This window comes from Papio anubis, chromosome 16 (assembly GCF_008728515.1).
Source record: "Papio anubis isolate 15944 chromosome 16, Panubis1.0, whole genome shotgun sequence".
NCBI classification, from domain to species: domain Eukaryota; kingdom Metazoa; phylum Chordata; class Mammalia; order Primates; family Cercopithecidae; genus Papio; species Papio anubis.
This window is the reverse complement of record NC_044991.1, coordinates 88006881-88078969: the sequence shown is the minus strand read 5'-3', so window position 1 is coordinate 88078969 and position 72089 is coordinate 88006881. Positions and strand designations below refer to the sequence as shown.

At 43.6% G+C, this 72089-nt stretch overlaps 1 long non-coding RNA gene across 2 annotated transcripts; it reads left to right on the top strand.

Moving 5' to 3' along the window:
- The first annotated feature begins 27795 nt into the window (after positions 1-27795).
- Positions 27796-51086, top strand: LOC110740477. Of its 2 annotated transcripts, XR_002515039.1 has the most exons (4): positions 27796-27858; positions 44073-44182; positions 46091-46119; positions 50608-51086. It is a non-coding gene; the product is annotated as an uncharacterized LOC110740477 (long non-coding RNA). The 2 variants fall into 2 exon arrangements; XR_002515040.2 differs by lacking the exons at positions 44073-44182; positions 46091-46119; positions 50608-51086 and adding an exon at positions 29332-29580.
- Positions 51087-72089: the final 21003 nt, after the last annotated feature.

The following is a 72089-nucleotide window of genomic DNA, read 5'->3' as shown; positions in this document are numbered from 1 at the left end:
CTGCACATGGGCTCCATTTCCAAAAAAAATGTTGAAAGATTCAACATAAATGAATGGTTGGCAAAAAAAAAAAAAAAAAAAAAAAAAAAGAATGATAGAAACTTTCGAATAAAACTAAAATTTCCCTGTGTATTTTTCTAAACTTTAAAAACTTTTACATATCAATATATTCCTGTAGAAAACACACAGTCTAGTCAATTGGAATCAATCTGAAAATCCACCCTCTTTTACTCTACGATTTAGAGATCTATCCATGTTAATAGACAGATGTTGTTCTTTCTTTTGGAATTGCATATATGCTCCCGTTGGAAAACATATACTAGTTTTAATTTAGTTGTCGCTTTCTGCCATTGTTCCCCTCTCTAAGCAGTGATGTGTATGTTCCAAGCACTATTTCACCACCAATGCAATTAAATAGTTATAATATATATTATACTCATCTTGCTGTAATGCTTGGGTGAGAGGTTTTCTTTTTGGTCTTGTAGTAATTTTGTGCAATTTGTTCGATTTTCTTTTTCATAAAAGAGTTGCATTTATTTCTTAATTCAAAAGTGTGCTTGGTTAGAACCAAGGGGAGCCGAAATTGTTTAAAGCCCTGTACATGTTATTTAACGCTTGGATTTCCAGGGCAATCAATTTTCCAGGGTCCTATGTGGCAGGGAAGCCTGAAATGTCCCAGCTCACTTGAAAGGAAGTTGCGCTGTGAGGTGACTACTCTGGCACAGACAAACAAATAACCTTCAATAAATCCACTCCAAGAAAAGCACGCAGGAGTCAAACCAATCAATCAAGCCCCACAGCTCTAGAGTGAAGCACTGGGCACATCCCCTCATCCTCCAAAGTTCTGGCAGCAGCTTCTTTTCAACAGCGGTTGTAGCAAGGACACCAGTGACGGCTGAAACAGAAGATCTGCTTTCCTCATGTCCATTCAGCAAACCAAGGGTGCTGGGGCCTGCAGTCACGCATCGTCAAGAATGGGAAGCTCCATGTATTCCACCCAAACACTGGCCTGTTACTAATCTATGTTTGCAGACACGATTCTCTCTGTATTGAGTGATTACTTTCTTCCATTTGTTTGCCTGGTATGCTGTATGCTTCCTTCCAGGCCAGGCCCACCTGTTGCCTACTTTTTGATGCAAGTGATAGAATCACTCACTTTTCTATGGTCACACAACATATTTGACTTAATATACAGAAAATCATCATTATTACCATAACCATCATCATCTTCACCCTCATCATAGGCATTATCATCATCATCACCACCACCACCAGTAACATCACCATCCTCATCATTGTCAGCTTCCTCTTAATATCATCATCATCAATGTCATAATCACCATCACCATCATCACCATCACTATCATCACCATCATCAACATCATCACTACCAGTAGCACTGTTACCATCCTCAACACCATCCTCAACACCATCATCATCTTCATCATCATCATCCTCATCACCCCATCACTAGTTTTATCATCACCATCATCATCATCACTAGTTTTATCATCACTATCATCATCATCACTAGTATTATCATCACTATCATCATCATCACTAGTTTTTTTGTTTTTGTTTTTGTTTTGTTTTGTTTTGTTTTTGAGATGGAGTCTCGTTCTGTTGCCCAGGTTGGAGTGCAGTGGCGTGATCTCGGCTCACTGCAAGCTCCGCCTCCTGGGTTCACGCCATTCTCCTGCCTCAGCCTCCTGAGTAGCTTAGACTACAGGCATGAGCCACTACGCCCGGCTAATTTTTTTGTATTTTTAGTAGAGATGGGGTTTCACCTTGTTAGCCAGGATGGTCTCAATCTCCCTACCTCATGAACTGCCTGCCTCGGCCTCCCAAAGTGCTGAGATTACAGGCGTGAGCCACCGCACCCAGCCCATCATCACTAGTTTTGTCAGCACCATCATCATCAGCATTATCTTCATCATCAGTTTTATCATCACCATCATCCTCATTACCGTTGTTATCATCCCCATCATCACCACCATTTTTATCATCACAATTGACATCGTCACCACTACCAGCAACATCATCATTTCTCTCGTCAGCAATTATCCTGTCATCTAGAACTTACAGTGTGCTCATTTTCTGCTCAGAGATTACATGTATTTTTTCAGTTAAGCCTCACAATTATGATACAAGGCAGATGCTATCAATGTTACCCCTCCTATAAATGAGGACACTGAGGTACAGAGAGGTGAAGTAACTAGTCTAAGGTTATATGAAAATCTGGGTTTCTTGATTTCTATTTCCATATGTCCATTGGATAGGTAATGAATTTGTTCAGTTCATGACTTAATTTGAATACTGTCATCTCACTTTGACTAAGTTTTGATAGAAAGCTCAGCTATAATAATATCATCTAGGCCTTTGAACCAACATCATTGGCTTTATCTGAGAGTTTAGTGGAAAGGCTGAACCTTAGGCTGCCACCCCAGAACTATGGAATCTGCATCTGTATTTCAACAGAATGCCACCCGATGATTTGAGAGCACACAGTAGTGCAGGAAGCAGTGCCCCAGCACACATCGCTTTGTTTTTTTGCTGACATAGACCTGAAACAGGCATATGGCGTGGTCCTACAGGGGGCTGGAACACTTATAACACTGACTTTCTACTGTCTCAGTCTCTTAGGCAGTGTGCAGAAATGTTTTGGGGGTATCACCAATTATTTGCACTTGGAAAGCACAAGGTCACATAGCCAGCCAGTATCTCCAGAATATCATGGAAGGCTGGTGGGGGAAATGCTCCCTGGAATTGGGGTTAGGCATGAGCAACTTGCAGGACCTCACCATCCTTTCCTCCTATGGGAGGGGCCATCGTTAGCTGGCAGCTCCCATGGATGCCAGCTTGCCAGCTGGACTTCTGCTCTGTGCAATTGTTTCTGCACAGATACACAGAATATTCTACCCGCATCAAAGGAAATTGACTACTGGCTGTATTTGTTGGGCTCCTTGAGTCCTTTTGGGTCCGTTTTTCTTCATGGACAAATTAAGATAATGAACAGAGTCTGTCTCCATTATCAGGTTATGACAAAGACTAAAACACAAATCAGAATTTACATAATAACTGCTGACAATTGAATAGAATTAAAGCTATAACAGAGTTAATAGTATTGTGCTTATGCCAATTACTTGGTTTTGATGTTGTGCTACAATTGTATAACATGTCACCATTTGGATAAGCTGAATGAGGGATTCAAAGGACTCTGTACTATTTTTGCAACTTCCTATGAGCCTCTAATCACACACACAGGCAATGGTATCATGCAGGGAACTTTTCCAGTAAACAGCATACCTGGTTCTAGCCAAATCAAGCAAGGAAGACCAGAAACTAATGAGCAGTCCTGTCTGGGAGCCCCTGTTGGAGGCATGATCTCCACTCTTTGCTGCTCTTCCATTGCTCTGTCTGTGACTCAGATTCCAGGCAGGGAGCAGGCTACCGGCCCAGTACTAAGCACCTGCTGGACCTGAGGTTGGAGAGGGCAGGGTGTCTGGGTAATATTCCCACTGGACAGAATTCAGGGGGGTCTTCAAAAGGATTTGGATGTCTTGTTACCAAAGCTTGATACGCAGTCAGATAAGCACCTGAGCATTACATGCCTGTGCCTCCGTGCTCACTGATGGAGCGAGTGAGCTTCTGTGTAGGGCAGAGACCCTTGTGCTCCCAGCCACTCCTGAGAACAAGGGCACCCTGGAGCAGGAATAGATAGGATTTCAACCCCTCTATGTGCTCTGTAAGCTTCCGTGTTTGTACATACATGTTACACCCCTATGAGGAATTATTTCAAAAGTATAGTGTTGAATTTTATATGCACAGTTTGTTTTTTTTCAAAGAGGAGAAGACAGTGACCAGCTATAATTCTCCATGGCTAATATTAATATAGTTGTATTCATGTTCTCTTAGCTCTTTTTCAGGCACAAATTTGTGTTTTCTCAAGCATTTAAAGCAGATCACAGAACTTTACAAGTGACTTCTCTATCACTTTATCACAATTTTTCAGAATTTCTGACGGAAGCATCCTTGTCCTCATTTTCCAGCCCGGTATCTCCAGGGTGGATGAAGATAGACGCCTCTGTCAGTTTACACACTGCTCAATGACAGGTTGCAGAAAACTCAGATGCTTCCCTCATAAATAAAATCTAATAACTGTGTGACACACGGTCTTCCTGTTGTTGAGAGTGACGGGGGCATCTCATTTGTGAAGAGTCTCAGGAAAACAGTCTTCGGAAAACACACGAAGGTCTCACCTTTGCCCTATTACTTGTGACAGCCAGGGCTGTTTGCAGATGAGCAATGCTGATGCGGGTGACCCAGTGGCATCACACAGTTCATGAGAGCTGAGCAAATTGCCTGTGCTGAGGTCACCTGCGCCTTGCTTGGCTGTGGTCTCCCCACCCCCACCCCATATTCAGTTCCACAGCCAAGCCCTGGAGCTCTGGGGAAGAATAATGTGCTTGGTCAGGATGTTCCACTCTTGGGCTGCTCATTCTCCAGTCCTCAAAACAGTCCCCTTCAGAAGTGACTTCCTGGAAACGTCAGTCCATGGCCATGACCATGGTGCCTGTTGGTGGAGAGTGGCCACTCCTACTCATGGACATGTTCCTGGGGCTCAGCTCTGGGTGTGGGCAAGGCTGACTCCACACCACTCAAGACAAAGTGACTGCACACTCACCACCTCCAAACCCTATGAGGGTGGTCAGGATGTGGACTCAGGAGCCAGGCTGCTGATGTCCAAGCCTCGGTCACTCTCAGGTAACCCTCCTGTGTCCTGAATTCCTGTCTACAAAATGCAGATAATATTAACAAACTCACAGGGCTTTTGTGCAGACTCAAGGGGCCAGGGCTTGCACAGCCCTGGGTGCCCCATCCAGGCCAGCTGCATGGTGGTTGAGCTGCTTGTGCTGTGTGAGATGATGAGAATGACTCTTGCCCTGGGGCATCAGGCAGCTGGGGCTGGAATGTGAGCACTGGTGCATCTGACAGTCCATTGGCTGTGAGAATCTGGGTGTGGCTGGTGAATCTGGCTGTGCCCAGGTGAACATGAATATACACAGGTGAATCTGGATATTCCCAGGTGAATCTGGCTATGCCCAGCTGAATATGAGTGCTCCCAGGTGAATCTGACTGTGCCCAGGTGAATATGGGTGCTCCCTGTTGAATCTGGCTGTCCCCAGATGACACCAGGCTCTACAGGACCTGGCCTCACTCACTTGTCCCACCTCTCTCACCTCCTGCCTCCCTCCTGACTGCTCCGCCTCGTTTGCCCTAGACTTCTGTTTTCTCAGATCCTTCCCACTTGCTCCACCCTCTTTGTGGATTGCTTTTCCTAGAGCTCTTGAATGGCTCATTCTCAGCCCTCAGATCTTAGTTCAAATGATGCTCAGCAATCCTCCATTGCTTTAGTGTGTTTTATTAACTTCATAGCACTTGTTATCATCTAAAATTATTTTAGTCATTTGTGCCTTGTTTATAGCTTTCTCCTCCAACTAAACGACATGCTTCAGAAAGGGAGTGGTTTTCATAGCTTTGTTTGTTCACCTGATCTGCAGTGTCTGGAACAGAATCAGTGGTACCAAGGATTATATTAGGCAGGGCATGCAAGACTGTTAGCACAGAGACTCACGTTATGGACTTGACCTACTAATTTCATTGTTATTAATATGGGTAAGGGAAGTAGACAAATAACCATAATATATGGTAAAATGAGAAAAATGACAAAGAGGGACAATGTACAATTGGAGCTTAAAGAGAGAAGAGACAAGTGGGGAGAGAGAGGGAGAAAGAGAGAGAGAGTATGCAAAGCTGGAATGAGTAGTCAGCAAGGTCGTAGAGGGTGAAGATGCTTGCAAGCCACCTCGTGGCAGATGGAGGGCTGACTACAGTAAAGACATTGGTGGGAACAGACAGAGGGCAACTGCATTTTTAAAGGCACCTTTCGGTAATGCATATGCAAAGGGGTGCAGAATTCCAGCAGAAACAGGGGATGTCCAGTGTCAGAACCAGACAGACTGATAAACCAGGGCTGCTTCTCTCTTTGGAGTCAGATGTTCAAAACAAGCCCACAAAACAAAAGTTCCTCCCCTTGCTTACACTGTGCACGGGAAAAGCCCACGAGCCATGTACCTGATCTGAAAAAGGACTTGTAATTTCTCAGCACTGAAAGGCCTCCCCTGGACGAAAAAAGCACCATGAAGAGTGAGAAGAAAAGTAATGACTGAGTTACTCAAGCAGTCTCACCTCTCAGCAGCCTCCCTGCTCCAACAGGAACCACCAGAGTCTTTGAAAGGGTATGATTTAAAGGGTCGTCTTTGGACTCAAGGTTTGCACCTGCAGATTTTGCATATGGGGCAAGCTGCAGGTGCACAGACATAATTGCATGTCAGATGCCGGGGTCTGGTTGGCAATCCATCTTTCTTTTGGATGAAAATGCTTCATCAAACACACACACAGGGGAGGCGGCTCCCCTCCTCACTGCACACCTCTTCCCTACCTTCCTTTCATATAATGCAGGTGCGTATTTGAAGACCACCTCCTTGTGAACAACTGGGGCTCAGAGGCATATTTCCAGCATAAACTCTGGGAGGAGAGCCTCTGTAAGGTGAGCAAAAATTACTGAGTGCCTCGGGAAAGCCAGGGGTTGAAAAGGGTGAGGCTGCGGATAGGCAGAAAGGAGGGATAGATGCTTGGGAGCCATCAGCCGCCGCACCACCTCTGCCTTCCTGGTTTCCAGCTGAGCAGAGATGATAGTTGCCTGATGTGCAGACGTTATCTCAGAACATAGCTCTAGAATGCAGCCGCCTTGGCCTCGGCCTACTCTGGGTCCTGCTGTGAAACCACAGTCCCTGCTATCATCCATCTTTCAGGGAGCTATGGAACTGGGGGGAGCAACAGCTTGTGGAAAGCCTGACCATGTGGTTCCTCAGTACTCGCTCTGCTCAAACCATCACAACAATAACTCTTTGTGAGAGCCCCAGTAAAATTACTGCAGACTTGCTATAAATCAGGGGCATTTTAATGACCTCAAGGCAAGAACACTTACAGAGAAGGAAGGATGTGCAGCCGAATCCGGGGGGGAGGAGGCGCATCCCAAAGAGGGGACCCCTGTGCTTCTGTTCTGTATTCGACCTCCTTCTCTTCCCATCCTCCTCTCTCTCCTTGGCTTTGTGTGACTTTCTCTCCCCCTCTTTTAGAAACACAAGCAACTGGGGAATCCTGAGTTCCCTGGACCTCCAGCTGAATGGGCTTTTCCCCCAAGAGTGACATTCTCCATCAGGAAAAAGAAAATGGAATTTACAATACAAACTTGCAAATAATTTGTGATAGAATGGGGAGCAGAAACTAAGGCTCACATATTTTAAGGTGTAATTTGAAACTCAATGTGTGTGTTTGTGTGTGTGTGCCTCTTTTTTTTTTTTTTTTTAAGAATAGAATTGTTTTAAATCCACTAAGGCACTTACATTCTCATAGCTAAGTTTATATAGATTACTTTTGGTTAACTTTTTATTATGAAAGGCCTCAAATACACATAAAAGTAGAGAGAATAGTATAACAATTCCCTCTGTACCCATGACTGGACTTCAGCGATTGTATTTAGATTGCTGGTAAGTAATTTTAAAGCTCTCAGCCTGCCTCTTAAAATCGGGTCTTCTGAAATCATTGTGGACTCACTCTGTATTGAGGCTTCTATGTTTTCCTCAAATACAAGCTGATGCCCTGGTGTAAAGTCAAATTACCAACCATTATTCATCCAAGAGTCTCTAAGGCTGAACAATCAAAGAAAAATTGCCACTCTCGAGAGATCCCCTGGCAACTCCTTGGAGAGGGAACGGAGCCCCGGCCTGGTGATAAGGAGGGGAAAGTCTGGATGCCCCACGGTGGACATACCTTTCCCTCCTTCGTGGAGAGTTTGTGACTCGGACTTCAGCAGGTGTCTGAGAACCAAGGGGCAAGGCTGCGTGCCCTGGAATCCAGTTTACCTGTTAAAGGAGTGACTTTAAGGAAGGCGAATTAATCCTTTGCCTACAGGAAGACAGGCCCTGTTTGCCCCACAGTGGCAGAGAGAAACTTTGTGCTATCAGGTGTGAGGCATTTCTCCTGTTTTCTACAGTCCAGATTAAGTGGAAGGGGATTTGGGGGGCAGCACAAAGGGTGCTACAGGAGGTAAGCTGAGGAAGCGCTGGAATGCCTCCTTGGTGTGCCCTGAATCAGAGGGGTGTAGGCAGAAGGCGTGGACAAGTGGAAAGGTCTGTGGACAGTTCTATTTGGGCTTTTCTTCCCATTGTGTGGAGGCAGCTGCCAGCACTGTGGCTTGGGGCTGGAAGGGGGACCGTGAAGGTATGGCGTTAGTCTCACCCTGACACCTTTTGTGATAAGAAAAGGTTGGACCAAGGTTGCCATGGGTGCACATCTGGTGGCTCATTAGTGAAACAAACCAACCCTAGGAACATCTTACATGTCCGAAATAGGCCATTATTTAAATTGTGATTCGTTCACTCAGTAGGATATCATGCTATCATTAAAAAGTGATAACAAATGTCTGCACGTAGTAATTGGAAAACGTTTCCATGAGATACTGTTCAGATGGCTTGGGTTGCTGAGAAGCACAAGATCCAATTCTGTGATCAATTTATGTTTCTATCTAGATACTTATTGATACATGGCAAACAGCCAAAAAGAGCATAAAACATGAAACATTCACATGGTTATATGTGTGTTTTGGGAATTTGGGATATTTTTACTTTTTTATATATAAATTTCTCTGCTTTCGGTTGGGTGTGGTGGCTCATGCCCGTAATCCAGCACTTTGGGAGGCCAAGGTGTGGGGATGGTTTTGAGTTCAGTTCAAGACCAGCATATGCAACATGACAAAACCCAGTCTTTACAAAAACTACAAAAATTAGCCAGGTGTTGGTGGTTTGTGCCTGTAGTCCCAGCTACTTGGGAGGTTGAGGATGGACAATCACTTGAGCCTGGGAAAGTGGAGGTTGCAGTGAGCCGAGATCATGCCACTGAGCTCCAGCCTGGGTAACAGTGAGACCCTATCTTAAAAAAAAAAAAAAATCTGTGTTTTCTGAACACACACACACACACACACAGAGACACACAGAGAGAGACACACACACACATACCACAATCAACATACATTAGTTTTATGTATGGAAATAGCAGGTCTTTTGAATGAAAATGTCTTCAAATATTATTGGAAAGCGTGGGGTCAACGAGACACTCAGATGGCACTGTATCAGGAAACTGAGCAAGTGAACATTCTGGGACTCCTATTTCTTATAGGCATTATATCTTCCTTCAACTCAAATCCTGAAGTTGTTTTCCATAAAGCTCTTTTTCAAGCTGAGGTGTGTTTCCCCTAAGCCCATCTGCCATTTTTCAGCATCTGTCCACTCCGACATAAGTTTCCACATCAACCTGCTCTGATTTACCTGTGTCTCATTATCTCTGCTTTTACAGTTGACTAATCCAAGAAAGATAGCTCCCCTTTGCCTGTGGATTTAGTGGTAAGGGAGGCCAGAAAGAGTGGAATTGTTATAGCCTTTTTGGCCAACATTCCTTTGCCACAGAATGGCGGGATTTCTGCCTCTGTCCTCCCTCTCTCATTTAAAATGTCAATCCGAAGCCACAGCAGGTGGCTGGAGTTAGCTTCATGCATCTGTCTCACTTCATGAAAAGTCAGCTCAGACTTCAGGAACATTATGTGGAAATCAGTAATATCTGTTTCAGAGACAGACTCCGTCTTTCTGTGGCATGAGAAACAGCAGCTTAAAGCAGAGGGAAGCAGACTCTGAATTGAGGAATCTATTACCTAAATTAAGCCCTTTTAGACCATTTTTAATGGTGATAAACTGCAGAAGTTGCTAAATGAGATGGAGACCATAACTCATGTTTGGTAGCATGAAGAATAATTTAATTTAGCTGTATCTTCTCATAAAAATTTCGGAAAAAATATTGCAAACTGAAAACAGTGGTTTCTTGAGACAACGTGTCTGAGAATTGGAGAATGAACTGCCTGGAGACAATGGTGAGCAGTTAAGCTCCCCTGGAAATCACAGCAGTAAATCATTTAAAGGCAAAGTGCAATTTTCTCCAGTGGATCTACTTAGAGACTGACAAACTTAAAATTCTATATCCTGGTCTGTGCAAGAAGCTTGAGGGTGTTTATTTGTTAAGGAGGATTGAGCTGGCTTAATTCTACTTGAATTTATGTAATGTTGAATTTTTAAACTTTTCATCAGTTCGATTTTCCAATACCTCTAGATCAAATGTAAGCCTCATTTGATAGACTAGAGGATCAGAGGCACTTAATACTGTCTCAAAACCCACATGGCTGGACCCCATAAGGTGTTTATCAAAGAACTGTCCACAGACAACTGCCGAGGAGTCTAATCATACAAGCCCCCTGTGAGGAAATATCAAACTGTCTGTCTCTATATATTCTCACACTTCGCTTCTGGTCACCAAAATGTGTGGGTTTTGTCCCCATCAACAACCAATTCTCTGACATCAGCTGGGTGTCATACAATTCAATTCAATCCTCACACTGACCGGAGTTAGTGTAGGTCTCATAGGATAAGGGCTCGGTCCCACAAGACCGCCCCCACTCCAGACGCCAATTGCAAGTCTCAGGTAGTCACTTGTGCTTCTGACTGACCAGCTGTACATTAGTGTCCCCATGCTCCCCTCCTCAGGTTCAATAATTTGCTAGTGCACTCATAGAACTAAGGAAAATGCTTATGCTTATCAGTTTACTGTATAATAAAGGCTACGATAAAAGACACAGTTGAACAGCCAGATGAGCAGGTATGGGCAGCAAGATCTGGAAGTGTCCTGAGTGCAGCAGCTTTGGTCCCCATCAAACTGGGCTGCACCACTCTCCTTGCCCTGGAATGTGTTCACCAACCTGAAAGTTCTCTAAACCCTGTAGTTAAGGGATATTTATGCAGGCCTTGTCACACAGGCATGATCAACTATTGACTCAATCTCTAGCTCCTCCTTTCTTCCCAGAGGCTGGAGGGTTGGAAATGGGGCTGGAACTTCCAGGCTTCTAATCATGTCTTGTTGCTTCTAACTACCAGCCCCCATCCAGGAGCCCACCAAGATTCACCTCCTTAGAACAAAACATGCTCTAATCACCCAGGAAATTCCAAGAGACTAGGAACTCTGTCTCAGGAACCGGGGTCAAAGACCAAATGTCAGGACAAAATAAGCACCTAGCACACATATCACACAAGCAAGTAAAAGTGATTTAGTAGCTCAGTGCCAGGAACCAGGGATGAAAACCAGTATTTACATGTCTTAGTATAAATCACAATAGTGTACCCTCTAAGTAATTTTTATGTGCACTGATGCTTGAGTAAAACTAGACTGGTGAATACCTTCCTTTCTCTACAGCAGAAGTTTTCATACTTTACCTGCAAAGGATCAAATAGGAAAAATGTTAGGCTTTGTGGCCCCTACAGTCTCTTGCAACTATTCCACTCTGCTGTTGTAGTGTGATGGTAGTGAAAAACAATATGCAAATAAATGGGTGTGGTTGTGTGATCAAATTTTATTTACATAAACAGAAAGCGGGCCAAATTTAACCCATGGGCCATCGTTTGCCAATACCTCCTCTACAGGTAGCCTTCAATAAACTTCAGGTTTCTATCATCATCATCATCACACCATCATATTTCACTATCACCACCACCATCATCATCATCAAGCTATCGCCATCACCATTATTATCATCCCTAGCATCACCATCACTACAATTACTTATTCTATTTCATTGTATTTTGCTGTTATTACATTATAATTTCATTAGTAATGTAATTTGGCTACCATTACTACTTACATTATTATTACACACATTAATATGACATTGCTGTAGTATAATTATGACCATTACTACTACTTACATTACTACATTATTATTGCTCTTAATGCATTATTTTTGGCTTATGACGACACATTTTATTACATTACAGCACATTAGGTATAGCATGCATTACGCATTTAATGAGATATTACTTAATACGACATTATATTACGACACATATTATCTTATTATTATGGCTGGATTATTACTTATATTTTATTATTATTGTAGGCATTTCCACTTGACATTTACTATATTATTACTTTATTATTATGACATTATCATAATGATAACTATGACCATCACCACCACCATCATCATCATCATCACCATCACCATTATCATCATCCCTACCATCATCATTTCTACCATGACCATCACCATCTTCATCATCACATCATTATGTCATCATCAGTAGCATAGCTACCACCACATCATCACCATTATCATCACCACCACCATCATCATTATCAGTGTCATCATTGTCATCACCACCATCACCATTATCATTATCACCACCACAATTATGGTTACTGTGTTCAGTGTCAGCCACAGTGGCAACTAGAATCAACATGCTGTTAGAGCTCAGTGCTACACTTCTTGCTTAGGATGCTCATCCAGCTCTTTTGGAATACTGTCACCTTCTTCTGTACAATATGCAAATTGTTTGGCCTTTATTACTACTCCTACCTAGTCACTCTGAGTAGATGAGACTATCCTCTTCAAGACCATGAGATTTACTCTAGAAAATCTGGATTGCTCTAACACAAAAATCTTAAGAAAATTTTATTCATGTCATGTAATGAATTCTCCAAGCCTAGATGTCAAAGTCCTTCAAATTGGGTTGTTTGGATGGACTTCCCAGGCACAGGCCTCCTGATCTTATTTATAAACTCCAGTCCAAGTCCCTATCCCAAGCCAGGAATGAATGAACAAATAAAAATTTAATTCAACAGTTTACTATTATTTGAAGTAGCACATTTACTACTTCTACGACTACCCTAGCTCCCATCTCAGACATCATATGTGGTTATTTTTTATGTAACTTGCCAGCAGGTGGCCAGAGTAAAACATCCCTCGGACCACATGACACACAATCTGGGTTGGAAATTTTCAAAAGGTTTCTTGCCAGGCACAATTTTTGAGGGCTAAAAGTTGTTGGTATCTTCACTTGAAAAACTGAAATCTCTAAACATCTTGAAAGAAGTCAATGAGCATCACATGGACTCTTCATCATGACGTAACAATACCTGACATTGTCTAACACAGTGCTGAGCATTGAATCATCCTTCAATATCATCTCTGTTGTAACAGAATTACTGCCTTCTCTGACCTCGCTCTTTTATATACTCAACAGGCAAAGTGTTCCACGTTGTAGTACATTTCCATGATTTTTCTATAGGGCCTGCTTAACTGTTGTCTTGCAAATATCGCTTGCTCATGACAATTTGAGAATCACCACAGAGGTATAGCTTGACCCCTTGGCTCAATATTGCTCCCACTGGTATTGCTCTAACAAAATGCACCTGCTTAATTTTTAGTCTGCACCAAAGTTTGCTGGAACATCTGTGGAGGGCGCCATGATACTCTAGATTGCCATGGCAACTGGATGAGAGTCGATGATCAAGGCATGATTGAATCTTTGTTCCCATGAGATTTCCCCATTACCGACACATGATTTTGAGAATCAGAGCTAGTCAGACACTTTTTAATGAATCAAGTCCCTTAAAATTAAATAAGAAATGTAAATAAAATTAGATTATTTGAAAGCCCAGGAGAGAGAAGCAGCTGCTTCCTGACCTAACCATGGTGCCCAAAATTTAGTGGAGTATTTTAATGAAATGCACACTATAGTTCTGTGCAGATGACATTATTATTTTGGCGTTATGATGTGTTATTTTGAAATTATTATTACTTGATGGAAGTTGACAAGGGTTAAGCAGATCACACAGCCAAGTACTGGTAGGGGAGCTGGGAATCCTCCTCAATTTCTTCCCCCCACTGTTCAGGCTTCCCCTTTCTTCACCATGTCATAAGGGGATTCCAGACCACAGGAAACGACTGCACCAGTGAGCTCTAGAGCCTCTTTGAATTTCACCCTTACAGAATTGTGGGATAGCTATGGTACTGTTGAAACAATTGGTGGGTATTTTTCTCTCATACGATTTTGACCAGGTAAGAAAGGTGACATAATAAAAACAGGAGGGTGGAAAACTTTATAGGTGTAGAACATTCCCTACCATCCTCCTCTACCATGTCTTAATAAGATATATAAGGCATTCATGTCTCATTCAGCTCCATATTAGTTCTTTGAGCCAAGTAAGGTGCACTCTGGAGATGAAAAGACAGGCCCACGGGACACCTCTGGCTGCAGCCACCCCAGGCCTGGTGCATGCAGCGTCTCCTAATCCCAGGCTGGGGACCCACCAGAACCTGGAACAGATGTGGAATTCCAGGGAAGTGGATGAAAGGAAGGTGTTGGAGAAAGATCAGCTTAGATTTGAATCCAGGATTCTGCCACTTGCCATGTGACCTTGAGCAAGTTATCCCCACGTTCTGAGCTTCAGCTGCCCTGACTACGAGGGGGTGGTAGCAGTGACTGTATGGAGAGTGTTAAATGCCACCATGTGGAAGTGCTCAGGGCAGTGCCTATACAGTGTTAGGGCCCATTAAAATTAGGGGTATCGATATGTTTATTGAATGAATGAATGATGATTTTTAAAATCATTTTTGGGAGGTTGAATGGTATGCATTTCCTGCAGCTGCTGTAACAAATGACCACAAACTGGGTGGCTTCAAACAACCAAAACTGAAGATCCCAAAGTTCTGGGGGGCAGGCATCTGAAACTGAGGTGTGGACAGGGTTGTAATTCCTCCAAAGGATTGTGGGGAAGGATGCTTTCTGCCTCTTCCATCTTCTGGGGGCTCCAGGCATTTCTGGACTTGGGGTCTCATTACTCCAATCCCTTCCCTCACCCTTACATCATCTTCTCTTCTGTGTGTCTGTCTTATAAGGATGCATGTGATTATCTTTAGGGCCCACCCACACATTCAAGATAATATTCTCCTCTCAATATCCTTAACCTACTTACACATTTTTGCCTTATATGGTAATATTTACCGGTTCCGGGAATTTGGATGTGGACATATTTTTTGGGGGACCATCATTCAACCCACTACAGGTGGTAGTGGAAACCAGAAGAGACTGTGAAGCTACAGAAATATGCAGATGATTGAAAATAATCTAAAACAAAGAGCGGCAGGTCTTTGACCACATAAATGCTGAGTAAGGTTGACTCTGGGCCCCACACTGGTTCTGCAGAGGAGGTTGGGAAGGGCTGGAAAATAAGTAAGCCCTGAAGTCCTAGGCTCAGGGGCCACATTTAGACCAAGGCCATGAAGAACACACGAATAATTTTCTGCTAGAGTCTCCATAGTGCATTACTTACCCAGCTTCTCATTTTCCTCCTAGGTCCCTCTGTGCCCCAACATTTGTGTGGGCGTAAATTGCATAGTTCTCTTCTGGGGGTTGAATTGGAAAATGAGGAAAAGGATAGGTCTTCTAAAGTTTGGTTGATTTTTGCTTATGGAAGTACATTTCCTACCTGAGGCATACTGGGAGTCCCTAGAGGACTATCAGTTACTTCTTAAGCTAGGAGACATATTTATGGTTGGCAAGAATGGTCCCACATCATCAGAGGATCCTCCCTGCTGGCTCCCTGGGTGCTCATTAGTTTGGTGTATCAGAAACTCCCCACCCTTTGCAGAAATGAACAGTTCAGCAGAAACCAAGCTCATCGAATTCAAATTTAATTAAATTTGGAGCAATGTATTTTAGTCTTTGGTTCTAACTACAGTAATGTTGCTGTGTATGATAGCACAGAAAACGTGGTTAGTTTTAGCGGAAGGAATTTACAGAATGGCACTGGCTGATACAGATGGAATGCAGAGATGCAGATCTAAGTTTCAAAACGTTCTAGTGATCAAGGGTTTTCTCATAAGGCAGCCATCTAAAATGGAAACCACTCTTCAGGCAAACAATCACATCCCCAAAAATGAAGTTAATAAAAATATGTGTGTAAAGGAAAATAAAACACTACAAAACAGTACAAAGAAGATAAAAGAGTAACAATCCTAGTCAGGGTAGACTGCATTTCATAGTCAACAACACTAACTCTTGGTATCTTTCTTAATCCAATTAAAGTGATTTCTTACAATTCAGATGTCTGGAAGGAGGCCTCCCAAGTGATGACTCAGGAGTCCAAGATCCTTCCATCTTAGGGTGACACCTCTTATAGGTCAGAATTTGGCACACTGTAACCTGCCAGCCAAATCTGGCCCCCAGCTTGCCTTTTGTAAAGAAAGTTTTATTGGAACACAGCCATGCTGTCTGTGGCTGTCTTCGTGCTACAATAGCAGAGTTAAGTAGTTGCTATAGAGGCCAAATGGCCTACAAAGCCTAAAGAGTTTACCACTCATCCCTTTATAGAAAGCAAAACAAATAACACACACACACACACACACACACACACACCCACCCACCCCAAAAAACCCTCTGACCTCTGCCCTAGGGCCTCGGATTTCTCAGTGGGAAAGAAGAAGAGAGAGAGCAAGCATCACACTGGAGGCTATTTTGGGTCAAACTTGGAGGAGTTTGAAGTCAATTCTGCCTATACTCGAATGGCCAGACTCAGCAGGAGGTAAGGGAAAAAGCGAAGGAGGGGGAGATGACAGGGAGAAAGGAGAAGAGAGGAAAGAAGGGAGACAAAAAGTTGACTTCAAGTCAGTAATTATTTGCTTAAGACCTCACAGACCAGAGCCTTCGAAGCATGGAGAGTAATCAATCTTTATGCTCCGTAACAGACTTGTCTGGCACCAAGGTGAAAGGCATCAGGCTTTTCCCTGAAGGAGGTGTCTGTCCCCAGTTCACCTGAAGGGCCCGGGGCTCAGTGTTTCTTAGTGTTAACCTCAAGCAGGACAGGAACTCTATGGAACATAGATGAGTTCAAACCTGCAAAACACAGGTGCTGAGGAGTAAGTTCTCTGTCCTCTCTTCTCTGTCACCCCATTGACCCCGGGTGCTTGCAGGACTCCCCCGACCCAGATTCCCTGACCCCTGATCTTTTCCTTGTACTCAGGTCCCAGATGCTTTTGAGAGCAGGGTCTGGGAGGTAAGCCTCCCTTAAGAGTAAGGCTTAAGAGTCAGAAATATTTGGATTCACATCTGTGCAGGGTCCAGCCCTTACTAGCTGCATGACCTTGGGCCAATCACTTAACTGGCTTTCACTCCTCATTTGCAGGGTGGAGATAGTGAGGATTAATTTAGAAAGTGTATGTTAAGGGCATATTGTCTGGTAGATAGTGTCTACCCCATAAGCATTAGCCCTTTTTATTATTCTCAGCAATGTTGGAAGGGGTCAGAGGAGGTTGGAGATCATTTTATTATTGAGAGGTCCAGGGCTTGTGGCAAGAAGAGGGACCCAGTTATATCAGCTGCCCTTGTAGTTGGCATCTTCTAACATGGTGGTGATCACACTGATGGATACCGTGTAATGCGTTCATTCATTCATTCATTCATTCATTCATTCATTCATTTGACATGAAAGTACAGAATGTCTACTATGTACTAAATTCTGTGTTAGGAATTAGAGTTACAATTCTAAAAAGACATCAAAATGTTTGGAAAAACGTAACAATTGTGACAAAGACATGCATGCCATGTGAGTGGTGCATAGGGCCATGAGCCTGGGGCTTGCAGGGAGTGGGGGGATCTCCTGAAGCAATGGAGCCTGAGCAGAGTCAACCCCTGTGCTTGGCACCCCTCAGCCCCTTGGGACTTCTTGTAAGTTGAACATGCCACATTAGTTCCCATCTCAGGGCCTTTGCACTTCTGTTTGTTCTGCCTGAGTCCACTTTCCCCATGTCTGTGCATGGCCGGCTTCTTATCATCCTTTAGGTCCCAGTTCAAATATCTCTTGCAAAGGCCACCCAGGACAAATGTCTTCACTTCATCCCTCCTTCTTCTCTGCCCAGCTCTCACTCCAGGGCACGGAGCCTTTTTTATTCTCTTCATAGCGTTTATTACTAAGGATGACCATTGTGTCACTAAATTGTTTCTGCTTTGTCTCTCTCCCCGCTGTAGAAGGCAAACCCCATGAGGGTAGAGCCCTGAGTGGCTTTTTTTGCTCAGAGGTGGATCCTCAGAGCTGAGGGTTGGCTCCACATGGAGCAGGAACTCAGCAGACCTTTGTTGCCTTGCCCAGGCAGAGGGTGTGAGGCCAGCAGAAGGACGGACACCTGAGTTACAGGGCAGAGCCTGAACCAACAAAGGGTGTCATGGAGCCATTTGGCATGTGGGGAAAGAATGAAGGACACAATAGTCAAGTCTCTGTTCTTGGTCCGAGGGGAGGGGAGTTGTGGCTGCGCAGCGCTGCCCAGGACCTCTGCATGTTCTTCTCCAAAACGATGCAATATGTGTTTTCCTGAGTTCCCTCCTCCGGTGCCTCGAGCTGTTTAAAGTAGAAATGTTCTCATTCCCTGTCAGAGCTGCATAAAGAGTGAATTATCGGGCAATTTCAGAGAGGACATTTAGGAAGAAGACATCAAATTTAAGAGGTTGCAATGAATGTTCAGAGGTCAAAATAATTGGGGAAATGACTCCATGATTTTTCTTTTATAAAGGCAACACAAATAATGAAATAACAAATGTGTGAAGCCCAGGCCTTTCTTCTCCTCTGTGTATTTTATGCAGCATAAAAATGTGTCTTTGGAGCTTACTTTGAGTGATTTAAAAACCAGATGGAAGCCAGCGAACAGGCTGCATCTGTCCATGTAAAGCTGTCATTTATCTCCGGGGTAAGTGAGTAGAAATGGCGTCCATGTGCTTCTTCCCGAATGCAGAATGCAGAGCATTTAGCCTCTAGCTAACACACAAATAATTCCTATGCATGATGAATCCCTCCAATAACAAGGCCCTGCAAAGGCAGGATCAAATCATAGTCATCAGTTCCTGGTATTCTTTTCAAATGGATGCCTCAGAGTCTTCGCAGCGAGCACCCAGACATGAGTTGAAGGAACTACTTGCTATTTAGTCTGCCATTTATTCTTTTTTTGTGGTTGTTCTTTTGGAAGCATAATAGATTAAGCCCAAACTCCAAATGTGATCTTTGAGAAAGGCAGAAAACTGTCAACTGAGCAGAATTCATCACCCAGAAGTGTGCAGCAGGGGGGACTACCCCCACCTGCAAAGCACTCGGACTTCAGTAGCTAAAGGCAAGGAAAGATGCATCCAATTCATATCAGACGTGTACCCCTGACCCGTTCATCCTTATGCATGCAAAACTGGATTGGTTATAATCCTCAGTTTGCAGCACAATACTGCCATCATGCACATAGTTTTTATTTATTTTAATTTATTTATCTCCCACCCTCAGTTTCAGCCTTCTTCCAAAGAGGCTCCCTGTCTTATATACCAAAAAAGCATATTTCGTCATGTATTTCATTCTGCTTCTCCTGTTTTCACTTAAGGTATCCTTCAGGTACATTGTGTTGATTTATACTTCCTAGTCTTTAACAGATAGACGGTCTTTGAATAATTCTTTGAGTATTTCACACACTTTATCTTCCTTCCTTCCTTCCCTCCTTCCTTCCTTCCTTCCTTCCTCTTTCCTTCTTTCCTTTCTTTCCTCTCCTTCCTTCCTTCCTTCCTTCCTTCCTTTGCTTCCTTTTCCTTCTTCCTTCTTCCTTCCTTCCCTTCCTTCCTTCCTTCCTTCTTCCTTCCTTCCTTCCTTCCTCTCTCTCTCTCTTTCTTTCTTTCTCTCTTTCTTTCTTTCTTTCTTTCTTTCTTTCTTTCTTTCTTTCTTTCTTTCTTTCTTTCTTTCTTTCTTTCTTTCTCTCTCTCTCTCTCTCTCTCTCTCTTTCTTTCTTTCTTTCTTTCTTTCTTTCTTTTCTTCTTTCTTTCTTTCTTTCTTTCTTTCTCTCTTTCTCTCTTTCTCTCTTTCTCTCTTTCTCTCTTTCTCTCTTTCTTTCTTTCTTTCTTCTCTCACCCAGGCTGGAGTTCAGTGGTGCGATCTCGGCTCACTGCAAGTTCCACCTCCCAGGTTCACACCATTCTCCTGCCTCAGCCTCCCAAGTAGCTGGGACCACAGGCGCCGCCACCACGCCCGGCTAGTTTTTTGTGGTTTTAGTAGAGACGGGGTTTCACCCTGTTAGCCAGGATGGTCTCCATCTCCTGACCTCGTGATCCACCCTCCTCAGCCTCCCAAAGTGCTGGGATTACAGGCGTGAACCACCGCACATGGCCTATCCCCTCCTTTCCTAATGCTCACTTAGATTATCTCTAACTTTATTATCAAACTAATACTATGATGAACATCCTTTCATCTATTTACTTGTGTTTTTACCTGTGAAAGCTTCTTTTTTTGTGAAAGAGCTAATGTGGGACTGAGGTTCTCCGAGTCACCAGATACTTCCCAGCTTTTCTCCACAGCAGTTTTCCTTTCCACCAGTAGCTGGTGGCGCTCCTCCACGGCCCTCATCATCCTATGACTTTCAAACCTCTGCCTGTTGGGTATACAGTCGTATCTCACGGTATTTCAATGTTCGTTTTCTCGATGTGACTCTGTGCAACTCTTCAATCCCTATTAACTAGGATTTTTTCTTCTTTAGAGTGTCTATTCCTAACTTTTATCCATTTCCTTATTAACAGCCTTTCCTTTTTCTTGCCAATTTGCTGGAGTTTTCTCTGTATTCTGGATATTAATACTTCTGTCAGTTATTTACATTGTAAATTTCAAGGTTGGGTATTTATAGATACTCCTTGACTTACGATGGGATTATGTCCCCATCAATCCATTGCAAATGGAAAATATTGTAAATGAAACCACAGTAAGTTGAGGATCACCTATGTTCATCCGAAGATAAAAATAACTCACAGGCAAGACCTGAAGTCCTGGTATTTTCATGTTTCATTTTCTGAGTGTGCAGTACAGAATAAACACTCCACACGTCCTTCCTTCAGCCAGCGAATCCAGTGAAATGCAAATAAATGGAGAAGTAGAGTAGATTCATGGTGAGAGCAGGGCTTGGAAGTCCAATGGCCCTTTCTGTTTTGTAATCAATTCTAGCTCAGCCGCTGCTCAGTGGTGTGACTTGGGGCAGGGTGCCCATCTCTGAGGACCTTGTTTTGCACACCTGTCTCACAAGGTGGAAGTGGGTGGTGGGTGGGTCAATAAAGGGCTGATACAGCATAGAGACGAGATTCTAAACAGGAAGCAAGGACTTTTCCCTTTACCTGGAGCACCCGGTAGAAGAGAATGGATATTTGAAATAAAAACCGTGGAGCCTGCAATAATTTAAATAGGCAGAGCAAAGGAGCTACTCCCTAATCAATCTTTTATCTTTTTTATTTTTTTGTCTTTCCCTGAGAGAAATGGAAGTAAACTTGGCCATTAAACAAAACTCAACACTTAATGGCACTTTAATCAGATAAAGATAGTGTGTGACTTATGATCCCATTTTGTCTACATACAAAATATATGCGATGGGTGAAGTTGCTCATGTCTGTATCCGTGGATGTGTCTGTATCTGTATATTAGCCCTTCTTCTATGCATATTGAATGAACACATGCCTGAATAATAGTGCTTATTTTTAAGTCTTGAAATTATAATTCAATTTTAGTTTTCCTTTTGCATAACATTTGTTTCTACCTTCTCCAGAGTTAACATGTAATTATAGGCACAATAACAAAAAGTACAATGTATTAAAATAACATTTATAGAGCATAGCAACTTAGAAAATGCTTACAATGTGTTAATGGAAGTAACCTGTTGCAAAGCTGTATATCCATTCTGATTACAATTGTCGTAAAAACAAACTTAAAAAAAATCCATAAACAGAAAATAGATCAGAAGGAAAATGCCCAAATGCTAGTAAAACTTATGGCTGTACATGGCTAGCTGTGAGTTTCTCTTTTCACTGTTTTTCTTCCTCTTTTATTTTTTTTTCTCATCTCCTTCATTCTTGCCTTCTTCCTTTTTTTCTCCTTCTGAAATATGTTTATTAACCTTATATTGACTTTTTTAAAATTATACTTTAAGTTCTAGGGTACATGTGCACAACATGCAGGTTTGTTACATATGTATACATGTGCCATGTTGGTGTGCTGCACCCATTAACTCACCATTTACATTAGGTATACCTAATGTTATCCCCCCTCCCCCCACCCCACAACAGGCCCCAGTGTGTGATGTTCCCCTTCCTGTGTCCAAGTGTTCTCATTGTTCAATTCCCACCTATGAGTGAGAACATGCAGTATTTGGTTTTCTGTTCTTGTGATAGTTTGCTGAGAATGATGATTTCCAGCTGCATCCATGTCCCTACCAAAGACATGAACTTATCCCTTTTTATGGCTGCATAGTATTCCATGGTGTATATGTGCCACATTTTCTTAATCCATTCTGTCATTGATGGACTTTTGGGTTGGTTCCAAGTCTTTGCTATTGTGAATAGTGCCACAATAAACATACATGTGCATGTGTCTTTATAGCAGCATGATTTATAATCCTTTGGGTATATACCCAGTAATGGGATGGCTGGGTCAGACAGTATTTCTAGTTCTAGATCCTTGAGGAATTGCCACACTATCTTCCACAAGGGTTGAACTAGTTTATAGTCCCACCAATAGTGTAAAAGTGTTCCTATTTCTGGAACTTTATATTGTTTAAAACACCATTCAAGTCTGGAAAACCTTCAATAATATGTAGAACATTTTTTAACAGAAATCCTCCTTTAACCAGAAAATTCTACATTCCATCCCTCCAAAACTCAGGTTAATGATGGATATAAAAGGAATTTTATGAAATTTTTGCAAAGCAGAGAGTCCCATTTGGGAAGCTGCTCATGCCTGTTCCAGGGTATGGCACATGCATACACCAATACACCATGTGTACACACATGTGGGCCATTACACACCACACACACACATACACACACACACACTCTTCCTCTAGTTTGAGCCACTTAGGCACCAAGTTGTCACCAATGGAGAATTGCCCAGGTAAGTGGACCCAGGATTATTCTGTTGGTTTGGTCAGCACTGCCCTCAGGTAGAAAGGCTGCCATCTCCTTGTACCTGTCCGCTTTATTCCCTGATCCTTGTTGTGGCTTCACCCTTTATCCCTGCTTGGACCATGCTGCTTGTCCCTTGAGCCAGAGCTTCACCCTTTATCCCTGCTTGGACCATGCTGCTTGTCCCTTGAGCCAGAGCATTTGCTCTGTCCCCTGCATAGAACATTTGGGGTCAAGGGAAGGTGGAGAGAACACACAGTCCCACTTGACCAGAGGGGAGGGCCTGACCATCACCAGCCTGACGACTCCAGGGTAGCTTCTGCCTCTGACATCACAAAGCTGGTGTCACTGCTTAACCCTAACGCTGAATCCCCTGGTCTGGGTGGAAGGGTTATGCAGGCAAAAAGACCCAGCCTGAATTGATCACAAAAGCCACCTTTGAAGGAGCCTTGGAGCTGAACTTTCTCCCCTCTGTCTACCAGCGCTTTCTGGTCCTCCTGTGTTTAATCAACAGTGTTCTTTGAAAGATAGTGGTCAAAGACCCCAACTTCCTTCTGAAAGATTATTATCACCAGGTGAGTGCTCCCCAAGTCCAGATGCTGCCTTAATCATTTGGAAAAGTGTCTTTTCGGTATGAGCCATTGTTTCGCCCCTTACAATTTCATCAGGATGTTTTAATTATTTTTTTCTTATCAGTAGTCAGTCTATATTCTTATTATGAGACACATTAGACATTTGAGCCAGGCAGCCTAGATTTAATCCCCACTCTGCCAGTCATTGGTAAACTTGGCAAACTAAAAATGCGCTGTGCCTCAGTTTCCTTAGCTCTAACATGATAACAAAGACAAGTCACTGTGGGGACGAAACAAGTTGTTCATCAAAAGTGCTTAGAACAGTGCACAATACATAGCATGTGCCAAATAAATAGCACTCATATTATCATATTACGCAATACTATTATTTTATTATTGTACTATGCATTAACGCTTTATATTACTAATAAGAATATAACTATTATTATTATTGATACTACACAATACATATACATTACATGGTATATTATTGTTATTTAATACAATATTATTGAGACATTATCGCTACCACAATATTTTTCACCATTACACACATTACCACGACACATTACATACTCATTATAAATCCCTTTACACACATTTCACGCATTATCACTCATTACTAAGATTATATTACTAATACTACTAATTACTACCACGACATTACCATAATTTATCACACATTATTTCAATGAGAGCACATTTCACACATTACTATTATAATACTTTATTGGCCATTTAATTTTATTACTACTTTACTACTATTACTACTTGACTCGACACATTATCAATGAGCACATTTACTTGTTATTAATGACATTATTTACCATTACTTTATTATTATTACTTATATCGATTACTTATTATTTATTACATTTTATATATTTTATTATTACTTGTTACATTTATTATTTACTTAATTTATTACGACACATTACTTTACTCGACACGACATTATTACGACTGACACACATTATTAATACGAGACCGGACACGCATTACACAGAGCATGACACACATTGTTATTACCACATTATTACTTTACTTTAGCCATTACTTTATTACGACATTAATGTCATTATCACTGCCCATCACCACACCATAATTGTCACCATCGTCATCATCCTCACCATCATTACCATCATGCTGATGATAGTGCAGTTAAGAGTTTGGGCTCTGGACTCTGACGGATTCTAGTTTACATCTCAGGCTCACTACCTATTAGTTGTGCCACCTTAGCTAAGTCATCTAATCTCTCCACCCCTCAATTTCTCCACTAAAATAGCATGCAGCGCCTTCTTGGTGGTGGTTGTTACAATGATTGAACTAAATTATGGGCCTAATTTACTTAACACAGTATCAGATACATGGTAAGTGCTCAATAAAGGTGTGCACATATATATCATATAACATACATATGTCATATATCTCAACATACACATATACATATGTATCTACATGTATACATACACACATATGTGTATGTATGTACATATGTGTATGTATGTACACATGTATATATGTGTGTATACTATGTTCTAATGAGTTTTTCTTATCAAACTTTAAGAATAAAATTAAGTCTTCTTATATAAGCCTCTTTTGTTATTACTTGCGTGACATTTGAAACTCTGTGGCTCCCTTTTCCTTCCTTGTGGGATTCCCCCAGCGCTTGCTCAGGTGCTAGGCAGGGAAAGCTGGTGTTGAGCTATTCATCAGTGGATGCTGGCTTTGTGGCTCTGAAGACCAGCCTCCAGCGGAGTTGACAGGACCACATTAACAGGTGCAGGTTCAGGGCTCACAGTGCAGTATCTCCCTCTTAGCCACTGCAAGCCTCCCTGTGCCTTCACGGCACTTATTCGTGCTCCTGGCATCAGAGCAGGTGCCTGGCACCCTGCCACCCTGTCTTGGGGTAGTTACATTTATCTTCTAATTTTTTTCTCCTAAGAATTATGGGAATATTCTCGAAAGCACAAAATACCACAACTTTCTTGAAAGCTAGTTGCTTTGTTTTGTTTTTGCTGTGTGTCCTATACAAGTCACTTAACCAGTGTGGGCCAGAGTTTCCTCTGGAGAGCCTGGGTATGTGGGTTGGATTGCCACCAGGGAGCGTCACACATTAAAGGCATGCATATTTATTGAGCATCTATTGTCTGCTGGCCACAGTGCCCCCTGCTAAGGATGGGTGGATAAAGATAATTCTTGCCCAGAGGAAACTCACATTTTAATGGGAGACATCGCATCAATAGACATTTATATATAGACCTGGTAAGTACAGAGGCAGATGAAAAATAACAAGTGTGGAGATAAAATAAAAAAGCATGATAGGCGTGGAGAGTATAAATAGGTCAGCGTTGCTGAACCATAAATTGTGACTCATTAATTCCTGCATTGAACGAGTATCCGCCTGAACACCGGTCATGTGCAGAGGATTCGGAGAGGAGAGAACTGGAGCTGGAGGTCCTTCCATGCTTCCTCGGGTCACTGCCTCAATCCTGATCATGAGAAATAGCTGGGGGCAGGGTTGAAAAAAATCAAAATTCTAGACACCCTCCCTGGAGATTCAGATTTAGTAGGTCTGTTGAGACCAAAGGGTCTGAACTGGTAATGAGCACCCCAGGGGATTTTCTTACTGAGCAAGTTTGGAAGCATTTTCAGCCGGCAGTGACAGGGCTGATTAGTTTTTAGCCAGTGTGAGGAATGGGTCTTGGGTGGGGACAGGAGGCAAGGAGGTCCCGAGAGGCTGGCAGGTATTCCCGGTAGCGGGGATGCGGGAGCGAGGATGATCTGAACAAGGGACAGATGCTGGATTCAGTGGGAAGTGGTGGTGGCTGAGGGGGTGTGGGAAGCAGGTTTTCGCTTCTCTGGGAGGGGTGGATTATCCTAATGCCAAAGGCTGAGGCAGAGGATTCTGGAGGGGGAACAGGTTAAAACAGAATCCCAGTGAACCCATCTGTGGACATTTTTATCTAGTGGAGTTTGGAAATCTCTCTAAGTCAGCAATGCCCCCCACTCTGTTCTGTGGACCACCCTCTAGTTATTTTAAACACAACAAAATTATAATTTCAGAACATCAAGAATTCAAAATCCACAAACACTTCACACTCTCTTTGAATCCCTTCTAGATGAACTTCTGATAATATTTAAATTCTACCCACAAGGCCTTAGCCTGAAGGTGGGAACTTCAATTGTGTGAGTGTTCTCGGCCCTAAGTACCTGATTCTCACCCACAATGGGGAGTTCCCAGTAGAGGGCGAGGCCCTCAATCCTCAGCTAAGTACATTCCAGTGCTGCAGCAATCTTGTAATTTCCCCCAAAGCAAGGGGGATGCTGAAAACAGAGTTTCCTCACAAATTCCCCAGCAGGCTCTTCTATGAAAACAGTGGTTCTCGGCCTTGACCACACATTCATCACCTGAGAAACTTATGCTTGTCGATGTCGAGACCCTGCCTGCAGAGATGCTAGTGAATTGCTCTGGAATGGGTCTTTGGCATGGGTACTAAAAGAGTTGCTTGGTGTAAATATGTGCATCTAGATGAGGACCACCACAGTCCACCTTATCCTGCCAATGTCTTCCCCTAGGCAAATCTTACCACTTCCAGATAGAGAAGCTTCTTTCTTTAAAAAAACACGCTCAAAGACTTAGAACCAGAAATACCATTTGACCCAGCCATCCTATTACTGGCTATATACCCAGAGGAATATAAATCATTCTATTACAAAGATATACGCACGCTTATGTTCATTGCAGCACTATTCACAACAGCAAAGCTATGCAGTCAACCCAAAGGCCCATCAATGACAGATTGGATAAAGAAAATGTGATACATATACACCACAGAATACTATGCAGCCATAAAAAAGAATGAGATCATGTCCTTTGCAGGAACAGGGATGGAGTTGGAAGCCATTATCCTCAGCAAACTGACGCAGGAAAAGAAAACCAAACATCGCATGTTCTCACTAATAAATGGGAGCTGAATAATGAGAGCACATGGACACAGGGAGGGGAACAACACACATTGGGGCCTGTCTGAGGGTGGGCAGGGAGGAAGAGTGTTAGGAAAAAGAGCTAGTGTATGCTGGGCTTATTACCTAGGTGATGGGTTGAGAGGTGCAGCAAACCACTATGGCACACGTTTATCTATGTAACAAACCTGCACGTCCTGCACATGTACCCTGGAACTTAAAATTAAAATTAAAATACAACCTGTAGGTCAAACTAGCAAGATTCCTTAACAAAGACTGAAATATGTTCTGCTTTTTCCTCTGTGCAAATATGGCTTCATTTACAAAGGGAGAAGTGACTTTTGGCATACCTTGCTTGGAAACAAAAGGTGAGGAAGCATTTTGCATAGGTATTACTATCAGGAGGGGACAGAGAAAACTCTCTGTGGTTAACACCCTTAGGACTAGGGCAGTTTTCTTGAGACTTTCCTGTAATTCATTTTCTTTGGGACACCTAAGTAGAGAAATCTAGCAGTCTAGTGGAAATATGGCTTGTGGCTCAGCGTGATCCTTTGTACTTCACTTTTAGTTTCTATTCAATGGAAATGAAATGGGTTCGTCCTTTGCCCTTGTGTGTTTATATTTTTGTTTGATATAGAAAAGGATTTTCTAATGCTCAAACAGTTTAATCATGATGAAAACTGCCTTGAGAGGGGCTGAGGGTATCGTCCTAGCTGAGGATATCATGCCAGGGCGTGCAGGTACACAATCATCCACTTACTACACTCTTACTGGGCACTCACCTGAAGTGGGTCAGATGTGGTCCTTCCAGCCCTGAGAGAGTAGATTTGAACTCTGCAGATCCTTAACATTAGCCTTTGTTAGTGAAACCACTTTCTCCAAAGTGGTGATGGTGCCTGATTTTTATTTTTATTTTAAATTTAGAAGAACTGTATTTCATTTTTAAAATAAAAAAAAATGTAAAGCTTTTATTTTAGGTTCAGGAGTACATGTGCAGGTTTGTTATGTAGGTGAACTCATGTCACCGGAGGTTTGTTGTACAGATTATATTGTCATCCATGTACTAAACCTAGTACCCAATAATTATTTTTCCTGATTGTCTCTGTTCTCCCACCCTCCGCCCTCCAGTAGGCCCCAATGTCTATCTTTCCCCGTTGTGCCCATGAATTGTCATTATTTAGCTCCTACCTACAAGTGAGAACATGAGGTATTTGGTTTTCTGTTCCTGAATTGCTTTACTCAGGATAATGGTCCCCAGCTCCATCCATGTTCCTGCAAAGGACATGATCTTGTTCTTTTTTATGGTGACTGGTTTTTATAGCATCACAGACACCCCTCTGCCTTTCACGATGAGTTGGGTTCCCTGCAACCTCATTTCTCTATGTTAGAATCCCATTCCCTTAAACCCATACGGCTCTAGGAAGCCACAGCGTGGTATGGGAATGTGTTCTCCCACGGAGAACTGGATATGGGGATCCTCAAGACCCCTATTGCTGCCTTCTCTCCTCTTTAGTCCCCAGCAAATGAGGGTGCAGCCTTGCTTCTAACCAGTGTGCACGAAGGAAGGCGTGTCCTCTACATGGTCATCTGAGCTGGTGGAGCCAGAGGCTGCTGAGTCCAGGATTTGTGGGTTAACCTGTGGATTAATCTACACTAGATTATGGTCACAGGCTGAATTTGCTCAAACCCTACAAAACTTTGAAGTTACAAAGATACATGTAGGAAATACTGTCTACAGATGGAAGGAATCAACCCAAATTATTCCCTGTGGTTAAAGACACCCTAGACTGGGTCAGTTGTGTAGCAGCACTGAGACAGTATTTTATATTATTCCTCTGTAGGATGGTGCTTTCTCCCATAACCTGTTTATTTCTTGAGATAACTTCCAGTTGATTGGAAAAGACACCATGTGACAATCATGGGGTGATAAAGCACGAAACATCTCGGCTGATTCTTTACCGGTCTGGAGAACTCTGTGAGCCCAGTGGGAGCATTCTGATTCGGTAACAATTGCCTCCAAGATCTTAAAGGAACCTTCCAGCCCTGTCTCTTTAGATTGTCATCGACATTACAAAGACATGGCATTGGTGTGTGTGAGTCGGGCCTGAAAACGTTTCTCCAGTTCCAAATACCTGTCACCTTTTCTCCTTTCCCATTCGTCCGTTTAATATTTCTTCTCCTTTTATTATGCTTTGCACATTTGCTTTTTAAACCAGGAATCCAGATGAAAGAAAGAAAGAGGACTTGGCCAGATTGCCCCAGTTCTGGTTGCAGAACTGGAGTGATGGGGGCAACCTGGCCCTGCACCCACATGTATTCCTTGGGAAACCTTCAGTTGCCCTCACGAATCTGATTTAAAATGACTCCCTTCAACACCCAAGCTCTGAAAGCACTCACTGCCACTGAAATAAGAAATTACAATTTTAAGATCATAAATGTTTATTGATACCATTTGAATCCAAGCAGATCAAGTGGTTCTTTGGGGACATCCCTCAGTGCCTCCTTCACTTCAGGTAAGATGCTGTCTTTCCTTAGGGCTATCTGTCAACCCCTCTCTTCAGGCGGGTTCTCCAAGGGATGGCTTGCCGTGTTGGGAACTTGCACTTTGAGGCTAAAATAGCATGGAAGCATCATTTATCTTAATGGCTGCAGGACCCATCGCCGCTGTGTGAACTGCCAAAAAAGATCATCCTCTGTTTCCCTGTGTCCACAAAGTCAGCTCTGAAAAGTAGAACCCTCTCTAACACGGGCAGAAGGCCAGGCAGGGCATGGAGTGTTAGCTTTTCATCTCAGGCTCTGAGCTTGTGCTGTGAGGTTCAGATTTAACTCAGATTCTCACATGTTGGGGAATCAATCATTTGAAAAGAGCATTTGTCAGCATCAGTGTAACTCCTAGAAAAAGGAGATTCAGCACCTGCAACTACTTGGCAGCAAGTTCCCTCCGAGGTGAAGCGCTCACACCTATTTCCTGGGGAGACTCGGTCTAAAAGAAGAATCGCTTTGATTTTTATCTCTAATATGTTGTGTCAATTTCCCAGGGGGAATTCTTCACTTCTCTCTAGCCCTTGAATTTTCAAATACCTAAGACCAAGAGCCTGTGAAAATATGCCCGTCTCTATGTGTGGCATAGAGATGAATTTTACTCACAGTCAAAAAAAACTTTATAAAACGTGGGTGTGCAAAAAAAAAAAAGTGTAGCTTTATTACATTTCCCATAACTTGATTTGCATCTATCAAAAGCCCACATTTTCTTTAATAACAGAAAATTAGTGAAGTCATTTGTAAGTGGCTTCTATCCAATCCTGTGATGTCTTTGTTAATTCAGGTTTAAAATGTAGTCACATTCAAGGTTATTACCTTCCTCCTCAGGTTTTTCTTTCTTCTTCACCTCTGTGGTGAATTCCTTTCTCCTGGGGACTATTGGTGACCCCAGTGGATTCCATGTGGTTCCTTGGGCTTGTTCTGTGTTTGCCCCATCCAGCCTCCCATGCCAAGTGGAGCCCATCCCATGATGAGTCTCTGTTTCTTCTGGTCTCTGTCCCTTCTGCTAAGGCGGCTGTCAGCGGGACCGTCCAGTTACTGCACATCCTCCTCATGTAACCTGCCAGACAACACTGGCTCTTCTGGCCTCCCTAGACTCCCTGCACCTCTCTCAGGCAGAGGGAAGGTTGGACTCTTTCCTGGAACCTTTCTGAGTCCTAGCAAGAATAAGAGCTGTGTTAGTTCCTTTGGTGCAGTAACAAATAGTCCCCAGACAGTGGCCATGCTACTTGTCTGTCAAGTGACATACTGGGGGCTGTGGTGTGGGTGTGGCTGTCATCTATGTGTTTCCTCATTCTGAGACCTGGCTGATGTCGCAGCTCCTAATGGGATAGGCCAAGTTGCAGGCTCTGGGCTGTTCGGTGAAGGGGGCAGAAAGGTGATAAGGACTTTGTTGCTAACGTCCAGTTGTATTTCCACCTAGGGATATGACTTAACAATCCAAACATGTACACACTTACACACTGGAGTGCAACCAAGAACATGATGCATGTAGCTGCCGCATACACCAAATGCCACCCAAATGCAGAGGGAAGATGGTGGATTGCAAGGGATTAGAATGGTGGTTGGGGTCCACCTGTCACAGTTGGTGGATTGTGGGTTAAGGCAGCACACCGTCTGGCTTCACCGGCACGGGTGGCCCACGAGGCAGGATAAAGCCATGGAGAGCTCACAACAGCCCTGAGCACTATCCCGAGGGAAGGCATGTGACAGGCTGGGGAGACTGGAGGGGGCTGCTTGGCACACCACAGCAAGAGGGATTATGTCTCTGTGTCTGGGCTCAGCACAAAATAGTACCAGGATGGATTAGCGGCGTCTGCCTCAGATGTGAGAAGGGAAGATGCATATCCTGTAATCGCCGTCCTTATGCTGTGCTAAGTCAATAATATCGTAATAGAATCAGGTTGGAGAGGAGGCCGAAAGGAGTTGGTATAAATAGATGGAAATGTGGAGGTGGGGGAGAGGACAGGAAAGGGTTTGTCAGGAGGTTGAAATCATCTCCCGTCTTGAGATTCAAAGTGTGGTCCGACAAGCAGCAGTGGCAGCAGCGGGGATGCCGGTTCAGACGTAGACGCCTGTGCTCACCCTAGGCTCACAGATGCAGAATCTGCATGTTCATAGAGTCCCCAGGTGGCTTTTATGGTCTTTAGAGTCCGGGAGGCAAGAGACCTTTCTGCATCCATGCCGTTCTCAACAAAGTCTGGGCTAGCAGACTCCCTACCACCCGGGAGCTTATTAGAAATAAACATTCTCAGGCTCCACTTCAGATATGCCAAAGCAGAGTTGTTTTTAACTTGAGGCCCAGGAACCAGTTTTCCAATGAGACTTTCAGGTGGTTCTTTTGCAGGTGACAGCATGGGCCTGCCCAGAGAATGCCTGGGCTAGAGGTGGTTTCTGAAGAGTGGAAATGGAGATATTTGCAAGAGCTGTGGACAACAGTGACAAGGCCTCTGAACTCAGGTCAGGCAGCATGAACATGCCATGAAGGCAACTGGCTCTGCTACATCACTACCTTCACCAATGCCAAACCACCTGGGACCAGGATCGGAGGATGATGGTGGAGGATGGGTAGCTACTGTGAGAGAATAGAGCCATAAGGGTGTCTTGGCATGCATGGAGTGTGTAGCTGACTGCAGGGCCCTGGCTGGAAGGGAGATGGGTGGGCTGTGAGCTGAGCCTGGAAGGAGAGTCTACAATCAGTGCGGATGCAGGACAGGAGAGGGTCAGTTTTTGACCGGCAGATCCAAAGCGCTGGTCTATGAAGGTCGCTTGTAGGAAGAGGATCAGCAAGGAGGGTCTGGCCAGGCTCTCGGCCCCACCATTCTACTTAATTTCATTGTTGAAATAGTTAAACTAGCTTTTTACGGGTGTGTCTGAGATTTGGAGACTCATTCTCAGAAACAGTGAACAATGCTTGTGTGATGATTGGGGAGAACTCTCGGTTTTAGAAAAGCGATTCTGGGCCCGGTGCAGTGGCTCACGCCTGTAATCCCAGCACTTTGGGAGGCCGAGGCGGGCGGATCATGAGGTCAGGAGATCGAGACCATCCTGGCTAACATGATAAAACCCCGTCTCTACTAAAAAATACAAAACAATTAGCTGGGCGTGGTGGCGGGCGCCTGTAGTCCCAGCTACACCGGAGGCTGAGGCAGGAAAATGGTGTGAACCTGGGAGGCGAAACTTGCAGTGAGCCAAGATCACGCCACTGCACTCCAGCCTGGGCGACCCAGCGAGACTCCGTCGTAAAAAAAAAAAAAAAAAGAAAAGAAAAGTGATTGTGAATATTAGAAGTGGTCACACCTTGTGCACAGATCCTGCTTCTAAAGATTAGCCAAGGTGGGCGTGAATGGATCTGTGAGCTTCCCTGGGGGCTTGCTGGAGGGACATCATTCCAACATCCCTTGCAGAGATGCCTCAGATCCCTTGCAGAGACGCCACTGTGCTCGTTCGCATCTGGGTTTCCACCCCTGAAGCCCCTAGCACTTCAAGTCTGACTGCTGCAAGTTGGAACGAGAGCAGCTGGAAATGAATTGCACACCAGAATTCCTATTGCCAAAGCATTATTTTAAATGAACATTTTAATGAAATTATGCAAAGAATATGGGTTGATTGGAATTCGTATTGAATCAGCAATATGTTTAGCAATATTTCATTTGTGGGACTTGTAGAAATCGATGGTCTGCTAAAATTTTTTGAATGACTATCTTGAAGAATTAAAGATTATCCTCACTCCTTTTCATAGTCTTGGAACTAAATTTTTACGGAATCTTCAAGGGCTCCGGGATATTGAAAAACTCCATTTTAGAGATTTGAATACAAATTGTCTAACAACAAAAAAGATGGTTTTTATTTAATGCTTATGAAACTATAGCAATGTATTCTTACAAAGAAAAGAAAGTTTTTTAAAAAACAAGTGCTGGATACTCTTTTTATTATTGTCTACCTTAGTCCACAACGATCTAAGCAATAATTAGAACTAGAAATTGGAAAAATATGCTTTGGCATAAAAACAATGAAATACCCAAAACAATTATGGAAAATGAGCACAAAAGAAGCTCTGGAAGTCACAATAAGTGTCATAAAAATATACATAAAAAGAGAGAGACATTTAGTGAGATTAGAAGTGAAATTTACTGCAGGTACCTAGAGAGCAGAGAGCATGTCATGTGAATTTATTTCCACGGCAACTAGCACAATTTCTGGCTCTCAAAGTTATTCAATAGATGTCTGTTTAATGAATAAATGGCTGGCTCACTGGATGAAGCACACAGAGGTGTGCTCAGCCCCCTCCTCAACCATTGTGGAGGCTCTGCCTGCAGTGGGGGTCACCCAGGAGCAAAGAGCTTGGAAGAATTGCATCAATGTGCCAGCATCAAAGACAGTGGCAGGTCTTCACCATGCTGTCCTCTGCTTCCGGGATAGAAGAGCAGGTCTGGGAAGCTGCTCAGGTGCGGAGTCTGCCCCAAGTAGATTTGTAAGGATGAAGTCTTGCCACGAGTGTTTAATGCTGGGCTTGTCCATGCAAATATCTTTCTTTCGCCTATTCCATCACTATCCTGTCTCCTCCCTTTCAGCTCCAGGGACCAAGTCTATGTTCTATCCTTGCTAGTTCCTGCCAGATGGCAGACTGCCTGTTAGGACAATCATGATGGCCTCCAGTGCCCCTCCCGCCCACCCTGTTCCCTGAGATGGCTTCACAAGGACAGGAATCCAACTCCTGAGTTTTAGAATCCAGGAAACGCGGTTCCTTCACAATACCGAGGTTGCTAGCGCAGCATCTTAGGCACAGATCCTAAGAGGAGTGTGGGAAAAACTACAGCTCTATGCACGTGGGAACTTCTTGCCACTCCTCTCCAAGCCTAGCTTTGCTGCATGATTACATGATAAGCAGGAGTGTAGTCTTAGTCCAAGAATGTAAATGGGAGATTCGAGTCTGCAAATGCAGACCTCACGGCTTGTTCAGTCTATGCCATCCATAGTCTCACAGGCCTTGGCTGTGGATGCATCTCAGCAGAAAGCTAATAGGAAGCTGAAAGTCCTCGTCTGGGCCAGGGTCTCCCAGCGTCTTGGCCCGAAGGTCATGCTTCAGAACACAAGAATTTTCCTTAACACCCTGCACCAGGAGATCAATGAAGTCCAAGATGATATACATGCTAATAATAACTAAGCAGAAGGTAAAGAATGTTATCTTCAATTGCCTCAATATCACATCCACACACACAACTGTGGAATACCTTGTGTTAGGCAGAGCAGACCCTAAAGATGTCCATGTCGTAATTCCTCAAGCTGTGAACATGTTTCCTTTCATGGCAAAAGGGGCTTTGCAGATGCAATTAAGTGAAGGACTTTGAGATGGGAGATGACCCTGGATTATCCAGTTGGGCCCCACATAATAACAAGGGTCTTTGTCAGCAGTAGAGGGAGGTGGAAGAGGTGGTTAGGGCGAGGCTGTGTGAGAAGGACCCAGCCAACTTCTGCTGGCTTTGAAGACAAAGGCACGGGCACTGGGCAGAGGAATGCCCGCAGCCTGAGGGAGCTGGGAAGGCAGGAGATGGGCTCTCCAGGAGGAACCCAGGCCTGCAACAAATCCGTGTTAGCCCAGGGAGATCCATTTCAGGCTTCTCAACTCCAGAACACTAAGATACTGAATTTGTGTCATGTAAGCCACTGAATTTGTGGTCACTTGTTATAGCAGCAACAAGAAACTAAAACCCTTGATACAGGGACCACAGGAGGCCTCCAAATAGGGCCTGTGGGGGGCCTTGACACAGGGCCCGTGGAAGGCAGTGCTGTGGGGGCCACAAGAGAAGGGTGAGACCACCTCAAGAACACTTGAGATACCCACTAAGGGCATACCCATGACACCTGAGCACCTGGCTTTGTCAGTCTCTTGACGGCATCTAACTGACCTTGTTAACCAACAGCGACACAAACTGGGGTCCCTCTGTGGGCTATTTGTAATTTTGTAAGAAGGGTTCTGAGCCCAGCACATCTTCAAGCCTCCAAGGAGGAAAGCTGTCCTAAGGCAGCAGAGGGCACAGGGGCTAACGTTTTTGCAAACGAGTATCTGGGACCTCAGATGACATTGAGCTACTGCTCACAGCACTTGGCTTCTCAGACTAAAGGATGTCTTGTCTAAGCAACAATTTTTATGTTCATCCTATTTTTCAGACCAAACACAAGAACACCTGGTGGCATAACTGCAGGCACATGTCACTTCAGAGCCGCCCTGAACAATCTGTCACTCACAGTCACTTTGCATAAGTTTGAGATTGATGATATTTATCTTAAATGTGCCCCACTGAGTGTGCCCTGCTCCCTTTCAGAGGCAGTAGGGCATCGTGGTGATCCCAGGCTGGGGTGTCTAGCACACCAGGCTCAAACTCCTTGGCCAAGAGCCTGAATCTCTCTGAGCCTCTGTGACCTTCTCTAGAAAATGTAGATACAGGCCTGGTAGGGAGGTGAGCGTTCATGCCTGAAAGTGTGAGAATAGAAATGTTCCAAATGCCAAGTGCCAGCACTACTGGATGTCTAGACACCCAGTGTCCTTTCCACCGAGTACTTTACGACGTGAGGCTCCAGGTCAGCCACCCTCCAGCCAGGTTACCTCTGTCCTCTACGGCCGATCTGGATAAGCGTAGCTGTCCTTCAAGAGCCTTGTTTTCTGTTAACTTGATAAGAAGCTCAAGGGTATTTGCTTGGAACTATGTGTGTTTCCCGCCAGGTGTCCTGCGGAGGGCAGGCAAAGCTGAGAGAGAAGCTCAGGGTCTTTTCCAAGCTCCTAGGCACACCTTTCAGGCAGGTGGAACCACCTGCGGCCCTGGCCATCTCTGCGTCAGACTTCTCATGCCACCTTCGTCTCTAGAATCTTTTCTTGCTAAGGAAACCAGTCTGGGCTTTCACCCAAGGCTATTCTGAAAATACAACAGGCTGGTTGAGGGGGAGAAATAGAGTGGCTCTCCATGCTGTGAAAATCCTTCTGAGTTACTTTCTCCTAAGGTTTCTATAGTGACCTCTCTGGAGCAAATGAGCTCCCGACTGCAGCCCACAAAGCAAGGATTGGCAGAAAGGGCTTCAGGTTACCCACAAGTGCCTGATGTTTCTATGCAGAGAAATTACAGGGAAAAATGAATATTTTTAATAAATGGCGAAGTAAGAGTAGCCCACCTCCCGTGCACATCACGAGTCTACCCCGCCTTCCTGAAGCTGGCCGTTGGCATTTCTGGCAGGTGACGTGCACCCTGAAACATGAAACCACCATTGATGCCCCTGCCGGGAGCAGGCTCCAGGTCTCCTCTCCCTGCCTATGCATGCATGAAATGAAAGTTGGTCTTGGGAACTTTGGGTTGTCGTCCAGGGGTCCCAAATCTGTTCCACCCCCCATGGAATTCAGCAGTTTTCACATCAGAGAATCTCCTACATGAGGATCTGGGCCACAACTTCAAACTCTTCACCAGGACAGCTTTCACAGCTGCTCTTCCAATTCGGGCACCCGCCAATCCCAGGAGGCATCTTCATCAGTGACAGTGATGGGGAAATGCGTGTCCAGGTCTCCAGCACAAGTGAGCACTGCACTGATTGGAAAACACTTGTCTTGGTGCATCTGGTCTCAAGGGAAATATTGTCTTCATTTTCAGTATCTTTGCATTTTGGGGCTGTGAGGAGCTCACCTGCCTGGAGAATTCCTGGGTGGTTGCAGGGTGGAGGGGCTCCCTCGCATGGGGAACCCCACTGGGGGTTGTGAGTACTGACTGCAGATTCTTAGGTGGCCCTGGGCCAGGCCTGAGGCTTTTTAATGTCCCCACCTCCGCCCCCAGCTCTGTGCTGAGGCAGCTGTGAGCCCGCCAAGCCCTCATCTGGAGCCCTGGCCCTCAGGAGGCTTCCTTCCCCGGGAGGGAGCTGAAGCCACCACCAAATCTGGCCCAAGAGCTTCCCGAATCTCCCTCCTGCCGCACCCTTCTGCGTGGGTTGTGGCCCTGTTGTCAGTGTCTGTGGAGCCTCCAGGCCACTGGACAAGGCTGTTGTCTTATGACTCATCCCACCCAAGCTTGCAGCCTGCAGCTGGCTAAGAAGCTGTCTTGGGGCAGCCGTACCCCTCTGACCTACAGGGCATCATTGCAGATGTTCCGTGGCGTCTTTATGGATCTGAGTAAAAATCACTTTGACTTGGAGCCACACTTCAAACAGCAGCCACCCGTAGTGGCAGCTGAGGAGAGGCCAGAGAATAAGAGCAAATAAAGGGGCGGGATGGTGGAAAAAGTTTTCTCTTCAAAGAAATGCTTCTCATTTTTGTTTCTTTCTGTATGTAACCCGCACATCCTCAACACTTCTGAGAGGTCTGGTGACCTCATAAATGACTTGCATGTGTGTGCATATGTGTGTGCCCTGTGTGTGTGTGTGCCTGTGTGTGTGTGTATGTGTGTGTTTGTGTATGCGTGTATGTGCATGTGTGTGTGCATGTATGTGTGTGCACATCTGCATGTGTGTATTTATGGGGGGGTGGGTGTGACCATGTGTGTGCATGTTTGTGTGTGTGTGCATGTTTGTGTGTGTGCGTGTGTGTGCATGTACGCACCGATGGTATATGCTGTGCTTCACATGTTTCACACTGCAGTCCTTCGGGGAGGAAAGGCCTTTTAGGACTTTGAATTTGTTTCTGGAGGATGGAGCTAAACAGTAGCCCTCCCCCATCAGCTCTCCCATCGTGGGGCTGGGGATCGACCTCACCTAGGCCAATAACTAGATTTAAGGGGTAAGAGGAGCCCAACCCACATCTGGATACCTATACATAGAACACAGACACACACACTATCCATTTCTTCTGCATTTCCTCCTTCTTGTTACTTCACAGGGCCTGACACACAAAGCACAGGCTCGCTCCCTCATGAAAGGGCTCCTGATGCAGTCGCACGTCCTTATACGCCTTCACTCACCTCCCTCTGCCTACCCCACCTCCTGGTTTTGGGATTGTGCCTTTCACATCCCTCCCCACCCCTTTGAGTTGTGCTTATTGGCAGATGGATTGGATGCACTCCTGTGCGGTGAGCCCCACCCCGTAAGCTTTGCCGGTGTCCCTAAGGTGAAGCTTTTTCTGAAGAAGGTGGGTTCCCCCATGGCCCAGGAACCAGGGCTGAACTGCCTGGTCATGGTTAATGCAGCATTTGGTCTGTTGGGAAGACTGAACGTTCCCATACTTAGGATATATTTATGGCTTTCCTGAACCCATGCAGTCAGGGCCATACCTGTCTGATTCCTTAAAAAAAATAAATTCTGGTGATGCCTTTGCAAACATGCAGGCTTTCATTTGTCCTAGCTGCAATTCCCGTCCCATAGGATTACCAGGCAGGAGGATTTCAGCAACCTGTCAGGGAAGGGCTCAGCCCTGCCTGACACTTGACACTTGGAGGAAGCTCAAAAATGTTAGCTGAATCTGAATCAAAGTGTGCTTGTCGGCACAGAGCTCAGCACAGCCTGTTCCTCCAGATCAGGGCTCTGTCAGACAGCTGTCAGTCAGCCCGCAGTGGCAGCCTGGGGCGAGACGGGCAGGACAAATGCAATGTGCTCCCACTGCACTGAAGCGCGCTCAGAGGTGAGGGGAAGACACTGAATAATTTACTCCTATTCTGTCGTCCTGTGTTTTGTCACCAAAGATGTTCCTGGGAATGTGGCATGCTCTGAACTCCCTTCCAACACACACAGGGGTTCAGGCTTGCAGACATGGGAGTTACGGAGCCAAAGCGATCCTTAAGGTGTTCCCTCCCACCCTGCTGTCTGGGGGCATGACGTCACCTGCGTGTCTGGATGGAGGGCGTCTTGCGACCGGCACTTCTGCCACATCACAGAAGACGATGTGATCAAACAGAGCCACAGGGCCACTGCAGGGGGGCGTGGTGGAAGTTCTCTCACACCTGGAAAGAGACCCAGGAAGAAATGGCTCTCACAGTGACCTCTAACATGGTGTGAGTGGAACGTAGAGGAAAATGAGGGACCAGGTCCAGGATTCAAGGGTGATTCCCTCCTGCATGGTGGGGTCCCTAGGTCCCTAGGGTTGCTTTCAAAGACTTGACCACAACTTCTCTCCCATGCACTGCCCATGATCCAGGCAGGGCGTGCTGTGCTCACTGCTTCACCACTTCCCATGGTTTCTGAAACTTTACTTTATACTGAGAGTTCTTTCTGCGGGATGCAGAGCCACACAGGAGCACCGGACGTGCCTCGCTGTCCTTCTCTTGGGCCCGAGGCTTGCAGTCCAGCCTGGCTTCCTGGCATGTGTCCAGCGGTTGGCGGTGGCTGCTATCTCTGTGCTACCCTCAATGTGCCCCCCAAGGCTCACTCCTGGAGCCCTTTCTGTCTGAGCTGGCTCGGAGAGTCACCGGCACACACTCCTGCGTAAGCCCCCTGGCATCCCGCGGGAGCACTGTAAGGTGTTTCTCCTCTGCTGTGAGACCCGTAAGGGTGCAAACTGCATTCCAGCACTATGCCTGGTCTATTTTAATTAACAAATTAATTAAATCAAAGGTATTATCTGTGAACTTGCTTGACCCAGGACGGTTGCCAATAACTGTCGGTCCAGGCAGTTCTCTGACACTGGATTTCAATCCAGCCCCCTTCTCTGTCCAGTGCTCCAACCCTAGGCACCCCACCCTGCAGGAGAAAATTACTCTTGAATCCTGGACCTGGTCCCTCATTTTCTTCTCATAAGGGAAACTTATCCGTCCTTCCTGAGCCCCTGGCAGGTGGTGAGCATTGATTTGGATTCCAATAGTTTTCAAATGTATGCGATTAAATTCATTCCCAACCCAATGCTGCTAGAAAAATGGGAATTGGCCAGGTGTAAAACATATGTGTCAGATTTACTGGGAAGGCAGCAGGTGTGCCTGGCACTTCAAAGCCAGCTTTGTGGATTTAGGTAAATGGCTGGAAGCCTGTTGTTTGTTCTTGGAGAATTATTTTTTTTTTCTCATTTGTAGTATGTATCAGAGTAGTGGTTTTATTTTTATTTATTAGGTTTTCTGATGATGTTTGTATTTCACAATCCTGTAGGACATGACTATCTGATTACCTGTATACCTGCTGCCAGTAAGTGCTGGGCAAAGAATAGGTGATACGTTAATGTTGATTGAAAGAATGTCTATTATAAACATCTGCATCAGCAGAATCATCTTATTCACCATAAATGTTGATACTGACAGTCTTCAGTTTCACATTTGTTGCCTCCATCATACAACAGTGATAAGAAACATTGTCCTACTTATGAGGTTGTTTAAAGTTTATTTTAAAAATTCATTTCTCTAAAAAAGTAGTTAAAATTGTTGCATTTTTCTTTCAGGTTATGAGGATATTTTATTTCCCAAGGTAAAACTCATGAATCAGAATAATAACTTTAAAACTGTCCTTCCCCTACTCTGGGCTCGTCAAAAATACTTTTCTTCTTCTGGGCCGGGTGCGGTCGCTCACAACCTGTAATCCCAGAACTTTGGGAGGCCGAGGCAGAAGGATCACTTTAGCCCAGGAGTTCAAGACTAGCATGGGCAACACAGCAACTCAAAAAACGAAAGAATAAAAAACAAAATATTTTTCTTGATTATATATGCAGTACTATTTTTGAAATACGAAAAAAAAACACAAGGTAGTTTAAAACAAAAAAAGACACAGATTATCTATAAGTCTGTAATTCAGAAATAACCATAGTTGAAATTTTGACAGTTTTCTAATGCGTGTGTGTGCGACTGTGTGTGTATTTCATATACTGATGTTTAAATTTGTATTCCCACAGTATTGTGGGAATTTTCCCATATGAATAAAACTTTTAAAATAACATTGTTTACAAAGAAGCATGATATTTCATTATATGTATATATCACAATTTATTAAAAAATACTCAAGTTTGGGACATTCAACTTGCTTCCAGTTTTTGCCATTTTGGTGGATGTTGAAATCACTGCCTGTAGTAACTGCCTGGTGAGAACCTTTCGTATGTCCCCCCTGAGGCTCACTCAGTAACGTGGAGAGGATTCTTTCTCCTTTCCCTCTTTTCCCTGTACAGACGAAGTCTGCTTCGAAGGTGCACACTAATAAATATTCACCAACAATTTATTTGGTAAACCTTTTAACTGAAGATAAATATAAACACGGCAAATGCACAAATGTATATTTACAGTTTAATAAATTTGTACAAATGAATACACCAACACTCGGCTCAGAGGATATTCCTAACCCCAGAAGCCTGTCTTGTGCCGCCTGCTAATTGATAACCCTTGAGGTCTCTCCTCTGCATACTTCTACTCCCATAAATTGTGCTGCTGTTTTTAACTTCACATAAAGGGAGCCATACGTATGCTCTTTTGCATCTGGTATCTTTCAGTTGAGACAGCCTGTGAAACTGATCCAGGACTTCCCATGCAACAGAGGTTGTTCTTTTCATTATTCTGTAGTGGAGTTTGGCAAACTATGGCCCAGGGACCACACCTGGCCCAGCACTGTTTCTGTATAGCTCATGAGCTAATAATGTTTTTTACATTATTAAAAGGCATATTAGTACCTATATAACACCCTTGGTTTTGCCCCTTGGTTCGGAAAACCTGAAATATTTACTATCTGGTCATTTACAGAAATAGTTTGCTGACCGCTGCTCTAGAGTATTCCATTATATGAGTAGACGGCATTGTATGGAATGATGGTCATTGAGATGATTCCCAGTATTTGACTATTGCAAATAGTACTAATTCGAACGTTCTTATTTGTACCTACACTTATTTATGCTGGTTAGGAACCCAGACTGATATGCCTACATTCAGTTTTAATGGACAACACTAAACAGTTTTCAAAGGGGTTGTACCGATTCATACTCTCGCCTGATTGCACTGCCAGAAATTTCAGTGCAATGTGAATAATAATGCCATTAGCAAATATACTTATCTTGTTCCCAATTTTGACACTTCATCCCCAAATATGATTTTCATATAATTCTTAAGAAGATATCCTATAGCAGATTAAGGAGTTCACCTCTATTCCTAGCTTACTGAAATTTTCATTATAAATAAATGTTGAATTTTTTGAGTGCTTTTTTTTAGCATCTATTGAGATAATTACATAGTTCACCCTCTGTATTCTACTAGTACAGGTAATTGATTTTTGAATGTTTAAACCAATCTTTTTATGTCTGAAATAAAGCCTGGATTCAATTAATAATGATTTGTTTAGAATGTTGCCTTTATTATCATGAAATTAACAAGTCTGTAATTTTCCCTTGTCGTTATTTCCTTGTCAGGTTTTGTACTGAGTTTATGCCAGCTCTTAATGAGTTTCCCAGGTTCTGTATAGCTGGTGTTATTTCTCCTTTAAATATTTGAAAGAATCAACTACTGAAGCCATTTGGTTGTGGAGTTTTTCTTGGAGGGGATTTTTAATTATAGGTTATTTTTTTGATATATTAAGGGCTATTCATAAGTTCTATTTCTTCTTGCATGAATTTGGTAAATTGTGTCTTCTAAGAAATTTTGTTCACATGTATTTTTAAATTTATTATCAAGAAGTTTTTCAAGTAATCTTATTTTCTTTATTAATGTCCATGGAGTCTCTCATGATGTTCCGTTTTTCAATTCTGATTATTCTATTTTTTTCTTGAACTATATTGGTAATGATATATCAGTTTTATTAACATTTTCAAATAACCAACATTGGGCTTTATTGATTTTGTCTAACTTTTGCTTTCTATTCCATTGACAGTCATTCCCTTTTTTGCTTTTTCTTTTTCTATCTCATTTTGACTTTTTTCCAGCCTCTTCAGATAGAAACATAAATACTGACTTTTCAGCATTTCTTCTTTTCTAATGCATACATTCAAGGCTGTAAATGTCCCTCTGTGCAACACTTTTGTTACATTTCATTTGTGGTATGCTATATTTTCATTATTTTTAGGGCAAAATATTTTGCAATTTCCACTGTGATAGATCCTTTAACCCATAAATTATTTAAGAAATTCATTGCTATTTTTCAAATATTCAGTCATTTTAGTTATCTCTTTGTTATTGATTTTTAGCTCAATTTTCATCAATAATGGGGTGCTCTACAACTTTCCTGACCCTTTTTCTTCTGGTGGCATCTATTTTAGTGTGTAGGATGGAGTCCACAGAAAACCAGTGCCATTGGGTAAGCATCCTTTTGCTGTCTAGGAAAGTAAAAAGTTGTCTAAATCTACAAATGGTTCATTGTATCTTTACTAGACAGTTTCATCAGGCCTTGGTGTGTGTGTGTGTGTGTGTGTGTGTGTCTACCACATACATATAGACATATCACATATTTGTGTTACACGTGTGTGTGACAGAGTCTAGCAGGATCTCCAAACCAGAGTGGGCCCTGAACTTCTACCTCCTGTTTCCAGAGCTGTGAGACTCAAAAACCCTGCTCAGATTTTTAGCCTCCAAGCTCCTGCTTTTCATTTGGCTTTCAGGTGTCTCACGTTTCAAGAAGGAATTGGTAGATGCCTTGAGGGAAAATTGAATGAATAATTTTCCAGGCTCATTTTTCCAAGATTCCCTCTTCTCTAGAATCTAAGGCCCTCAACTACTAGCTGACTTGGGAATATCACACTTCAACCTCAGCCCCCCAGCTTAATGAAGTGCTGCAGTCCCAGGTCATTGCTTCCTGTCCAGCCACGATTTCCCCAAACTACATCTATAAATATCCCAAGGAAACAGCAGAAGCCAATGGGTGCTCCTCAGTGCCCTCCTACACATCTGGGGGTTTTGAGTCCTGGCTGTACTATTTGTTCTTTGTTGCCCTCAAAGAATTTTCTGTCTTCTGTTTCCTTCCTTGCTTAGGCTTCTTCCCTCCCTCCCTCCCTCTCTCCCTTCCTCCCTTCCTTCCTCTCTTCTTCCCTTCCTTCTTTCCTTCCTTCCTTCCTCCCTCCCTTCCTTCCCTCCTTCCTTTCTTTTTTCCATCTGCCTGTCCATCCATCTGTCCTTCCTTCCTTCCTTCCATTCTTCTTTACATCTGTCCTTCCTTCCTTCCTTCCCTCCTTCCTCCCTCCCTCCTTACCTGCCTCCTTCCCTTCCCCTTCCTTCTTTCCTTCTTTCCTTCCTGCCTCCCTTCCTTCCCTCCTTCTTTTTTTTTTCATCTGCCTGTCCATCCATCTGTCCGTCCTTCCTTCCTTCCTCCCTCCCTCCCTTCCTTCCCTCCTTCCTTTTTTTTCCATCTGCCTGTCCATCCATCTGTCCTTCCTTCCTTTCTCCCTTCCTTCCCTCCTTCCATTCTTCTTTACATCTGTCTGCCCGTCCTTCTTTCCTTCCTTCCTTCCCTTCCTCCCTCTCCTCCTTCCTTCCTTTCTTTCTTCCTTCCTTTCTCCTTCCTTCCTTTCTTTCTTCCTTCCTTTCTCCTTCCTTCTTTACTTCCTTTCTTTTGCCCTTCTTTCCCTCTTTCCTTTCTTCCTTCCATCTGCCTATCTGTCCTTCTTTCCTTTCTTCCTTCCATCTGCCTGTCCGTCCACCTGTTCTTCCTTCCTTCCTCTCTCCCTTCCTTCCCTCCTTCTTTTCTTCCTTCCATCTGCCTGTCTGTCCATCTGTCCTTCCTTCCTTCCTTCCTTCTTCTTTCCTTTCTTCCTTCTTTTCTTCCTTGCTTTCTTCCTTCCTCCCTCTCTTCCTTCATTACTATCTTTCCATTTGTCTGTCCCTCCATCTGTCCTTTCTTTCTTCCTTCTTTTCTAAAATTTTGTCCAGCATTTACAGTTGCTCTTAGTGAAAGGGTTAGTCTGCCCTGTTAAGATCCAAACAAATGTTCACTCCAATCCCTTCAATTGTCTAGTGTTTTTTTCTGTCTTTATAATTCTTCCTGGGACAAACAAAGATTTGCTGCATTTTGCCCCTACGCTTAGCCTTTTGTTTCAAACCATCCTTGCCTCTACACATTTGCAGTTACATTTGAAAAATGAGATTATTAAAGTGTATACTTGGGTTTATTCATATGATATCTATATTTTATACTGTTCTCCTTATGCCAGTATCAACTGTTGTAGCCACTGTATTTTTATAATGTATAATCTAATCGTATCTATTATTCCAGGTACCTAGTAACTGGAAAGTTACATTCTGGTAAGTGCTTCTCATGTATTTCCAACTTTGTTCTTTAAACAAATTTAAAAAGTGAGGCTCAGAAAGGTCACATAACTTGCCAAATCACCTAGCTGGTGAGTCATAGAAACGGGATGCAAACGCAGCTGTGATCGTGATGGACTTCAGCCTCAAGCTTGTCACCATTATGTCTCCTCCTTCTTCCTTATTGTCATTAACTGGAATTGGTGGGGCATTTGAGGTTCACAAAGTGTCTTATTGGGGGTTTTAAATTTCTTGAATAGGTAAATCCTGCCATCTACAACCAGGTCTCAGTGACTCGTCAGAAATAGCAAATGAAGTCTATGCAAGTTAAGAGCTCTGATTCCAGGGATCTATCCTTAGGTAGAATGAGCTTGTATTTAAGATGCTGATTCAGTTCTCAAATCCTGACTTGATCACTACACATTCGATGCATGTAACAAAATATCACATGTACCCCATAAATATGTGCAAGTGTAATGTATCTCTGAACAGAAAGCTAGTGGGCATGGTAATCACCCACTGGGCTTCTTAACAGAAGACGTTCCAGAGTCTCTCTCCTAGAGATTGGATTTAGAAGGTCAGAGTGGAGCCCAGGAGTCTGCACTGTTAAACCAGCATCCCAGGTGTTTCTCATTCCGGAGGTCTTCGGAACTACCCGCCCAGCAAGCCTACTTCTTGTTGGGAGATGATAGGTTCTGGAATCCAGGCGAGAGCCCCTGAAGACTGCGGTTTGAATGCAGGTTGGAAGGGTAAATTCATCTCCTAGGGCTGCTATGTCAAAATACCACAGACTGGGGGACATAAACAATAGAAGTTGATTTTCTCACAGTTCTGCAAGCTGGAAGTCCAAGATCAAGGCATTGGCTGGTTTCTCCTGGGATGTCTCTCTGTGGCCTAAGGGTGGCTGCCTTCTTGCTGAGCTCTCATAGGTGTCTCCTCTGTGTGAGCATCCCTTGTGTCTCCCTGTGAATCCCAATGCCCTCCTTTTATTTTGTTTATTTATTTATTTAGAGACAGAGTTTCACTCTTTTTGCCCAGGTTGAAGCGCAATGGTACGATCTCGGCTCACTGCAACCTCCACCTCCCAGGTTCAAGCGATTCTCCTGCCTCAGTCTCCCAAGTAGCTAGGATTACAGATGCTTGCCAGCATGCCCAGCTAATTTTTGTATTTTTAGTAGGGACAGGGTTTCACCATCTTAGCCAGGCTGGTCTTGAACTCCTGACCTCAGGTGATCCACTTGCCTTGACCTTCCAAAGTGCTAGGATTACAGACATGAACCATCATGCCCGGCCCCAATTCCCTCTTTTTATAAGCACAGTAGTCATAGCGGATGAGGGCCCATCCTAAAGGCCTCCATTAAACCTAATCGTTTCTTTCAAGGCTCTGTCTCCAATGCAGTCACGTTCTGAGGCAATGGGGTTTAAGACCCCAACATATGAATTTGGAGGAGACACAATTCAGCTCTTAGCAAAAGGTCAGAGCCGAGGTAACCAACGGCAAGGTGGCCATTTTTTGCTCAAAATCTCTTACTGCCCAAGAACATGCTTGATGCTATCCTAGAATGAGAACACCACGAGGCCTCAGGAACTGACTGTGCAGGTGGAGAGATGCTTCAGGTACCCTGAGGATGCAAGGTGTTCCATGGCTGGCATGCAGACAGCCTAGAGGAGGGGCTGGTGTGCTTTGGGGTCTTTGGGCTTCAACCTCACTAATGCAGATAGTAAATAGAGGTACAGTTGAGGCTGCTTCTCCTGTAACTGATTTCCCATGACCACTGCCCTTCCATTCTTTCTGTCACCATGTGATGGAGACCCTTGCATCCTGAGCCTCTATAGCCTGCAGTCTACACACAGTTTCCCAGGCAGTTCTGGTTCCTCCAGCAACAGTGTCTGATCTGCTTAATGACATTCAGTTGTATTTCTTCCTAAATCAATTTATTTAATTGTATATCTCATCATAATTATGTAATTTGACTAAATACTGTATAAACCAACAAAATGGGCACGCAAAAACAGTGTTCCTTTTTGTGAAAGCTCAGTTAAGCATTTCGGAAAGTGAATCACCAAAGATCTGTCAAGTCAGGCGTGGAAGCAAAAGCTGTCAAAGAGTGGAGGACGCACCATCAAGGACAGTGACAGAGTTTGGATATTTGACCCCACCCAAATCTCACGTTGAAATGTAATCCACAGCCGGGCGCGGTGGCTCACGCCTGTAATCCCAGCACTTTGGGAGGCTGAGACCGGCAGATCACAAGGTCAGGAGTTCAAGAACAGCCTGGCCAACATGGTGAAACTCCGTCTCTACTAAAAATACAAAAATTAGCTGAGCAGTGGTAGCAGCACCTGTAATCCCAGCTTCTCAGGAGGCTGAAGCAGGAGGATGGCTTGAAGCCAGGAGGCAGAGGTTGCAGTGAGCTGAGATTGTGCCACTGCACTCCAACCTGGGCAACAAGAGTGAAACCCCGTCTCACGGAGGGCGGGACGCGGGGAAGAGAAAGAGATGTACTTTACAGTGTTGGAGGTGGGGCCTGGTGAGAGAGATTTGCTGCATTTTGCCCCTATGCTTAGCCTTTTGTTTCAAACCATCCTTGCCTCTACACATTTGCAGTTATATTTGAAAAATAAGATTTTTAAAGTGTATATTTGGGTTTATTCATATGATATCTATATTTTACACTGTTCTCCTTATGCCAGTATCAACTGTTGTAGCCACTGTATTTTTATAATGTATAATCTAATCGTATCTATTATTCCAGGTACCTAGTAAGTGCTAGGCATTCTGATAAGTGCTTCTCATGTATTTCCAACTTTGTTATTTAAACAAATTTTGGGTCATGGGGACAGATCCCTCATGGCTTGGTGCTGTCCTTACAATTTTGAGTGAGTTCCCAAGAGATCAGGTTGTTCAAATGTGTGGCACCCCCACCCCCTCACTGTCTCTCTCTTGCTCCTGCTTTTGCCACATGATACATTGCTCCCACTTCCGCCATGACGAAAAGCTCCCTGAGGTCTCCCCAGAAGCCAAACAGATACCAGTGCCATGCTCGTACAGCCTGCAGCACTATGAGCCAATTAAATGTCTTTCTAAATTACCCAGCTTCAGCTATTTCTTTATTTTTCTTTTTTTCTTTCTTTCTTTCTCTCTCTCTTTTTTTTTTTTTTCTTTTTTTTTGGAGAGGGGGTTTTGCTTCGTGACCTTTTTGGAAGGGGCATGACTCCCTTGGAGGAGTGCCCTTGCTGCAGAGTTGCTGGCTGTTTGGTAAATAAGAGCAGCCTCCTTGTCTGAACTCAGACATGTCATTCCCGGTCAATTTCTTCCTGATAGTGGTACAACTGAGGTCCACACACATTCTGCTTATCACAGAAAGTGTGCACCTCATAAAGTTAAAAGTTTAACACCAAATAAAAAGCAAAACCTAAGTAGAAAAAGAGAAGGAAAAGGCACACAGCTGACTGAATAAAGTGATGAATTGTGTGACATGCACTGTGAGCTTTCAGAGAGGAAGTTGGGCATGTTTTTTCCCCGTGAGAGTTTGTTTTTATGTACTTTCTTCTTAGAGGAAGAAACCTGGAGCCACATCTTTTCGAGGGGACATTTACATCATAAACACTCTGAGGTTCTTGCTAGGACAGATTGTGTCCACTGCCGCACCTCTAAAGAGGACAGATTTGGGAGGGAGTTGTCCTGGAACATACTTACATAGAATGCTCCAGTAAGTACGTTCACTCTGTGTCATATAAACTCGCCAAAGGCACAGTTACAGGACCACCAGGTTCCTGGGCCTCCTGTGCACTCACAGACCAATCCATCAAGGCAGCGAAGTTTACAGCAAAGAAAGAGATTAATGACCACATGGCAGCCAAGGGAGGAGACAGGAGGGAACCTCAAGTCTGTCTCCCTGAGGGGTTTTAGGCTGAAAGTTTTCAGGGGCTCATGGAGGGCGTGGGGCAGGAAAATTGGGACCATTGATTGGTTGGAGTCCGGGGTATGAAATCATCAGGATGTGGAAACGGCATTCTTCCATGAGTCAGATTCTTGTGGGGTCCTTCCGGCCAGCTGACATCAGTAGTTTCACTGGTATGCAGGACGTGAAAGAAGACCTCATGGAAAATGGAACATTTCACCAGGCTTACACTGTTACCTACAGAGCAGGATCTGTGTGATTCTGCGGCAACAGGTAGCAAATGATGATGGGGCAATGGTCAGAGAGTGAGCTGTCCTACTAACTAAGGCTGAGTGTGCTACAAGCTTCGTTTACGTTCAGTTCCCCTTCTCCCTTCCTCTCTGATTAATTTTATAGTTTATGGGGATGACTTCAGCACCTGCCTTTGCAAGGCCGTCTTGATGTCAGTCAGCTGGACGCTAGAATCCTGTTTGGGAGGGGGCACAACAGTCTTTCTTCCTCTGTTTCCCTGGACCTGAGGTGAAATGTCAGAGTTCTAGCTTCACAGGAGAATAAAGAACGTGTCATTCTTCCAACCTAGGTCTGTCGCCGGCAGATGATGGGGGCTTTCCATTTGTGCAACTTCTTTGTCTTTTTCGTGTCCCAGCCTCTTCTTCAAAGTGACCACCCAGTTTGCAGCTTTGACTTTGAAAATGAAAGTGATGTCCCTGAATCACACTGATATTTAAAAAAAAAGATAAAAAATAAGAATAAAAAAATCATAACACTCTTTGCAATATTTCACATTCAAGCTTTCCCAGAATTAATTTGAAAAAAAAAATCACCCAATCTCTCATAACAATATTGCAGAAAACCCAAAGTGTTTCATTTCATGGTTAATTTATTTTGTAATTATAAATCTGTTGGTAAACAGTACGATGATTTTTTTTTCATTTCGCTTATTTATGCTGTCGATGCTCTGAATGCTTCACTGTGGTGCGATAGCTGTTCGTGGACGCAGCTCCCTTACCACATTAATTCAAATAAAATTATCTGCGCTTCACATGTACACGAAGACTGTTTATGCGTAATCAGAACCTCTAGGAAGGCTTTTTTTAAGAGGGAAGAAAATGCATATAATCTATTTTTATTTTTAATTAAAAATACAAGTTAAAAAGCAATATTAAATCTCTATTCTCGATTTTAAAAAATTACATTAGCACAAATATTTTCATTTCCTATCTTGGGATTTATGTGCATATATATTTTAAAAGATAGATAAATAGCTGTCAACATTTTTGTCATAGCAGTTTATTTTTTAATAATATTTTTACAATCCTGAGCTCGACTCAGATAATTGAACACAGAAAAGAACAGACATACACACACAAGGAAAAAAAAGAAAGAAAAGTATCCAACAACAGGTTAGCAATTCTTGTTCTGTGGGAGTTTGGAGTACAGCTGTGTGTTTGTATGTGTGTTTGTATGTGTGTGTGTGTGTGTGTGTGTATGTGTGTGTGTGTGTATGTGTGTGCGTGTGTGTGCGCGCACGCGCGTGTGTGTGCGTGTGTGTGTATGTGTGTGTGTCTGTGTGTGTATGTGTGTGTGTGTGCGTGCGCGCGTGTGTGTGTACACACTTTCTCACAAAGTGAGGGTATACACTGTTTTCTGGCATGTTTGATTTCACTAGTGCGATGTAATAAGATGATTTCCGTGCTAACATTGCTCTGTGGTTCCCCCAGGCTGCCTGCTTGTCCATCCAGTTCACGGAGCATCATTCTCTGAACTGGGCCTCTTCCGTTGGACACTTGTTGCCTCCAATTCTGACTCTATTGCAGATTGTGAGTGCATGCTTTCCACACTGCAATTTTTATGAGCATGCCATCTTGCATTTTTGCTTTTTTATAGCTTTTATATCATCAACTTAATGGATAGATCAAATTTTATTTCAACATACATCATTTCTGAGGGTATTTCCTAATAATTTCAGTTATGTATAATTTTTACTGTTAAGGACAATGCTGCAGATAATGATTTTGGTGTACACATGCATACATATGTATTTTTTGTTGTTCTGTTGAATTATTTATTGGGCATAGTTGTCAAGTAGTGAAATTTCTGAGTTAAAGGTTCTGGTCAACTTGAGAGCACTTAGTTTGCAGTATCCATTTTTTTCCCAAATATTTTATTCTGTGTTTATAATGGAGGGATGGTCTACTTTCATATCTACCTAAATAGAATTGAGTGGTATCATTATTTTTAAAATACGAGTTTTTTTAAAATCAATGGTTTTAAGTACAGTTGTTTAGAAGTTCAATACAAAGAACGGGATATGGAAGGCGTTTAGTGTAAGTTGTCTCAAGTTTCCCAGACTCAGCTCTCTGAAACATAAACTGGAAGCTTGTTTGAGATGATGTGTAAGTTTCTTCATAACCTGAAGATTCTATCTACAAATGCTATTTTAAAACTAGTTTTAGTTTAGTGGAAGTACTTACTCTGCTGAGATTAACAGGAAAGCGTCAGTGCTGTCTGCATTCGCATGGTACTTCAGGCCAGGACCCAAGAAACTCTGGCTCTCTTTTTGCTGAGGATGCCCTGTGGCTGTGCTGCGGACCTTGGGAGCTGCAGACAGCAGCAGCAAGCGGGATGCATGTTCTGCCTTTATCCTGCAAGGTGCACTCCAGTTCAGGGCTGTCTCAAAACTGAAGCTTGGGCCTGGAGGCATGGGAATGATGAGGTCGAGAGAAAAGCAAAACTGGAGGTGATCAGGCTGTGCTTGCATCAGAAACAACATGACAGTGAACAAAGTTGTCTCCAGAAGTGGTAAAAGTACAAGGTGAGATTTTGTTTGTTCTGCAGCAAAGCAAACAGCCCGACTTTGCTTCCCACTAGACACGAAGAACAAGATGGAACTCTGGCTTCTGTTTTGTGAACCGTTACCTTCCTAAGTCTGGGATACAGATTGTTAGTGGTCCTTTTTTATTGGTTGTTTTTGCAGTTTTGGAGGAGGAGTGGCAAGCGATAAAACAGTATCTTAATGAAGAGTCACATATCAATTATAATTTGTATTAGACAAAAAACGTTTTTTATTATTATCCAATCTATGATTTTGTGCATATCATTAATCAGGACAAAGCTACATTTTCAAAAAATTAGTCAATGTAAGGTTGACATGAGAAACATTTTCAGTACATAAGAGATCATGTGGCATAATCTCAAGGAGAAAATGTGAAGGGGCCTGGTGTGTTGGGGGAGAATGACTTGCAGAGACCTGATACCATCGTGCTTAAGCGTCAGCTGCCCTCTCTGCTATTAAAGGTCAGCATTTGGAAGTAAATCCTAAGCAATGGATTAGGTTTTTTTGATGGTCAGTATTAAGTGGCATCTTGACTAAATTGAGGGATGCCTAGGTGGCTGGCGAAGCATTGTTTCTTGGTGTCTGGAAGGTGTTGCCAGAGGTGACTGACATTTGAGTGGGTGGATTTGGAGAGGAAGACCCACCCCATCCAATCAGCGGCCAGTGCAGCTGGCACAAAGCAGGCAGAAGAAGGGGACAAGCAGCTTGCAGAGTCTTTTCACTCTCTCTCTTTTCCATGCAGGATATCTGTTTCCTTTCCTCCTGCCCTTGGACATCAGACTCTAGGTTCTTCTGCCCTTGGACTCTGGGACTTGCACCAGAAGCCTCCTGGGGGCTCTTGGCCTTTGGCCTCAGACTGAAGGCTACACTGTTGGCTTCCCTGGTTTTGAGACTTTTAGACTTGGACTGAGCACCTACTGGCTTTCTCTATCCCCAGCTTGTAGATATCCTGTTAAGAGACTTTGCCGTGTAATTGCGTGAGCCAGTTCTCCCAGATAAAGTCCTTTATATACACGTATATCCTGTTGGTTTTGTCCCTTGGGAGAACCCTGACTAAGAGTCTTAATGAACAAACTTCACCGTGAAGGGCCAAGTTCCAATGCTCTGAGTGATCTCTGAATTTTCTGTCCTTTATTCTGAATCCAGCAGTGACCAAGCCTCCATTTGTACCTTGTTTGTACTTCCTGGATGTCTTTCTTCACTCCACCTGGCTGTTCCCACCTGGCACGAGTCTCTTCTGTGTGACTGCATCCCTGCAATGGCATCCTCATTGTCTTCCTGCCTGTGAGGTCCCTGCTTTCCCTCCCTCCTCCCTGTCTGCTTGTCTCCTCATCCCTGAGCCCATGAGCTCCCAGTATCTTCTCATTACCTGAGAATTTAATTAAACTTGTTCATTAAGAGAGTCATTCATTTGAAATGGCTATGGGGTTGCAGACTCAACTCTGTCCCTATTTTTGTCCAGCCTTGGACAAGTCCCTTTCCTGTTTGTGAACTAGGAACCTCCATCCCTGCTCTTCCCCTGCCACAGGACTGGTTTGAAATTGTGGTGAAACCAATTGTCTTTCATGCACATATAATGTCAGAAACAGAATATTGTAGGTGAAGGGGGCTGTGTTTCTCTCCAGCCCACATAGGAAGGGGACTGGGATGCAAAACTCCATAAGGAAAGTCTTAAGCCCCAGAAGAACCCTGAGCCTTAGGTTGCTCAAAGCCCTTCTTGGGCAGCTTCAAGCTGTTTCCCCACCTCCCTCTTCTTGGCTTAACCTTGGTTCCCGCTTTTCCTTTGCACATTTACTTCCCCAGTCATCACCAACAGCCTCCTTATTCCTCTCCATACATTTTCATCAGTTCTCTCCCCTTCCTCTTAGTTTCAGTGGCTTCTCTGGCCTTTGCCACTCTCCCTTCCCTTGCGCCAGTATGGATACCACCTGTGTCCTTCTGTTGGCCATTTTGATGTTTTTGTTATATTTACTTACCCTTTCATAAAAAAAGAATTATTTGTGTATCTCCAGAAGTTAGCAACTGTGTCATACATAGTTGTGATTTCTTTGTGCCAATTTCAGATCCTGGCAACTGGCAAGAAGGCGAGTGGCATTTGTATGAAGGAGTATAATAATCATAGTAATAACCATTACAAAATGATGCAGGTGCTGATAGTAGGTGGTTACTTCTTCCAGTTTCCTGGGAAACCAACTCATCTAATCTTCCCAGTCACTGGAAGAGGTGGGTACCATTTACATCTCCACTGCAGACGTGAGAAGATCTCCCTTCTAAGGCTAAGGCCAAAGGGTCCATGGTGCATTGCATCGGTCGGGGTTAGAGCTGGAATTCTGGAGAATCTGATTCCAAAGGGTCGACATCATCTCAGCCAGGGAGGCTTGTTCAGGAAACCATGGTCTTAAATAAAGGCTTTGCTGAAACTCCTCTCACTGCCCTTGGGCAAAATTTCTGATCTTATTTGTTGGCAATATAAGCAAGATACCGTCAATTTGTTCATCCTGCAAGGATCACAGCAGGGAGCGTCTCACATTTCCAAGCCCTTGTCCAGTTGTGGTTTGCATATCTCCCTGTTTCTTCTGTCTGTAACCCAGGCAGACCCCAGAAGTCAGCTCCCCTCCTGCCCACGTACCCCTCATCCAGGCTGGTGCAAAGTCAGAGGGAACAGTGCCATCTGCTGGGACTCCAGCTGAATACCAGCCCAAGTTTGCCCTCTCACTTGTGAACGGGTGCTGCCATATCCTGAGAAGCTCAGGTAGGGGACAGGTGACATTGACAGGTAACAATAGAAGAATGTGACAGAAGGCAGTGGGTAAGGGGAGAGCCACTTCCCAGAGAAGCTGCCAGGAACCCCCAGGTTCAAAGAACCCCCAGTTCTCAAATGCAAGTCAAAGAATGGAGTGGAACATGTTTTCTTTTAAAGGAGCAAACTATCTTTTGTAAACAATGAACATCTAAATACCGTTCCTCCACCTGATGAAAATATCTTTATAAAAAGACAAAAGATGCGAGATTCTTTGAGAGCACTGGTTTAAGCAAAGATAGGGATTTGCCTGTTGTCTTACAACAAAGTATATTCTTTATGGGCCATTAGTGTGTTACATGTTTTATTAATGGTTGACCCTTAGACAGCATACACAAACAAGACAAAATGGCATAAAAGACTGAGATGTGTGTTCAATCCTTCTATTAAAATATCAAAATACCAGACAACCTTCACCAACTTTCATGTCCTCCCACGTTGTTCAAGTAAAACATGAAGGGGGAAAAAAGCCATGTTGTAATTACTAACTCGGTAGTTTCTGAACAGGCAACTGGCTTCTTAGTCTTGATAATGAATCCACAATATGGAAAAGTAGGCATGGGGCCTTGTGACCTGGGGTGGCACCTGATCATCCTGTCATTTCAAAAAGAAAGGAATGGAGAGCTAAAGCTTCTTTCACCCAATTTGGTATCTAGGCATCTAGGCAAGGTTAACTAAGCCCAGAGAATATATTATCTACAACACAATCTGCAGCGTTGACTGCTTCTACATTGAAAGGTACTGATATCCGCTCAAAGATTTTCCCATGTATCGGTGCAAGTGAGGTGGGGTGGAGCTTCTCTCTTCTGTGATCGTCTCTCTTCTGTGTCATGAGTATCAGGCGGAGAGAAGCCAGGGCTGCCCCAGTCACTGGGGAAAGACCAGTTGGGTTTGTTTCTACCAATAAAACATCAAACTTGGATGTTTCATTAACAGGCCACTTGAGGGATGGGTTGTTTTGTTTTGATTTGCATATTTTCAAGGCCTGGAATGTCTTTTCTCTTTTCTGCTAGGTCATGAATACCCACATTGGAAATGACATGCAGAACGTGAAATGCATGCTCCCTCCCTTGTGAGACTGCCCCATGCCAGCCGATCACTGCAGTCACTTGGCTTGCCCTTTGTTCCTGTGTTTGGGCTGGGTTTTGAGCCACGGAAATGGGATGAACTGAATTCTGAGGAGTTCCTGCATTCAGAAAGACCCTGCCTGCTAAAAAAAAAAAAAAAGAAAAAAAATCCTATTCCTTTTTGGGTTTTCAGCCAATATTAGAGAGTGATAAATTCTTGTTCCAATGCTACCTTCTCAATGGCATCATCTCATTTTACCACGCACGACTTTAAAATCCTTGATTTGTGTCATTATAATGACCGCTTTTAATGACTGGACTTCCACTGTATGCTGGACGTTATGGTCAACATTTTATTTCTAAACCTCAGAGCAAACCTACAGAGTAGGCATTTGGGTAAGGTGACTGGCTGGTAAACCATGTTCTGCTTGAGTTGTTGGACTCTAACTCTCTGTTGGGTGAATTGTTGAGATAGCATTACACAGTAGCCAAGAGCATGGTCAACAATAGCATTTTAGCTGCGGTCTAAAGGTGTTTACGCTCATTTAGATTCTTTTGGGAGTGTTTTGCTAGAGCTGCAGTAGGCAGACATCCATGTGAAGTGAGTGTATTTATTACATTTGGCTGAGTGCACCCTGAGCATATATCGTATGCCATGCATTGCACTAGAGTAGGCGAAGTAGCTTGGAACAGGAGAGACATTGCACCTGACCTCATGGAGTTTCCCATCCAAAGAGGAGAATAAATATTAATCAGAGGAACAGGCAGGCCTTGGTGCCATTAAAAGAATTCAAAACTTTTGGGATGCCATTAAGAGCATTTTGGGCCAATGTCTTTATGAGATTGATGCTTACAAATATGATTTGATTAGAATATAAAGAATGGCTTGGAGGACCCCAACATGGCGCAGAGACCTCAGTAAGCCTCCCATGCAGGGGTTTGAGTGGGTTAATTTGGAGACGAGGAAGGTATGATGAGCAAGAATGGTGGCCTGGCATGCAGGGGCCGTGGTTGCAGAAAACAAGGAGTGTTCAAAGAGTCATTCTCAGAGTGGGAGGCAATCTGAGGTTCTCAGTAACTGACAGGTCATGGGTGAGGAGTAGGCATTAATGATGAGAGAAGGCATTTGTTATGTTTGTTGTAAACGCTGAATGTGTTTTTCTCCCTTGCAAACATTGTTGGGAGAAAAGCTGACAAGGAAGTTGATATTGCAATATTGACCCAGGTTTTTAAAAAGACATCTATTTACTCAAAAGGGATCATAGCAAAAATGCCTAACTCTTCTCCTAGGCAGTGAAGACGGCAAATCCCAGAGCTGTGCACTCACATGATATATGATGTGCTGGCCATACAGGACCCATGCCTGGCACGTGCACAGAGGAGGGGACAAGGCCTCCAAGGGATGCTCGGAAGGTCGCCCATCGCACCAGGGAAAGCCGCTGCAGAGAGAGCTGGCAGAGGCGCAGAAGAGTGGGGATTACAGTACCTCGGGTGGGGTTTCAGTCCTGTTACTTAAGAATTCACATTTACGTGAATGAAAAATCCAGGGTGTCAGAGAAAGAGCTTCAAAGTTCTCTGGAGAGGAAAATGACAAAATCCATCCATAGGCGTATATTACATATTGGGGATCTGGAGAGTCTGTCTGACAGAGATGAGTTTTATTTGAAGTAAAGGAAAAGCCCACTGATTTGGGGTTTCCAAAGGAACACCATGAAATAAAACCCATCCAGTGTCTTCACTGTAGGAAGGGGTGCTGAATTTTGCTCCAATCAGAATTCACCCCCAAAGCCATTCCAGCTGAGGAGGGTCTAAACATTCCACGTTTTATCGTGAAGGTAAATGGTAGAAGCAGCCGGTTTCCATACATCTGCACATTTAAAAACAGAAAGTACCATTGATAAACAGTTATTACAACGTAATAATACCGGAAAACTTTAAAAAATATGTTCCTAATTACCCATACCCCCAAAATGTACATATTATCCATTCAGGATTCTTTAAAGATTATAAATTTAAAGCTATATTTTTCACCTTCTGAAACTTTGATAAATGAGATTTCAGACTGTATAGGTAAATAAAACTGGGTGCAGGATATGAGCTTGCAATATATAATTTATTATTGGTGCCACCAACTACTAATGCTGAGAGAAAACAAATTATCGGCCCCTCCTGCCGGAGCCATGAAAAGATGATCCATATTTCATTATATGGGCTCTTCAGACGTTTGAATAGCTCATCTGTCCTATTTATGCCAGTTAAAATGAATTCGGCCTATCAGGACCAAATGCATTTTTAATGTTTCTTGTTACCTTGCAGGGATGTGGCAGCAAAAGTCCATCTCCCTCCTGGCCACAACTTTTATTCCACCACACGCTGTCTATAAACTGTTTATATGGGAGTGAGTTTTCCTTTTTAAAAACAAATTAATGTATGTTTAAGGATAAATGCATGAAAGGGCTTGCAATGGTTACTTTGGCAGGCCTGGAAGTGGTGTGTGACGTATTGAGGTCTTACTTGGGAGTGGAAGGTAGTATTCCTCTCATATCTGAATGGGCTCCTGTACGTGGAAAAGTAGTGAGGGGCACTTCGTTGACAGCTAACACTCACTCACCTACTACACCCCGAGAACCTGGCCACGTGATTTACACCTATTTCTTAATCAAGCCCCGTAGAGATCCCATCACTATACAGGAATCCGATCCTGAATTTACTGACCAGGAAACCCAGGTTGGCACAGGTAACGTAATGCACTCACGTTCCCTACCCGCCAGTGCTGACGGTGGAAATCTACACCACCTTTCTGACTGCAGGGCTCACCTGGTTTGCAGTTAATATCTTTGAATAATGATTATTTGCAGAGACTTTGCAATCTTTGATTATTTCCTACCAGGAGTGGCAGATCCTGGAGGATAAACTTCATCAGAAGTTTGCTTTATGGAAATGGCCCCAAGGAAGCAAAAGGTGGAAATTTGCAGGCATGAGTTCTTCCTAGGGTTGGCTTTCCTTTTAGCTCAACCCCAGAGAGAGCAGAGGGCTGTGGCTTGCAGAATCACTTCCTTCTTGGAGAACCCCCCCTCTCACCGGGGCTGCCTAATCAGGCCTTCCTCTTTTGTGCTTTCCTTCTGATAGAACAGGTGCTGTTCCATGACTTTCCATGCTCACGGTTCTCTGATAGGATGCTCTATATGTGAATTTTGAAGATTTTGGAACTTTGTATACAGATTGCAGAAACATAGATATTTATTAATGTTTTTTCTTCACCGTTAACAGAAAAGGGGTTCACAAATGCAGGTGGGAAATAGAGAAAAATGGTGGCTATCTTGTGTGGACATTTCTCTACATTCCTCCAAGCTGAAAATGCACATTTAAGTGGCCCTGCTGTTTTACCTATTCATACCTGAGAGATTTTATTCCCCACTAACCATGGGAAATTAAGGCTTTGCATCTCACGTCACTGTTCAAGGTGTGTCCTTGTTTATTTTGAAGGTTGATTATAGTTTGTCAATAGAAAGAGGTGATTTGGTAGATAAGACTTAAAATTGTTGCATATCATGCTCAAAATAAACCTCAAGTTATTCACCTTTTCAGCAAACATCTGAAAGGTGGTTAATCTGAAGGCTAAGGAGCAACAAAGTATTTATTTAGCATGTAAATAAAAGTGTCACAACAAATGTGTCACCTTTAATAGAACGTTTGCTAGAACCTTGAAATGTGTGGCACCTGGTCCAGGAAGAGTCCTGGTTACTGTGTGCAAATGACTTTTGTTTATATTTAGCCAAGACTCTTATCTTTGAGGGCTGTGATATATTTGAGGTGAGTGCATGCCTACCAATTAAGTTTCCAGTGACTCTGTTTAAGGCTCAGTAACAGGGGCAGGGGCACAGTGGTATAATCTATAGAAAGAATAGATCTCATCCTATCCAGGCTGTATTCAGTACTAAAAATCATTACTATGCTGAAATGCATGGAGTCTGTTAGAATTACTCGGGTATTTGAGTCTGTCTTACATGCCACAATTAAGGATGATAGCATTCTGGATAGCTTTGTGTTGGTTCTTTTAATTCTAATTAATGAAAGGGAGTTTTGCAGCACAAGATGTTAGTGGCTCCTAATTTCCTGCCTCAAACCATGCCAAATAGCATTTGATATCAGCTGCAAAGTAGGAGTCTGGGCCAGTGTGGCTCTTAGCTTATCAGGTCCATGTGGTACTGGGGTGATGGTTTCCTAACCAGAAGCACGTGTTTTTACCATATGAAAAGGGCAGGATGCTAGGCACACTAAAATCAAAACTATATTATTTAGCAGATGAGGAAACAGATTTAAATAAGGTGACTTTCCCACATTCACACATTTTCATATGTTTTGCATCCAGAACTTGAACCTAGGTGTGTCTGAATCCAAAGATCATGTTCCAACACCTGCAAGACGGTTCTCAGGAAAGATTATTTTTATTCTACTTAGCCGTAACTCAGGTAAGGCTGGGTGCAGAGGTGCAGCAACTACCAGCAGAGCTGGGATATTCGAGGACCTGCAGCTTCTGATCAAGTGTCTGGTGCCCTGAGTGAGGACTTCATCTTTGGACCAAAGCTGCTACTCCCTTACCAGCACTCCTGAAACAGGGTAGGAGCTCTCTGGGCACAGCAGCTCACGCCTGTAATCCCAGCACTTTGGAAGGCCGAGGCAGGCAGATCATGAGGTCAGCAGTTCAAGACCAGCCTGGCCAAGATGGTGAGACCCTGTCTCTACTAAAAATACAAAAATTAGCTGGGCATGGTGGTGCGCTCCTGTAGTCCCAGCTACTCGGGAGGCTGAGGCAGGAGAATCGCTTGAATCTGGGAGGCAGTTCCAGGTTTTAGGAGACGGAATCTCACTCTGTCGCCAGGCTGGAGTGCAGTGGCAGGATCTTAGCTCTCTGCAAACTCTGCCTCCCAGGTTCAAGTGATTCTCCCTGCCTCGGCCTCCCAAGTAGCTGGGACTAGAGTTGCCCACCACCACTCCCGGCTAATTTTTGTATTTTTAGTAGAGACAGGGTTTCACCATCTTGGCCAGGCTGGTCTCTAACTCCTCACATCATGATCCACCCGCCTCAGCCTCCCAAAATGCTGGGATTACAGGCATGAGCCACCATGCCCAGCCGGGTATTTCTTTGTAGCAGTGAGAGAACTGACCAATACAGGAACCAAGGCTGGGTTACTGAGAAGTTCCTCATGTGGCTGAATCATTACTTTAGAAATGCATACATTTCTAGGAAATGGATACAACCAGGAAAATAAAATCATGACATAAGCCAAGGACAGGGACATCTTGGCCATATGTTTCTCTTTTGTCCTCCACCTTTTTCTCTCCAGTTCAAACTTATTTTTTATCATGTCTTTTCTTTCTTTTTTAACTTAGAGACTTTGGAAGGGCCCAGTGATATGGTCTGGCTGTGTCCCCACCCAAATCTCATCTTGAATTATAGCTCCCACAATTCCCACGTGTCATGGGAGGGGCCCAGTGGAGGTAACTGAATCATGGGGGTGGGTTCCCCAATACTGTCCTCCTGGTAGTGAGTAAGTCTCACGAGATCTGATGGTTTTATAAAGGGTTTCCCCTTTCACTTGGTTCTCATTCTGTCTTGTCTGCTGCCATGTAAGACGTGCCTCTCGGCTTCCGCCATGATTGTGAGGTCTCTGCAGCCACGTGGAATTGTTTTAAACCTCTTTTACTTTGTAAGTTACCCAGTCTCGAGTATGTCTTTATCTGCATCCTGAGAACAAACTAATACACCCAGAATATGATGTGGCAACGGTACACACCAATTTTGGGAACTCCTTTTCCTAATCATGTCTTGTTTTGAATTATTTCACTGAATATTATTATTGTTGTGTGTGATGAGTACTTGGCAATTTTATTTTCAGCTTAAACTTCCAAATGGCTCAAACCAAATGTGACACCACTGGGCCAGTTGAATTTGCCAATCAAAGAAGGCTCCTTGGAGACCTCTCTGGCTGATTCCCAGAAGCACAACACACAGCGGGGGGCATCAACTGCTGGTGCACAAGATTGCCAAATGCGAAGGCCGGGTGAATTGCCAGAGGAGAAAGTTCTGGGGGAGCTCTTGGGTTCACACATCCTGTTTGTCTCTAGGCCTCTTTTCTACTCATGTTCTTTCTCTGAGGTCTTATTTTCATATTTTATAGTCAGGGTTTTTGCATTGTTTATACAAAAAGAAAACTGATTGGCCTCATGTTCAGGCTTGCAAGTGCTCACTAACTCTGTCCTGTGGTTCACACCAGTTGCTGGTTTTAAGCCAGACAGGAAAGCACAAGTTTGCCACAGATGCTTTTTTCCCTTGGCCACCACTATCACCACTGCCTTGGAGGTACAATTTATCCGAACTGGCCAAAGGTGCTCTGAGTACCAGGGACACAGAAGCTCACCACTTCTTCAGCTTATGAGCCTCAAACATCCCTTCACTCAAAGGAAGGAGGGAACATTTCCTGTCTCCCTGGGTGGTTTCCAGCCATCTTCTCTGTACAAGGAACAGAACTGTCTCCCTCCTACAACCTGCAAAACCCGTGTGCTTGGAGTTCCGAACAAGAATCCAAGCTCCCCTCTGTGTTTCGGAGCGGGGGGCAGAGGACATTGTTCTCTGCTTTACTTATTTAAGATGCTTCACCAGAGAGGATTCTCCTGTCTCCTTAGCTGTTTTCCCATCTCCGTTTTCAAGGTGAGCCAGAGCTGATGGGTGACCCATCCTCAGTCTTTGGGGTTTACAAATGCTGTGACCCTCTGGCTGTGTTGTTCAGGAGGGCTCCCCTGTCTCCCCGGTGGGGAGACACTTCTTCGTACACACTTACTTCACATTCACATCAAAGCCACAAGCAAACGTGGGGTAAACCTAAAGGTCACCTGTGAACTTTCGCTGTGGAAAATGAATCAGTACTAATTGCCAAACAAGCTCACATTAGGCAGGGTGTAGTATAGAGAGTGAATGCAAATGTGTCCAAGAAAGGAATGGGGACTGCAGGGGGAAGACGAGATGGAGGCAGGGATGGCAAGAGAATCTGCAGCTCCCATGACAGGGCTCCCTTCTCCTGCCCTCCCGTGTCTCTGACTCACGGAGAATTCTTGGTCCTGACATGGGCCTCTCCTGCCTGCCTCCTGCCTGTTTTTCCTTGGCCTCTGCTTTGCTTTTTCACCTTCCTGGTGGCCAAAAATAAACGTGCATGCATGACCTGCTGTTTGCCCTGCGGGAGGATTGTGGCTGCTGTGAAACCCTCAGGAGGTCCAAATTTACCCACTCTTTAAAGTCACTTTTCTTTTACTTTTTTAAAATTTTCCTTTTTTATTTTCTCTCTTGTGAGATAGAGTCTCACTTTGCCACCCAGGCTGCAGTAAAGTGGCACAATCTCAGCTCACTGCAACCTCTGCTTTCCGGGTTTAAGCGATCCTCCTGCCTCAGCCTCCTGAGTAGCTGAGGCTACAAGCATATGCCACCACCTCCAGCTAATTTTTGTATCTTTAGTAGAGATGAGATTTTGCCATGTTGGCCAGGCTGGTCTCAGAACTCCTGGCCTCAATTGATCTGTCTGCCTTGGCCTCCCAGAGTGCTGGGATTACAGGTGTGAGCCACCGCACCTGGCCCTGAAGTCACTTTTCAAGCTGCAGTGTGCACACAAATCACCTGGGGTCTTGTTAAAATGTAGGTTCTGATTCTTCCCCCTCCTGCGCCCTAAATTTCCACACTTCTCACCAGCTCCCAGGTGATGCTCACTTCGAGTCCACTAAACTGATTTTGCCAGTACCAAGTAAGAACAAAATGGACCTCTTTGCTGTAAGCATCACCCCTTCATCTCTATCTGTTACTTTCCTGCCCAGCAGCACTCTGGGAAAGAACAGCTGCTCAACACAGAGAAGATACCTCCTATGCATCAGAGAGCAAGGCCATGACTAACCAGAGCCACAGGGTGGGCCTCCTCTAAATTCCAGGGACACCATCCCTGTGAATGATTCCAAGCAGGAAGCTCTGTGAGGATCTCCTTTAACAGAGGTGGACACTGAGGCTCGGAATAGTTAATTATCTTATAAGCTCATGGCAGGGCTAGTCTTTGCATTGATTATACCTGTGTGTACTGTCTCACTGACTGTGTTAAAATATTGCCAGACTTCTGCTTCCAGGAGGAGGGAATACACATAAAGTATCCAATTCTTCTTGCTAAGTTTAGTCAAAACCCTGGGAGATACATATAATATCTACATACGCACACACACACACACTTACACTGCATATATAATATATACATTTATAATCATACAGTATGTACTTAGTATATAGAATATATATCATACTATATATACACATGTATAACATATATACACACATATGTACACACGCATGTATATATCAAGCACAAGGAGACTCTGAAAGGTGGATAGCAGAGGCAGACCACCTAGGAACCTCAGGATCCCCCCAAAACAGCATGGTCACTGACAGTTCTTTGGGTCTTCTATGGGTCTTGATATGGTTTGACTCTGTGTCCCCACCCAAATCTCATCTTGAATGGTACTGTCATAATCCTCACGTGTCATGTGAGGGAGCCGGTGGGAGATAATTGAATCATGGGGGCAGTTCCCCCATGCTGTTCTCATGGTAGTAAATAAGTCTCATGAGATCTGATGGTTTTATCAGGGATTTCCGCTTTTGCATATTCCTCATTCTCTCTGCCTGCTGCTATCCATGTAAGATGCGACTTGCTCCTCGCCTTCTGCCATGATTGTGAGGCTTCCCCAGCCACGTGGAACCCTAAGTCCATTTAAACCTCTTTCTTTTTTAAATTGCTCAGTCTCGGGTATATCTTTATCAACAGCATGAAAACGGACAAATACAGGTCCCATATATCCCAAGCTAGGTGCTGGAGAAGCCAGCAACCTGGAAATACTAAGAAGTACAAACCACAAAGTTCCCTCCAAAGTCTGCTTTCCCTAGCCAAAGACTCCAGAGAGGGGAAGCCTGTGAAAAGAGAAAAGTTTTAGAAAATAACTGCCCAAATTAATTGGGAAAGGGAATCAATAGATGCCAGCACTGAGATAATAAAGGTGATAGAATTATTTGACAAAGTATTTAAAGAAGCAACAATAACACGCTTCAATGAGAAAATATGAATACACTTCATACAAACAAAGCAGAAGGAGAGCGAGAGCCTCCGAAAAGACATGATATGTCTGATCAAAGAAAGAGAAGATATAAAGGAGGACAAAATGTATATTGGAGAACTGAAAATATGATAACCAAAATTAAAAATAATTCAATGTATACTCTAAAGAGCAAAATGGAGAAGAAAGGGAAAAAAATAGTAAACAGAAAGAACCAAAGAAAAGCAGAGAAAAAAATAAAAACAAAAATGACAGAGCCAAAGGCCCCTGTGAGACTATTAAAAATAGATCTAACATTGATGTCATTGGAATCTTTGGAGGAGAGGGAAAAAAGGGCAAAGCTAAAAACGTGTTTAAGGAAATCATGGCTAAACCATCCCAGTCTGGCAAGAGACATAAACCTACAGATGCAAAAAGCTGAGTAAACCACAAATAGGATCCATTTAAAAACATCTATGCCAAACACATCGTAATTAAACTTCTGAGAACTGAACACAAGGAAGAAAGTTGAAAACAGCCAGTCATTGAACTCTTAGGCATTTATCCCAGGAAAATGAAAACTTATGTTCACACAAAAACCTATATATGACTATTCACGATAGCTTCATTCATAATAAATAACTAAAAACTGGAAGAAAACACCCCACATGTCTTTTATTGGGTGAATGAGCTAAACAAACCATGGTACATCCATAGCACAGAATATGACTAAACAATAAAAATGCACTTTGATTCATTTGATAACATAGGTGAATCTCCAGATAATTATTCAGAGTGAAAGGAACCAATTTCCAAAGTTTACATACTGAATGGTTCCATTTATATATGCTTCTTGTATCAGTCAGAGTTCTCCAGCAAACAGAATGAAAGTGAGAGACAGAGAGTGAGAGGGAAAAGGGACGCATTATAAGGAATGGGCTGGTGCAATTAAGGGGACTGAGAAGTTCCACAATGTCCCTTTGCAAGCTGGAGATCCAGGAAAGCTCATGGTGTAGTTCCAGTCTGAGACCGAAGGTATGAGAACCAGGAGAAATGATGGTGTAAGTTCCAGTGTGAGTCCAAAGGCCTGAGAATGCATGGAGCTGATGGTGTAAGCTCCACTCCAAATCTGAAGGCCTTAGGGCCAGGAGAAGTCATGCTGCAAGTCCTAGCCCAAGGGCGGAGAAGAGACTTATTCCAACTCATGCAGTCAGGCAGAGTGAACTTTTCCTTTCTCTTCCTTTTTGTTTCATTCAGCCCCTCAAGGGATTGGGTGATGCCTGCCCACCTCAGGGAGCAATCTGCTTTACTTCTCTACTGATTCCATAGTGCTAACCCCATAGATGCACCCAGAAATAAATGTTCAACAAAGTATCTGGGCACCCAGTGCCTAGCCACGTGGACATGTAAAATTAACCATCAAACTTATTGAGGTGACAAAAAATCATAGAAATAGAGAAGGGATTAGTGGTTGTCAGGGTTTAAGAAGGGTTGGAGTAGGAGAGGAGATGGTGTGGCTATAACAGATGTATCAGTCTGTTCTCACACTGCTATAAGGACATATCCGAGACTGGATAATTTATAAAGGAAAGAGATTTAATTGACTCACAGTTCTTCAGATCTGGGGAGGCCTCAGGAAACTTACAATCATGACAGAAGGGGACCCAAACATGTCCTTCTTCACATGGTGGCAACAAGGAGAAGTGCAGAGCAAAGTTGGGGGAAAGCCTCTTATAAAACCATCAGATCTCATGAGAACTCACTCACTATCACGAGAACAGCATGAAGGTAACTGCTCCCATGATTCAATTACTTCCCACTGGGTCCCTCCCATGACACGTGGGGATTATGGAAATTACAGTTCAAAATAAGATTTGGATGGGGACACAGCCAAATCATATTAAAAGGCAACATGAAGAATTCTTGTAATGGCAGAAACACTTTTATTTTGACTGTATCAAAGGCAATATTCAGGTGTATATTGTACTGTAGTTTTGAAAGATGTTTCTGTTGGCAGGAACTGGATAAAGAGTGTAGGGAATCTCTCTGGGTTATTTGTTACCACTGCATGTGAACTTACATTTGTGTCAAAATAAAACATTTAATTAAAAAATTCAAGGATAGAATGGATATTTACATAGCTGATACTAAAAACATTTTTGAACACCAATCCCCATGGAATTAAGCGAAGGCAGAGCATTTTCAGTAACAGAACCCAGGAGGAAATCAAATTTCGTTTTTACATGTGACCAATCAACATTTGAAATGTGCACTACTTGCTAGGCTAAAATAAATACGTCTTCAGTGAACTGGAGAATGCAAATTCTGTCTTTGAAATTGTTCTGGGACTTACAAAAAGAAAAAAAGCAAAAGGAGATGCAAGAGAGTGGAAAGACCTGTCTACCAAATGAGAATAAAAATGAAAGTAAAAGGATCTTATAGAAAGGGTCCTCTAGGAATGTGTTGACTCAGATGCCTTTGATAGAAATGAGTAAGTCTGATTTGTCTTGCTTCTATTGCGCAAGTTTGACTGAAAACATAGTTCTTCATATCACCTGGACCAAAGTTTTCTCATTTGTTGTGAAAATGGTGGTGAGGGTTCCAAGACAAAGCTCTTCTGTTTTATTAACTGTGACATCGTGGTGTTTAAGTATTTTTGAGAAAAAGAAATGTATTTTTTTTCTAATCAGTGGAAGCGAAGCTTTTCGTAATTGCCATATCGAAGGATTTGCTCAATGCCTGAGGGTTTTTCTTAAATTCATTAATTCCACAAGCACATCCTGCATGATGTCTGCCCTCACGGGGTTCCCGGTCCATCCAGGGCAGCTTGCCACATTTCATATCTGTAACAAAGAGCTACTCTGTTTATCTCTATTTTACAGTTCAGTGGCTCTCAACTGGGGTGATTTTGTCCTCCTGGGGACAGGTGGCAATGTCTGTAGACATTTTTTATTGTCATGACTATAGGGGCACACTGGCATCTAGTGGGAAGAGGTCAGGGATGCTGCTAAATGCCGCACAGCAGGGATGGTGTGGGGTATTTAGCAGCAATGCACAGGACAGCCTCTCAAGAGAGAATTATCCAGCTCTCAATGTCAAAAGTGCCAAGGTTGAGAAATCCTGCTACAGTAGAATAAACAGCTGCTGAGGAATCAAGAGATTTGCTGGACATGAGGCAGTTAGTTTACGGCATAGCAGAGGTTTGAGTCCAGGTCTTCTGACTACACTGACTCATTGTATTCTACTAAGAGAAACCTACAACAACATCAGCAATATCCATACCCGACATGAAAATCTGACACAGGTAGCTGCCTGAATAGCAGCTGAAGAGAGGCTGAGCATAGGAAGAGTTGGGTCTAGCCATCACTGTGAATACCAGAACCCAAGGGCTTTTGGGTTGAATATATGAGGAAGCTCTTGTGCAATCATATGCTGTTTATGCTTTTCTAGACTTTTTCCAATTTCTGACATTGTTTTCATTGACTTCTTCTGACCGTTGACCTCTTCTGACCATTCACCCCTCACTGTGACCTTCAAGGCTGGCTTTGGCTCCTTGGGAAAACTCAAAAGACAGAAGTGAGGGTTGACTTCATTCTTACAGGCAGTGGCTCAGCCACAATATGTGTGTGGTATTTTCCCTCCTCTTTCAACTTGACTCCATCATCCCATATTTCTTTTTCCTGCATAGGAGCAAAAAGATGAGACTGAGAGTACAAATTTAAAACTCATCTAATCATAAAAAACAAAGGTCACCACCACCCTCCTTCAGAGTAAACAACACTTTATTACTTTTGTCTGTGTCTGCTGTTGAACCTCAAATTAGTTCAAAGGAAAGAGAGGATGCCTCCTTACTTCTTTCTCTCCTGCTTAAACAAACAGTAGCACTCTCAGAAGAGAACTTGCACTGCAGTGAATTACGTTATTTTCAATAAATTCCAACAGCGCTGCTATAGTAACTGTCTTAACCATGATTAATGTAGGAAACATTAGGAAAGCATGTTATTATTATTCTAAATTAGGTTTTGCTTGAATTAATTTTTATGCATGGTTACTAAGATGTAAAAGAGTTTCTGAATTGCTAATTGTAACATTCCTTCTTTGGAGATAAGATGAGATTCTTGGAACACAAGGGCGCCCTGCTGAAGGAGTTTTAGTTTGAATATTTGCCTAAGGGCCAACATATTATTTAGTCAGTAGCCTGCTAAAGAACTGCAGCTTGACACCGGTGGAGTCTTTAGTTAAAGATTTTCTTTTAGCATCACCCACCTGAATCTACTTTGTGGAAAAGGCACAATGGATATTAATATCATGTCATTGTCATGGTGTGTGGAGGGTAGGAGCGGAAGGAGGCAGCCCCCTACAGAGCCAATGGTACTCTTTTCTTTCTCTTTTCAAATCCTTTTGCCAGTGATGATGGGAATAATGAAAGTAGTGATATTAAGAAACATAGATTGAATGCGTACCATGGGCTGGGCTTATATCAAATGCTGTCCACGTCTTCGTTTTGCAAAGGTTGCCTGAGGGTCTGCCACGTACCAGGCATGGTGGGTGCTGCTGATAAGGTATGAAGTGAGAGGGGTCCCTGAACTCATGGAACTTACATTTTAGGAGAACAGATCATCACTGTCTAGGATGAAATGGGCAAGGGGAAAAGTGATTACAGGCAAGGCAAAGAGAGGCTGGGAATGGGCTCAGACAGTGTATGGCCTCAGGGGACATCAAGGGATCTTGACTTTTCCTCTGAGGAAGCTGAGAACCTAGGAGTTTCAAGTAAAGGTAGGATCCTAACAGGATCCATCTACTGTGGGATGAGACGTAGAGCCTGGGAGCCAGGGTGGAAGCAAGGACATCTATCCAGGGATGTACAGCCACCCATGGAAAATGGATTATGGATGTATGGATCATAGCCACAGCAGAGAGGTGGAGAGAATTGGTTGGATCCTGAGTGAATTTTAAAAACTTGGCAAACTTTGCTGATTCACTGCAGAGAGAGGATGCAAGAGAATAACAAGGCTCTCAGCCTTTGCCTCTCAAAGAAGGGATTTCTATTTCCCAAGGTGACAGAGAGTGCAGGAGTAACAGGTTTGTGGGGAAAGTGAAGAATCTGTTTTGAGGCATGGTAAGTTCTAAATGCTGACTAGTCATCAAGGGAAGAGGTGAATTAGATACTTGGTTATCAGCAAATGGAGTCAGGGAGTAGGGCTAGAAATGAAATTGTATGAGTTATCATGGTATGGATGACATTTGAAGTCATGTGACTGGCCATTCCCTGGGGAGTCTGTGTAGCTAGAGAAGAGGGTTGAGTCCCGAGCCTTGTCGTACCCCATGTTGAGAGTTTTAGAACAGTGGAGCCTGAGAAACAAGGACTAGAGAGATGGAATAAGAACCCAGAGGGTAAGCACAGTGAGTGTCCACAAGGGCCCCACCCACTCTCTGACACTCAGCTGAGAGTGTGAAATGCGGCTCTCCACAGCAGGTTCCCCAAGAACGCAGATACACATCTCAGGCCCCTCAGTGGCACGGACTCCTTCCAAGGCTCTGGGAGGGGCCCTAATGATGTGTTCAGAAATTTTGGAATATTTGCAAAAGAAAGAGATTTCAACCACAGTTGAGACTTCAAGACGTCAGTTTCTTCCCATTTGACTTTGTTGGTGGTATTTGAGCAGGGCCATGAGGCATTTTGGGATTCAGTGACAGGGAGGTTGACTCAGGAACACTCTTAGCTGAAGTTTAATGGAATATGACCAAGTCACTTCATGTGGAGTTTCGTTATTGCTGGGAGTCTGGGTAGGCGTGGTTCTCAGGAGTGATTTCCTTCCACAGTGCCCTCTTGTGAGGTGTCTTGTCCAAAGGGCAGGACTAGAGGTTGTTTCATAATACAAGCATGTCCTGTGGCACCCTGTACCAGAAGCATGTGGGCAGTGGAGGAAGAAAAGGATTTGGAATGTGTGAAGCCAGAAGCCAATCTGTGAAAAATTCTTCCAAATCTTAGCGTTTGGAAGAGGCTTTTGGACATGAGTTTGATAGAGGCTTTTTAAGAATTTGATAATAATTGTAAAAATTTATATAATATTACCAGCGAAGTGAATTGAAAAGAAACTTCTCTAAACTCTTAATAGTTAAAAACAAATTTTGATCAGCCATGACAGAGAAAAGGCTGAATTATCTTTCTAGGCTCTCCAAAGAAAATTATATTAAAATCTCCATGTCATATGAAGAGGTAATCAAAGATTATGCAATGA